Here is a 66,058-nt window from a genome sequence, read left to right on the forward strand (position 1 = left end):
TAGATAAAAGGCAGGAATGGCTGCGGAAGAAGAAATCTCAGCCCTTATTGAAATTTGTCCTTGAAACTTACCCCCAGACCCCAAAGCAGGACGGTTAATAATCTAGGAGCTGCTAAAACCAGCTGCAACCAGCCAGAACCAACAGACACTGATTTCACCTCGCAGAGACCTAAGACTCGTTATTCGTTGTGTTACAATGTGTTAACATGCTAAAAGACATAATCCCACCCCCATCCCCACTGTCGGAAATGAAAAGACCATAGATGCACACAAAATGGCTAATGGAGCCCTTCCGAGAAAACGCTGCCTTCTCCAAGAAAACCCCTAAATAGTCCTCTTATAAATTTGAATTTACAGCCCTTACAAATAGGCTCAAACCCAGGCAGGAGTGGTGCTGCTCTGTCTATAGAGGAGCCCGCTTCTTCCTTTTCCTTTCTTTGAATACATTTCTCCTTGCTTTCCTTTCCTTTTGGCTCACGCTGGAATTCTTTTCTGCCAAGAACCCACTAACAAGTCGGGCGCGCTTCTCTGGGCCTCTCCAGTGGAGGCGTCACGTCGCCTCCTGCACCACGTACGTCTCACTTCACGGAGAAATGGTAGCAAGACTGTCTCCTCTTTCTGCCGCTTCAAAAGTAGTCCCACAACACCATGGTTTTTTTTTTGCTTTCACTTTGCAAACAAGGAGATGTCTGCCTCTTTATCTAAAGCCAGCATTGCCTAATTTGCTAATCCAGGGTTTCCCATTCTTTGCACTACTCACATTTGGGGCTGAGTACTTTGTTATAGGGGACGCCATTCTGTGCCTTGTTAGGTACCCACTAGATATCAGTAGTATCCCCTCCAGTTGTAAAATAAATGTCTCTGGGTATTGCCAAATGTCTCATAGGGGGCAAAATTGCCCCCATTAAGACTCTGGGTGGTGAACACACAATGTGATATATAGATGATGTATTACAGAATTGTACACTTAAAACCTATGTAATTACTAACCATTGTCACCCCATAAACTAAAAAAAAATAAAAAAAAAATCACTGGTCGAATCTCTTCCTATCTTCTCAGAAAACTGCTTTATCAATGATTCCTTGGTTCTTTCCCATCAGCACCAATTTCTACTCCACTGTACTCATCATACCTCTAACATCAAAACAATCAAATATGTTTCTGTTTTGAAACAAATTCTCATCTTGAAACAAATGCATGTCTAGGCCCCACTTAGCTCTCCAGTTACTGCTCAATCTCTTCCTCTTTATCATCAAACTTTATGAAAGAGTAATCTACCCTCACACTCACCCCATTTCCTCACCTCTCTGAATACACAGCAATCTGGTTCGTGTCCCACACTTCACTGACACTACATTGCCAAGGATTTAAGAGAATAAGAATTAGCCCAGTGAATACATTTCTGTCTTTGACTTGGTCCCTCAGAAAAATTCTATCGCTGCGCTCTTCTATAAATTGTTCTCTTTTCCTGGGCTTTTGTCACTACAATCTCCTGGTCATCTTACTTCTCTGGCCACTTTCCCTCAGGGTCCTTGGCAAGCTCTTCTCTCACTGTTGACTGCCCTCCTTCCTTAAGGCTCAATCCTGGCCCCGAGTTCTCACCTTATTCTATGCATTTTATATCTATCCATTCCCTGAACTTAATTTCCACTACTCATAACACCCAAATCTCCAGTTTGAGATCTCAGATTTAAGCTTAGAACCCATATATCCAGCTGTCTTTCAACTATGGCTTTCTAAAATTTTCATAGGCACTTCTGAGGAAACTTATGGAAGACTGAACTTGGCTTCTCTTCCAAAAAAAACACCTTTTATTTCAAACTCCGGCATTCTGAGTGAGGAGTGTTAGTGCCCAGGGTATTCAGACAGGCAGAAGGGATGATAGGTAACACCCTTCGCCCCACCCCATAGCTATAATTAATTGACCCTGAAGCTGAATCCACTTGATAAGCCCTCCTCCCCTCCTGTGGGCTGGGATCAATCAAAACCTAACAGAATCCTCGACTCCTCTCCCTCAGCCTATAGACACAGATATTGAAATTTTAAAATATAGGCACACTCTCTCCCCCATCCCCCAAAAGGCAGCAGCAATCACCTGAAACATAAAACCATTCCCTGATAGGTTCCTCCACCCTAACATACAACAGAAAGCAATTAAAAGTCAAACTAATCCAAGCCACACCCTTCTCTCTCTCCCAACCTTCAAATCCAGTCAACCTTTCAATGGTGCTTTCACCAGAGAAAATCTCCAACTACTGCACAATCCCCCATCCCCTGCCACACACGGATATTTCTTCCTCTATGTCATTTCCTCAGAATCACCTTTACTGTGAGTCCCACCTCCAATATAAAGCCAGTCTCTTCTTATTTACGGCCTAAGAGGTCTATTTTTCCTATGTAGCTCTGGTCATGATTTGAAATTTTGTTTCTCTTCCTCTAGGTTACAATGTCCAAAAGTATAAGAGAGTGGTCTTTTCTTATGAAAACCCTATATCCAGGCACCTGCAGTGCTAGCTCCTATGGTAAGTGTCCAATATTCTGGGTGAAGAAATTAAAGGAGTCACCAAAGTATCAATCCCACTTTCCATCTGCCCTCCAAATCATCCCTGTGTTCTATGTTGCAACCCTCAAGAATCTAGATTACCATCACTCATTCCTAAATCCTTAAATCTTTTCTCCATTTGGTCAAGCTTGTCCTTCTAGCCCTCCGCCTTCACCATGTGGCTGAGTTCTGCTACACACGGATCTAATCATGTCACACCCCTGCTCACAACCACTTACCGCCAGCCTTAGAATTCAGCCCTTAATTTGCTTTCAAGGTTTCAAGTCATCTGGCCAGTACTCTTGCAGTCCAATTCACCATTCTCTCCTGCTTCTTTTTCAGCCAAGTCCTGTCTGGCTCAACTCCCCTTGTATACTCCCACTCCACCCTTTTCACTAGATCAGAGATTTTGCATGTGCAGAGCCCTCCAGCTAAAATGTTCTCCACCCATTCTCCATTCTGGGCCCCACCACAGCCCAGCCCAGGGCCTGGCTGTATCCTGGTCCTTAGTAAGATTGTAGCTTTAATACCTTTTCTTTCCCAGCTGCTTTATGAATCTGTAGGTCAGTCCTCTGATATGTTCTCATTTTAAATAATTCAAAATCAGCTATCATTTACAACTAGGCTTAATGACTGGACTACAAACTGCGGGGTACCTGACCCTTATATACCAGGGGTGCCAAAAAAATGTATACAAGTGGACACCTTGGTCAACATTGGTTGCTCAGGCAGTAGTTTGTGGTAATCAGAAGTGTCTAGACGCTGATGGTAACCACTTTGAGCACCTCTCTGAGCACCTCTCGTAATTGCAGAAGTCAAACATGACTTGTATTCATCTTTTGTTATCGGTATATATTGAGTATTACAATTTTAATAGATTTTTCCTTTCTAAAAATGTGTATACATTTTTTTGGCACCCTCTGTATTTTGTTTGCCATTGCATGTGTGGGACTGAGCAAACAATAACAAGCTCAGGGTGGGCATGTAATAATTACCTGTGGACTACTGACAGGCCACAAAAACTTAGCCCAAGAATTTTTTTAGTATGAACACACTAAATGACAAGAATAACTAAAACATATGTAACGATAAAATATAAAAGCAACGAAGCTTATTCATGAGTTTTTAAAATAAGGTGAATTCTATTTAGGTAAATGAGGCTTCAAGTTCTGTAAGAGAATACTCTTTTGTAACTAAATTTCTTGCATTTAAACCCAAAGTTGATACCTACTTTGCCTCCATTGTGTTTTATCTGGTTTGGGAGGAAGTAAATATTTATTTCATTAACACACACTAGGTCAAAACTCATTTAATGGAGTCAATTCAACTCTAATTTTGGGTAATATCTTAATGAAGTTTACATCACTTTTTAAAGAATCTTGATGTTTAAGCATCAGGGGTTGTAATTTTAACTGACTTTGCTTGAAAAGAACAAAGCTGACTTTGATAGTAAAACTCATGATTAGAAGGTGATAAATTGCCCATCCTGATACACCAGGAGCAAACCTTGCCCAACACAAATAACTGAACATTTTCACTTCACAAAATGCCCCAACCTTAAAGCCCAACCTTGTGCCCACCGTCAAGAGCAAATGTCCTGCCCATGAAAAATTCTCTTACAAATGGGAAACCTCTGCCACATCCATGTTCTAGTCCTTACTCACCAAACTACACAGAAGCCCACAGTGCGGTGAGGTAAGGGCTGGGGCCAGGCTGACGTTGACACACTTCTCAGCTACCGTGTGCTTTCTGTCTGGAGAAACGCACAGGGTCACTGACTTTTATCTGGTGATGCAATGGGAAGGACTAAAGGATTGAAAGACACTCTCTTCTCTGTGATTAGATTTACACAGGGGGATGTTTCTGGGCTCGGTCCCTATTGCATTCAGAAGATTGACCTTGGGATGCCCTCTGCGGACTTCACTTGTGCACAGTGGCCAGGTCATTCCCCTCACCCAGTGTGTGCTGAGTCCCATCAGCAGTTATAGATCATTAAGACTGGCGGCCACCCTCAAAGAGTATGGTTTCATGAGCTTCTCCCTGTTTATGCTGAAATACAGTTAGATAATACCATGAGGTTGGGCTTCAAGTACAGAAGAGAGAGAGAGAGAGAGAGAGAGAGAGAGAGAGAGGGAGAGAGAGAGAGAGGAAAAGGAAGACAGATTGATTTTCTTTTTCTAGAGCAGGAATCCCAGCAGGATGATGGTCACGTGGGGCAGACTGCTGCAGGATGGTTCCCGTGGGCCTGTCTTCAGGGTTTCCACTAATCCTATTTCACATATCTGCATGAGTAGCCCTTTCTCCTCCATTTCCGTTTAACTACTTCTGGCTAATATATATCCCTGATTTAAAAAAGAAAGAAAGCCTGCTAGTTCCCCCAAATATTCCATTTCTTAATGTTTTTCATCTTAAACCAATCAACTACCTTCAGCTGACCCGACTCCATAGCCCCGTTCCCTTTCAGCAGCCCTGTAAGCTGTTCAACATGCTGGCAGATGATGGAAGCCCCAAATCATCACCTTCTCGAGAAAGACAAACAAAAACAGCCGGAAGGAGGGAGAGGGCGGATTGGGAGTGGGGGGGCACAAAAAAACAAAAAAGATTTACACAGAGAACTTTATACAGGATTGTCGATAAACCAAAGAATATGCCCTGTTAACCCACGGTCTACTTATTTGATTATTTCTGAAATATCCAGAAAGATACAGGTGTTCAGAAATTTCAGTAGAGTGGTTCACTGCCTAGGAAAGTCTAAACGTTGCATCTTTTTTCAGGGTAATGATCATTCATTCATTGAATGAATATTTATTGAGTACCTACTGCATACCATGCACTATTCTAAGTACCAGAAATGTAAACAAAACAACACACGTACATATAGAAAAATCAAATAAGGAAGAAAGATTGAGCAGATGGCAAATGCTGGGGAAAAAACGTATATGGTAACGGGATAACAAATGGTTGGTGATAGTTGAACACAGTCATGCTTTCAGGAGCTAATGCTCCTGCTGAGATCTTGAAAAGGCTGATCAGATTTTGTGCTTGACCTGACTTAAGCTGGATCGACTAGGACAGCAAGGCCCTGCCTTTTATGTGAATTCCCAGCACCTTAGCCTGTCGGCTCAGGCCAGATCCCAGCCCTTCCTCCATGTGCCTGAGAACAAACATTTCTTTTTTTTTTTTTTTTTTAGTTAAAGTTTATTGGGGTGACAATTATTAGTAAGTTTACATAGGTTTCAGGTGTACAACTCTATAATACATCATCTGTATATTACACTGTGTGTTCAGCACCCAGAGTCAGTTCTTCCGTCACCATATATTTGATCCCCGTTACCCTTATCTACCAGCCCCCCTCCCCGCTTACCCTCTGGTAACCGCTGAACTATTATTTGTGTCTATGAGTTTTTGTTTCTCATTTGTTTGTCTTGTTCTTTTGTTGTTTTCGGTTTTATATACCACATATCAGTGAAATCATATGGTTCTCAACTTCTTCTGTCTGACCCGTTTTGCTTAGCATAATAATCTCAAGATCCAAACACACAATGGGATTTATAGATGATGTAATACAGAATTGTACACCTGAAATCTATGTAATTTTACTAACAATTGTCACCTCAATAAATTAAAAAAAAAAAAAAAAAAAAGGTAATAAGACAAAAAAAAAAAAAAAGATCCATCCATATTGTCACAAGTGGCAGTATTTCATCTTTTCTTATGGCAGAATGGTATTCCATTGTGTATATATACCACAACTTCTTTATCCATTCTATGGAGGACACTTTTGTTGTTTCCATGTCTTGCCCACTGTAAATAAAGCTACAATGAACATTGGAGCACATATATCTTTACAGATAAATGTTTTCATATATTTTGGGTAGATACCCAGGAGAGGGATTGCTGGGTCATACGGTAATTCTATTCTTAATTTTTGAGAAACCTCCACACTGCCTTCCATAGTGGCTGCACCAGTCTGCGTTCCCACCAACAGTGTACGAGGGTTTTTTTTTTTCTCCACAGCCTCTTCAACACTTGTTATTATTTGTCTTGTTGATGACAAACAAACATTTCTGGCCTCATCTTTCCTGTTAGCACAATATTTAACACAGTTTGTTAAGTTTCAAGACACACACCCACCAACGTAGCAGTTTTTAGAATGACCCTTCCTCTTTCCCCAGCTACTTGCCTCTGAATGTTTAAGTTTTGTTCACTCACCTTTTCTCTGTTCTGGCCTATGCTTTGTGCAACGTCCTGTTGCAATACCCCCCTTAATATAGTCTTTCTTTACTAATGTTTAAAGGGGCTTTCTTTTTTAATTTGACAACCTGAATTACAAGCGCCAACTATGGGAAGGTCTGGGAGCAGCTTCAAGAGAAAAATGCCAAAAATGCTGGTCCAACGGCCTGAAGGCATGAATAAGCTTAGGAGTTTGAAGAATAGAAAATCCCTTAAGGTGATGAGCTGAAGTCTATTCCGCAGAGCCGATCATGCAATCTCTTCCCAACTCTGCCTTCAGTGACTGCCAATTTGTAGCTTGAAATGGAATGTGGTGGGAGAATGTACAATGTAAATCAGTCAGTGCTACAAATCAGACCTTTTACTGACTCCTCAGCAAACCATTGCCTCTAATCATTGGTTTCTTCATCTCCATCATGGGTATAATAATAGCACCTAACTCATAGGTTGGAACAATTTCTTTATTCATACCAGTACCGTGTTTCCCCGAAAATAAGACCTAGCTGGACAATCAGCTCCAATGCATCTTTTGGAGCAAAAATTAACGTAAGACCCAGTATTATATTATATTGTATTATATTATAAAGACCTAGTCTTATATTATAGTAAAATAAGAGTGGGTCTTATATTAATTTTTGCTCCAAATACATGTTAGAGCTGATTGTCCGGCTAGGTCTTATTTTCGGGGAAACACGGTACTATTTAATCAACTCTCATTTGGGTCTGACACTGTTAAGCCATGATGTGCAAAAACTAAGTTCTTGTTCCCTTGGAGTTGTAGTTTGGAGGGTGAAGTGGGCTCTCATGAAATAACTGCCAAAGTCCTGGATCTCAATATAATTGTAGGTGAGTGCCACTTATGAGAGAGCCCCAAACCAAGAATGCTTACCTAGAATGTGTGTCACAGGAGGCTGCCTTAGCAGGTGTCCTGAAGCAAGAATCTAGAAGCTGTAGAGATGTAGTCATTTCCAAAATGGGATGCAGAGAGTTTTTTGAAGACCACATATTTTAATGTGTATTAAAAAGTACAGCTGACCCTTGAACAACACAGGTTTGAACTGTGCGGGTCCACTTACACCAGATTTTTAAAAATAAATACATATAGTCCTGTAAATGTATTTTCCTTATGATTTTCTTAATAACATTTTCTTTTCTCCAGCTTACTTTATTATAAGAATACGGTATGTAACACATGTAACATACAAAGTATGTGTTAATCGCCTGTTTATGTTATCACTAAGGCTTCCGGTCCACAGCAGGCTATGAATACCGCGTTTCCCTGCAAATAAGACCTGGTCTTATATTATGGTTTGTTCCAAAAGACGCATTAGGGCTTATGTTCAGGGGATGTCACCCTAAAAAACATGCTAGGGCTTATTTTCCAGTTAGGTCTTATTTTCGGGGAAACACGGTAGTGAAGTTTTTTGGGGAAAGTTATATGCAGATTTTCGACTGTGCAGGGTGTCAGCGCTCCTAACCCCCTTGTTCAAGGTCAACTGCATTCTCACCAGCACACACACACACACACACACCATTTTGCTCAGGATTGGGCTGAGCTGAAAATGTGAACCAATTGAGAGTCTCTTTCAAGTGGAGGAGAGGATTGGCCACAGCCATGGAGACAGTCAGGAATGACTGATGTTCGGGAAGCTGCCTCCTGGAAAAGTGAGTAGTACTCAGTGAAAGGCACTGTTTGCTGTTGGGCCTTTCGATCAGTCCTGGATTGTGGGCCTTAACCTGGGATCAGAAAGGACAGGAACAAAGAAATGGCACACCGCTATTTAGCAAGCCAGTAGTTTCCTTCTGCTGCAGGACTGGAACGAAGAGAGACAATTTGGCTAAGAAAGAGCTTTGGAGATAAGGCCCCTAGGGCCAGAAAGAACTGTAAAATGACTACCTGTCCCCTATCAACACGATCACACCTGCCAGACCAGAGAAAATGTACCTTGTCTCTCTAGAGAAGGTGAGGGGATTAGAAAGCACAATGGGTAACCACAAGATTGCCACGGGCATACAAACGTCAGTTTGGGGAATATAATCGATAATGTTGCAAAGATTCTGTAGGGTATCCGATGGACACTTATCTTATTAGGGAGACCCCTTCAGGGATGATGTAGATGCCTGATCACTGCACTGTATACCTGAAACTGAAGCTGAACAATAGGGAATGTCACTTATAATTTTAATATATATAGTTACAAACAGTGGAGTACAGCATTAGGAATAGAGACAGTGGAAATGTAACGGCTGCGTGCAATGTCAAAGGGGTAGTAGATTGAGTGAGGGGGGGTTATCACTTTGTGAGGGATATAAATGATAAATGTCTATTACATTGTTTTGTATACCTGTGTGGGGACAGAGTCCCAGAGAGCAGTTCCAGGCTTTCAGCCTCATGTGGAAAGGTGCTGGCTTGGGTAGTAGATGGCCGTCAGCTGTGACTAGTTGGCTGTCAGCTGTAACAAGTTAGCCAATTAGCCACTGATATAACTGCCGCGGCTGTGTTGGTTGGTGAGTTGGTTGGTTGGCAGGCAGAGAAGCGGACAGCAGGTAGCAGGTCATGTGGATCCAGCCTCCAGTGAGACTATAGTGGTATGACTCCCCTACCTGTGGCTCCATGGGTGTTCCTTTTTGGCCTCACCATGTCCTGTGTTCTTATGTGGGAAGTGGGACTAGAGGCCCTGCAGGATGCCTTGCACAACACATGGCACAGCAAGCAGGGTCTCCCACACGACAACCTGAAACTGAAAAAAAAAAAAAAAATTAAATTAAGACAAACTAAAAAAAGAGTCTTGTCGAGAAACACTACACATGGCTGTCTCCCTGAAATTCTCGAGAATTCTCAAGAGCCAGGTGTGCAGTTTCCAGGCTCTCGCCCTCACGTGGAAAGGTGACTGGATTGCCATCAGCTGTAGCTAGTTGGCCGTCAGCTGTAACCATTGAACCATTGGCCACTAATATAACTGCCGTCGCTACGCTAGCAGCAAATGGGGGCTAGCAAGAAGATGGTGGCTGAGCTAGCAAGAGCGGAATGCAGTTAGGGAGTGAGGTTGGTTGGCAGAGAGAAAGTGGACGGCACGTTGCAGATTCTGTGGCTCCTGCTTCCTGTATCTCCAACCCAGCTTCCAGAGAGACTATAATGGTATGACTCCCCTATCTATGGCTCCATGGGTGTTCCTTTTTGGCCTCACCATATCCTGCTTTCTTATGTGGTGAGCGGGAGCTGAGACCCCGCCTGACACCCTGCATGACAGGCCAATTAGTCTTCAACATTTACATCCTAGAGAGAAACTCATCCTCTGTGATCTTCTGTGGGGTCACTTGGAGATACAGAAATCCCTTGTAAGTTCTAGAGGAAAGAGGGCAACTTTATTATTATTGTTACTATCATTATTATTACTATTACTATTACTAATTACTATTATTATTCCCATCTGGAGGTAGTCCTAGGTTAATTAAGTAGGAAATCTAAATCAATGGTGCTCAGAATGTTGCCCCAGACCAGCAGCCAGAGCTGATTCATGGGATTGTAACCCAGACAATTGCACAAAAGGACACTCTTGGTTTAATGCTCTCTTGTCACTGTCTTGAAATTTTTGAACAAGGAGGTCCCACGTTTTCATATCGCACTGGGACCTGAAAATTACGCAGCCAGCCGGTCCTGCCAGCAGTATCAGCATTATCTGGGGAGTTATTTGAAACGCAACTTCTCAGGCCTCACCTGAAACTCTGGGAGGGAGGAACAATCTGTGTTTTAAGAAACCCGTCAGGTGACGCTGATGCCTGGTCAAGATTGAGAATTTCTGTCTAAAGGCACTCCTGATTTTTCATTAACTACCTGGTATATTTCCAAGGCCCTGGCACTGGATTCACTGTTGTTTCTGGCTCCACTTACCCCTTTCTCTGACCCTAAAACTGCAGGGACCAATTCCTTACTCAAAGGAATCAACGTTTTCTAACATTTTCTAAGGATTCTGGCTGCTCCCAGGCACCCCTCCCTTTATTTTCCAGGAAGGGCAGGAGGGGACATATGCTGCTCTGTCCCCACTGAGCTGGTTTTAAATTCAATCCATCAGAGGAGACACTGGGATTCAAGGGAAGGAGGTCAGTCTCCCCTCAACTTGCCTCTCGATGTGACCAAGGGTTCTTGTGGAAGTTTCACAACGTTCCTCTTTCCTCGCAACTCAAAGGTGTGGTTGCATAGACATTCTCTCTCTCCTGCCTCGTCTTCCTCCTCCTTCTCCTCCTTTATCTTCCTGTCCTTTCCCCTTACCCGTCAAACACTCACCCTTCTAGGCGAGGAATCCTGTCAGGATCTTCTCAAGACCTGTTAATAGTAATATAAATAATATAAATAATGTGTACACACTCTGCTGTGTAGTTTCTTTTTTTCTCTCATGTGCATTCCTTGAATGTAGTCACTATACTCTTATTCTCATTACACAGACGAGAAAAAATAAAACCTCAAGATTGTTCAATGATTTTCCTCCTGGGCTCTGTCGATGTAAGAAACACCCAAACCTGTAAAGAATTTTAATGCGTTTATTTGAGCCAAACTGATGACAGTTGCTGGGAAGCAAAATCTCAACAACGGATTAAGAACATGCTCCTTTTTGGGCTCTTCCTGTCCATGTACCTGGTCACCGCGAGCTCAGACTCCCACCTGCACACGCCCATGTACTTCCTCGCCCACCTGTCCTTGGTTGATATGTCTCTCACCTCCACTATAGTCCCCAAGATGCTGGTAAACATCCAGACAGAGAACAAAGCCGTCACCTACACAGGCTGCCTCACTCAGATATATTTTTTCATGGTGTTTATATGTATGGACAGTTTACTGCTGACTGTGACGGCTGATTGATACGGGAGAGCTCCCTCACTACAAAAGTTGCAAGCCTCCCTCAGTGTAGAAACTTTAAGTCTCCTTTTCCCTAGTTTCTTAGCTCCTTAGCCCCCGGCTTTGATTACTCTTCTAATCAGTTTCTGAGACTATCTCTCATTCCTGCTTCAGATAACTACTTAAAAGTCTGTGACTTCCCAACACCCCCCAAGCCATTCCGGACCTAACTCTTAGCCATCCCAGAAACCAAATAGGTTTTAACATTCCCCCAGGCCAGTGTACTTGTTGATTGTAATCATGGAAGCCTAATGTTATTTCCAACCCATTCTGGGCCCAGCTTCTGGACAACTGAGGCCAACTAAATGACTGGTTGAATGGCCACAAGCTCTATCGAGCTAATAGATTTATTAATTAAAACCTATTTTTCCTCATTCAGGGGCCTTGGGGATACAGAGGATACCCCAGCAAGATTGCCAGTCCCAACCAAAGAAGCCAGCATGGTCTTCCAGGTGGATCTCGAGACCCCTGCCTCTCATCTAAGATGAGATAGGGCGAGAGTTCCTTGAATCCCCTAATAGGCAGGGACAGCTCTAAGCCTCTGTCCAGCAGGAAGCAGATACAGAAGAACAGACCTTCTGTCCTCAACTTCCCATAGAGATTTTATGGGGATCACATCTTTCTAGGGCAAAACAAGGCAGGCAGTTAGAGATAGGCATCAGGTCTCTGCATTACTGCCAGAAGACCTCCCCTCTCTGCCCAAAACTTCCCCTTTTTATTGTAAAAAAGAAAAAAGAAAAAAATGGGTACAAGATACCCAACTAGATCAAACTGGCCTCTCAAACCTGTACAGTTTAAAAAAGATGAGGTAGTAGCCTCTTGTCAATCACAGGTGTCAATCAAGTGGTCCCACGTCTGGAAAGGAACAGCCCATTTGAGAGAAAAAGATGAAAACCACCAAGGCCTCATTAGTCCAGGCCCTTGAGCCATTCTCTACTGCTCGGGTCCGCTTCTGTTTCTTTGAAGTGTACTATGTCTTCTAATAAACTCCTCTTTCACCACTTTATTTGTGCGTCTCGTTCAATTCTTTGCTCGAGACGCCAAGAACCCGGACATTGTGCTGAGAAGGACTCGCTCTCCGGTAACATTATGACTGTTCCATGGCTGTCTGTCACTCTGCGTTATGTGGTCATCATGAGCCCCGCCTCGTGGCCTGGTGGCTCTTCTCTCCTTGCTTTTTAACTAATATAAACGCCGTGCTGCACACTCTGATGGCCCTGCGGCTGTCCTTCTGTGGGGACCCGGACATCCCCCACTTCTTCTGTGAACTAGCTCATCTTCTCAAACCCGCCTGTTCTGACACCCTCACCAACACCATCCTGGTGTATTTAGTGACTAGCCTTTTGGGTGTTGGTCCCCTCTTGGGGATAATGTTCTCTTCCACTCAAATTGTCTCCTCCATCCTGAGAACCCCATCAGCTGATGGAAAGTATAAAGCTTTTTCCACCTGTGAGTCTCACCTGTCTGTTGTTTCCTCGTTCTATGCATAGTTCTGCAACCACTCTTTCACCCAGGAGGAGGGCAGTGGTCTCAGTCACGTGCACAGTGGTCACTCCCACGATGAACCCCTTCATCTACAGTCTGAGGAACAGGGGACATGAAGTGAGTCTTAAGGAAACTAATCTCTGGAACATTTTCCTTTTCATGATTCTGTCATTGGCCTTGGGTGTGGGCTTCAAGAATGTGTTGTAGACCTAAGAAACGGCCAAACCTGTAGAGAACTTTAATGAGTTTATTTGAGCCAAACTGAAGACATTTCCAGGAAGCAAAATCTCAGCGGATTAAGAAAATGCTCCAGAGACTAGCAGTTTTGTAGCTTATTTTATATATTAGAATAAAAGGAGGAGACGTAAGGAGGGTTACACGAAGTCCTTTGGTGGTAGATTAAGGTGGCGGGAGAAAGCAAAGTGAGAAAATCTCAGATTGGATGAAGAGTAAACTGAAGAGGCACATACTTCTTTTACATTGGTGGGTACAGAATAGTTAATAATTAACATTTATAGCATTTAGATATGGTATTCAGGGAACAAGAAAACAATGAGGGATTCTGTGGTCTCCTGCTCTGGTGTGGTGGGTTGTGCCCTGAGGGGTCCAGAAAAAGGGATTACTCTGACATTCCAAGGGCATGTTATCTTAGATGCAAAAAGACAATAGACAGGCTCACTTAAGGTGAAGATGGACCTTTGCCAAGGGAGCTACAGGCCTAGGATGTGACTACCAGTCACAACCCACGTTTAGTTAGGAATTTTTATGTTCAGTCCTATGTGCTTGATTTTAGTCTCTGAATTTGTAGGGCCTGCCATGCAGACCTCCCCTGAGCTTGTCAGATTTAGTATGGGGTGCCTTTTTCAGCCAGAGTCAAAGAAAAGGAAATACTGGGTATGCCACAAACCCCGACTCTTCCATAGTTCAATTCTCCTGGGCTTTCAAGTCAAATAGCTTTATCATAAATCCTGTTGTCCTGTGTTATACAACCTGTCATTTATCAACTAATTTAACTCTGTGAGTTCAGTTTGACATCTACAGAATGGGCAGAATAACATTAAACACTTAATAGTGATATTGGGATATATGAGATAATTTAATATATATGTGTATTAAGCACTAGTAAAATTTAATGAATAATGATTGGGTGCTGAAACAGTCAATTATATCTCAATAAAGCTGGGGGGGAAATAAGAATTATCAGGTGTACAATCCATGTGTTAGAAACTTGTAGTGAACACTCATTTGCTTCCACGTTAATATTGATTATATCAATTTTCATTTCACTTTCTCCCCTTTGAGGCATCTTCATCTTTCTCTTTATTTATTTATTCTTCCCCCTTCTTCCGCCTCCCCCGCTCCCCGCTCCGGTTCAAGCCGTTGTTTCTCAGTCTAGTTGTGTAGGACACAGCTTCCTGGCCCATGCTGATGTTATGAGCCTTGCGCTCCCCCGACTGAGGCAGCGGGTCGCCAGTCATCGGTTGGCCACTTACAGCAGCTCATGGCAGCTCCAATCACCTGAGCTACGGGGCCGGCCCCATCTTTCTCTTTATTTTGTTCTCATTTCTGTTAGAATCTACACAGGGAAATATATTTGAAATAGGTCAATTGAGATTTTTTTTTACTTAATCCATGTGTTATACAGAAGTGCACTTCTTAATAACCAAATATATGGAGGGTCTTCCTTTCTAGTATAGTTGTATTGTGACCACAGAACATTCTCTGTATGATTTTAATTCTTTGAAGTCTATTGAAACCTGTCTTATGCATCACTTGTGGTCAAACTTAGTACACAGTCTGTTTGTACTGAAAGAGAAATGTGTATTTTGACAAATGTGTAATTCTGTAAATTGAGTGCATTTCTATTGCTTTGGCTATTCAGGGTCTTTTGTGGTTCCACACAAATCTGATGATTTTTTGTTCTATTTCTTTAAAAAATGCCATTGGGATTTTGATGGGGGTTGCATTAAATCTGTATATTGCTTTGGGTAATATGGCCATTTTAATTATGTTGACTTCTAATCAATGAATATGGAATGTTTTTCCATTTCTTTGTGTCTTCTTCAATTTCTTTTTAAAAATGTCTGATAGTTTTCAGTATACAGGTCTTTCACATCCTCGGTTAAGTTTATTCCTAGGTATTTTATACTTTTTGTTGCAATTGCAAAAGGAATTGTTTTTTGTATTTCTTTTTCTGATATTTCATTGTTAGTATATAGGAATGCAATGGACTTTTGTATGTTGACTTTGAAGCCAGCACCTTTACTGCATTCGTTTATTGTTTCTAATAGCTTTTTGGTGGAGTCTTTAGGGTTTTCTATATATAGCATCCTGTCATCTGTAAAAAGTGACAATTTAACTTCTTTATTCCCAATTTGGATGCCTTTTATTTCTTTCTCTTGCCTGATTGCTCTGGCTAGGACTTCCAATACTATGTTGAAAAGCAGAGGTGGGGCCTGCCGGGTAGCTCAGGTGGTTGGAGCACCGTGCTCCTAATGCCAAGGTCTCTGGCTTGATTCCCACATGGACCAGTGAGCTGCGCCCTCTACAGCTAAGATTGTGAACAACAGCTCTCCCTGGAGCTGGGCTGCCTCGTGCAGCCGGAGGTCTGCGTGAGCTGCTGCAGGCTTCTTCTGGGTGCTGCCCTGGGCTGCTGTGCTGCCATGAGTGGCCGATGGCCAGCGTGAGTGGCCAGCAGCCAGTGTAAGTGGCCAGCAGCTATCATGAGTGTCCGGAAGCCGACGAGATCTGCCGTGAGTTGCTTTGAGTGGCCGACTGATGACCAGCGACCGATTGCCTCAGCTGGGAGGAGCGCAAGGCTCATAATACCAACCTGGGCCAGGGAGATGTGTCCTATACACCTAGACTGAGAAACAATGGCTTGTACTGGAGTGTGGGGGAGAGGCGGGAAAAGGAGGGGGGGGAGAAAAGCAGAGGTGATAGGGGACAGCCCTGTCATGTTCTTGAACATAGAGTGAAGGACTTCAGTTTTTCACCATTAATTATGGTATTAGCTGAGGGTTTGTCATACATGGCCTTTATTATGTTAAGGTATTTTTCTTCTATACCTATTTTATTAAGTGTTTTAATCATAAATGGATGTTGTATTTTGTCAAATGCTTTTTCTGCATCTATTGATACAATCACATGATTTTTGTCCTTTATCTTGTTTATGTGATGTATCACATTGATGGATTTGCGTATGTTGAACCATCCTTGTGCCCCGGGGATGAACCCCACTTGGTCGTGATGAATAATCTTTTTAATGCATTGTTGTATTCAATTTGCTAGAATATTGTTTAGGATTTTTGCATCTGTATTCATCAGAGATATTGGTCTGTAATTTTCTTTTTGTGTGTTATCCTTACCAGGTTTTGGTATCAGGGTAATGTTGGCCTCATAAAATGAGTTAGGGAGTACTGTCTCTTCTTCAATTTTTTGGAATTTTGAGTAGGACAGGTATTAGATACTCTTTGAAAGTTTGGTAGAATTCACTAGTGAAGCCATCTGGTCCTGGACTTTTGCGTTTGGGAAGGTTTCGTGTGACTGATACAATTTTCTTATTGGTGATCGGTCTATTTAGATTTTCCAATTCTTCGTGATTAAGCCTAGAAAGGTTATATGTTTCTAAGAACTTGTCCATTTCTTCTAGGTTATTGAATTTGGTGATCCTTTGTATTTCTGTGGCGTCTGTGATAACTTCCCCTTCTTTCGTTTCTGATTTTATTTGTGTCTTTTCTCTTTTTATCTTAGTGAGTCTAGCCAGGGGTTTGTCAATTTTATTAATTTTTTCAAAGAACCAGCTCTTTGCCATATTAATTTTTTCTATTGTCTTTTTGTTCTCTCTTTCATTTAGTTCTGCTCTGATTTTTATTATTTCCTTCTTTCTGCTGACTTTGGGTTTCATTTGTTCTTCTTTTTCTAGTTCTTTATGGTGTAATGTGAGGTTATTTATCTGGGGTTTTTCTTGTTTCTTGAGATAAGTCTGTAATGATATAAATTTTCCTCTTAAAACTGTTTTCGCTGCATCCCCAAAATTTTGGTAGGATGTATTTTCATTCTCATTTGTTTCTATATATCTTTCGATCTCTCCTCTTATTTCTTCTTAAAAAGTATGTTGTTCAATCTCTACATACTTGTGGTTTTTCCTGCTTTCTTTCTGCAGTTGATATCCAATTTCAAAGCTTTGTGATCAGAGAATATGCTTGATATGATTTCAATCTTCTTATATTAGCTGAGGCTAGTTTTATGTCACAATATGTGGTCTATCCTTGAGAATGTTCCATGTACACTAGAAAAGAATGTATAGTCTGATGTTCTAGGATGAAGTGCTCTATAAATGTCAATTATGTCCATTTCATCTAATGTGTCATTTAGGGCTGATATTTATTTTCTGTTTGGATGATCTATCCATAGCTGTCAATGATGTATTTAGGCCCCATACTATAACTGCGTTTTGGTCAATTTCTTCCTTTAGTTCTGTTAGTAGTTGCTTGGTATATTTCGGTGTTCCCTGATTGGGGGCATAAATATTGATGACTGTTACATTTTCTTGTTGTATAGTCCCCTTTATCATTATGAAATGTCCATCTTTGTCTTTTGTTACCTTTCTTATCCTGAAGTCTGTTTCATCTGATATCAGAATGGCTACACCTGATTTTCTCTGGATATCATTTGCTTGGAGTGTCAATTTCTACCCTTTCACTTTGAGTCTATATTTTTCCTTGTAGTTGAGATGTGTCTCTTGGAGGCAGCATATGGTTGGGTTTAGTTTTTTGATCCAATCTGCAACTCTGTGCCTTTTTATTGGTGAGTTCAGTCCATTTACATTTAGGGTGATTACTGACATATGATGATTTCCTATCATTCTATCTTTGGTTTTCCGGTAGGACTGTGTCTCCATTGTTTCTTTGCCTTTTTGTTGCTGTCTATTATTTCAGTGTGGTGGTATTCTATGATTTTTCCCTCTGTTTCTTTTTTTTAAATTATGTTATATATTTCAGTTCTGGATTTTTTTCAGCATGCTTACTTTCTCCATTCTCTTATGCCAGTTCAGACCTTTACTCTCCCCCCTTTTATGTTTTTGTTGTCACAAATTATCCCTATTTATGCTGGTTGAATAGCCTCCTTCAGTATTTCTTGTAGTGCAGGTTGTGTTTTAGAAAATTCCATCAGCTTCTGTATGTCTGGAAAGGTCTTTATTCCTCCATATCTAAAGGATATCTTTGCTGGATATATTATTCTTGGCTCATAATTTCTCTCTTTCAATACTTTGAATATTTGACTCCATTCCCTCCTGGCTTGTAGAGTTTCTGCTGAAAAATCTGATGATAACCTAATGTGTTTTCCTTTGTAGGTTACCGTCTTCTTTTCCTCAGCTTCCTTGAGGATTCTTTCTTTGTCATTAATTTTTGACAGCTTCAATACAATGTGCCTTGGAGAAGGCAAGTTGGGGTTGAGGTAATTAGGTGTTCTCTTTGCTTCTTGGATTCGAAGATCCAGTTCTTTCCACATGTTTGGGAAGTTCTCATTGACTATTTGTTTGAGTATACTCTCTGTTCCCTTCTCCCTTTCTTTTCCTTCTGGTATGCCCATTATTCTTATATTGCTCTTTCTGATGGAGTCAGAAAGTTCTTGTAGAGTTCTTTCATTTCTTTTAACTCTCAAGTCTCTTTCTTCTTTGATCTGTGTCATTTCCAGATTTCTATCTTTGATGTCACTGGTTCTTTCCTCCATCTGGTCAGCTCTATTACCTAAGCTGACTATGTCATTCTTCATTTCTTTTACTGAGTTCTTAATCTCCAGAAATTCTATTTGGTTCTTTTTTAAAATTTCAATCTCTTTGGTAAAATGTTCAGTTTGTTCTTTGATTGTGTTTCTGAGTTCATTAAACAGCCTGTCTGTGTTTCCTTGCATCTCATTGATTTTTTTCAGAACTGCAATCTTGAAGTCTCTGTCATTTAAGTCACTTATTTCCATGTCTTTAAGTTCATTTTCTGGAGACTTTTCATTTTCCTTCTGAGCTGCCTTATTACCTTGTTTATTCATGGCAATTAGTGAATTATTATTTATCTTCCTAGGCATCTACAGGAGTGGGTTCTACAACAGGTTGGTAGGAAGAGGTCTTTCCTTTGCTTTCCAGTAAGTGTTGGCAGAATGCTTTATTTTCTTTCCAACTGCAGCCTTTAATTCTCTTCATGCTGTAGTGTTATATTTTATCTGCCCTGTTCTGGCTTCTCACACAATGGGGGGATTCCCTGGAAGGTGAGCTTCTCCTCTGTGAGCAGGTTGCCTGGGTCTCAGGGCACTGCCTCCGTTGGGGGATGTGGAAAGCTTCTGAAGTTCTGAAACTCTTCCTGTATCAGATTCAGGGCCATTGTGTTTCAGTGACTCGGTTTACCCTTGCAGGGATCCCACCAGATAGGTGGGGTGGGGGCGGGGTAGGTTGTGAGAGGTGGCTATGAGCAATGGCGGCGACCACCAGCACAGCCCATCCTGCACCCAGGGTTTCCTGCCCTTCGCTGGAACTAGTTGGGCTGCAAATCCTTAGCTGCAGGCTGCGGTTCTCAGAACTGCAAATATTCTGTTCTTTTGATCTGACGCTGCTAACTTTCCACTTCTAGCACTGGGCAGGTAGGTGTAGGGTGAGCTCTGGAAGAGTGGGAGGGGTCGGCCAGGCTCTGTGCCTAAGTCTTCTGTCCTCTGGTTGGCAGTGAGGGCTTAAACCACCGTTTTCACCCTTCTTTCCTCAGTCTTTGCTCTGAGGTCTCTGCCGTGAGTATTGGGTTCAGCCGTACTCTATAGTGATCGCACAGGCGGGACTACGGGCCAGAAGGGGAGCGCTAGCAGTCCAAATCTCTCCCTCTCCTGTGGCTGCGGTAGTTCCGGAATGCAGGGAGCGTGGAGCTCCGAGCTCCAGTCTGAGTCCTGTCTGCGTGGCCTGCATCTCCGCACTTCCCACCTCCCTCCTTCCCCGCTTGTCCAATTTGCCCACCTTTAGAGGATTTTAGTTGCGCATCCCTTAGTCTTGCCTGTCTGCTGAGCAGGGAGTCCTTTGTGGAATTATAGTTGTTCAGTTTGTTGTAAATTCCAGGGGAGATTTCAAGAAGCTCACCTTACACAGCCATTTCTATGACGTCATCTCCGAAAGTCCAAACCTGACCATCTTTGTGCTACTTTTGATGAAGAGTGGAAAGTCGTGGGAAAATTTGATGGCACAAAAGGATACAAGCTAAGGGTAGTTAACTGAGGGAAACTGAGCAATTCCGTTCATTTAGGTTTCTCTCTGTGTCCCTCCATCTTTGTAAATCAGGAGGCTCCTTTTCTCTGGGCAGAGACAGGACACCTATCACGATGTTGGACAATTAAGATCACAAACTCATCCTAGAGAAAATGCTACATATCTCACTGCTGAATGTCATTACAGTCACCTTCGAAATACTCCCCTTGGGAAGCTGTGCACTGACTCCAGCACCTAGTCCACCCTTCGAAGCAATTTTGGAACTCTTTTTCTGGAATGGCCATCAGAGTTGTCGTCGTATTACACTTGATGTCCTGAATGTCATCAAAATGTCTCCCTTTCAATATTTACTTTATCTTTGGGTAAAGAAAGAAGTCATTGGGGGTCAGATCAGGTGAGTAGGGAGGGTGTTCCAATAGTTATTTGTTTGTATTGGCTAAAAACTTCCTTGCTGTGTATTGTCATGATGCAAGAGCCATGAATTGTTAGTGAAAAGTTCACGTTGTCTAACTTTCTCATGCAGCCTTTTCAGCACTTTACCGTTTGTCCCGTTAGTACAAATTCATTATGAATAATCCCTCTGATATAGAAACAGTTAGCAACATCATTGCAACAAAGTTCATGAACTAAATTGTCAGACCTCATACATGAGGGAGGGTCTTATGACCTGCTTCAGGGAAACATCAGACAGCCCTTCCTGAACCTGCCATTTATCAAATTCCTTCAGTTAAAAATATTCTATATGCCAAGGTGCCATATTTTAGAATAGTTGTGTTCTGAACACCGTCAGATGTTATAATAAGTCATAATCGGGTTTCTCTTGGAGGATAAGGGATTGTAGTGACCAGGAGGCCCATGAAAGCGGCTTCTGAATTACAAGGAATTTTCTTTTGTAAAAAGCCTGGATAGTAATTGCATAGGCATATTAACTTAAAAATAAAAGCCAATGTGAGGGGCAACAAGTGTTTATGTGAGATCACAGAATTACAACCCCAGGGAACGGATTCTGGCAGAAACCCAAATGGTGTCCGATTTCAGGGTGAAGTGAAGGCAAGGGGTTTTTATGAGAACAAGGAAGGGGAATAATTACATGAATAGACAGGAATGTCCCTTGGTGCTAGCAAGCTAAATTACCCTTTAGATACACTTGGATGGTTACTGATTCTAAAGTATCTCCATAGTCATAGTCCTTTTGATCAGGATGTCTGCTTTTTGTTAGCTTTACAGACAGTTGTTTGGAAGACAATGTGGCTATGGCCCAGTCCAGAGGTTATTTTGCCCAGTTCAAATATTCCAAAGTTTCAAGGAACCAGACGTATAAGGCAGTGCCTCTAGAATGGCTGCTTTGGATCCATTTTAAAATGGCCCCACTTCCATCGACTTTTCATAAGCCTGTGCCCTTTTTATGATTTGTGCCTAGGGGTGTTCACTTAAAAAATGTATTTGTGGACTTTTTGTATGTTCATTGTAATTACGCAAATAATTAAAAAAAGTAAGTCGACTACCTCTTTCTAGCTTCTCTAGGAAATGTGAATGACTGACTAAAAGCCATTTACAAGGTGGGGTGAGATATTCAACAGTATTAACTCATCGTTATTTTATCTCTCTACACTAATTATTTATATAGAAACAGGGTGTACATGAAGTTTCTCCAACCTTCCAGGGTGTTGCTTACCTTAATAATACTTCCCATTGTTTGGGGAGTGTTGCAAAATTTTCCTCGTCTTAATTTTGAAGGGTCAAATGAGTGATATTTTCCCCCTTCATTCATTTCTTCAATTAATTCTTCTTGTAAGAGTACTTGAATTCAGCATTGATAAGACAAGCTCTGATCCTGACCCTGCATTTTTCACTAATTTTAACTACCCGATTTCTCCAGGTCCTGCCTGAATGCTAATGAATCTTTTTCCTTTCTTCCTCCTCTGTCCTGGCTCCAGGTCTTGGTGATCCTATCCTAACCTTTTCTGGAGTTTCCCTGGCCTCAACCCAAGGCACCTCCTACCCCAGGTCTTTCCATCTTTGCTCACCTCTCTACACTGGGCTTTTTCTATCTCCTTCTTGTCCCTGCTGAGCAGTCATCAGAGTTACTTACATTTCCCATTTGAGTCTTGCAACAACTATAGGAAGTGGCTCATTTTTACAGAAGGAAAAACAGGCAATTTACTGGCGAGGCCCACCTTGGTGAAGTTAGGATTAGGATTTGTACTAGGATTTCTCGTTGCTCTAAGTGCTCCTCACCCAGATAAAAGCCCTAACCTGGAAGCTGTGCCTCCTAACTTTCTGGCTCAGGTACTGTAAAAGAGCACCACAAAACACTAAACCCGATTTTTCTGAGCCCCACTGTCATGCAGGGTGTCATGCGGAGTCTCTGGTCCCGCTCCCCACATAAGAACGCAGGACATGGTGAGGCCAAAAAGGAACCCCCCGCGGAGCCATAGATAGGGAGTCATACCACTATAGTCTCGCTGGCGGCTGGGTTGGACACACAAGAAGCAGGAGCCACATTATCCATAAACTGGCATCCACTTCTTTCTGCCAACCAACCTCACTTGGCTAGCTGCAATCCGCTGTGCTAACTGCAATCCACTTTTGTTAGCTCAGCCACCATCTTCTTGCTAGCCCCCCATTTGCTGCTAGCATAGCCACAGCAGTTATATTAATGGCCAATGGCTCACTGGTTACAGCTGATGGCCATCCAATCACAGTTGATGGCCATTTACTACCCGAGTGAGCACCTTTTCACGTGAGGGCAAAAGCCTGGAAACTGCACTCCTGGCTCTGTCCCCACACCCACCATGACCTCTCTTGACACAGGAGCAAGGAAAACATTTCTGGCAAATTGACCAGGTTCTGGCTTGCCAGTCAAGGTAAACCTAAACATTCCCTGATGGATTCATGGGACAAAAAAAGGGTTGAGGGTGTCGCCAAGGTTTCTAAGTGGAAAGATGGAGTTGCTATTATTTGAGTTTGAAAAGGTGAAGTCAGAAGTTTGATTTGTGGCATTTTAAAGTGTCTATTGTAGATGAAAAAAAGGCTCTATGGAGAGGAACCTCACAGGGTGATCTGATCGTAAGTTCCTAACTGGGCAGGTCATGGTGGGTAGTCACACTTCAGGCATATAACTTTTTTTAGTGAAAGGTTTTAAGCCAGCCCCGTTCATTGTTTTTGTGGATCTAGGTTAACAAACCTTTGAAATGACAGAATACCCTTCAAAGGGGGTATTAAACCTCAAGAGAGCATATAATCTTGTTAACTATCCCATAATCCAATCCACATCTTGCTTTCTCCAATCTTCCTTTTGTCCTGTGGGGACAGAGCTCCAGAGAGCAGTTTCCAGGCTCTCGGCCTCATGTGGAAAGGTGCTGGGTTGGGTAGTAGATGCCCATCCACTGTGGCTAGTTGGCTGTCAGCTGTAACCATTGAGCCATTGGCCACTAATATAACTGCCGTGGCTGCGCTGGGGAGTTGAGTCGAGGAAAGTCAGTCGGTTGGCAGAAAAGCGGACAGCAGGTCGCATGTCTTATGAATCCAGCCTCCAGTGAGACTATAGTGGTATGACTCCCCTACCTATGGCTCCGTGGGTGTTCCTTTTTGGCCTCACCATATCCTGTGTTCTTGTGTGGGGAGTGGGAGCTGAGACCCTGCCGGACGCCCTGTGTGACAAATGGCACAGCGAGCAGGGTATGGTGCTGGCCAAAACTCACCAAAGGATGGTGGAGCAGTTTATGCGTACAAAAGTTCACTTTCGGGAGGCCCATGAGGAGCAACGCCTGTAGCGGGAGGCACGATCTGCCTGGGAGACTCGAGCCTCCAACTGGCATACCTCCCTGTTGGCCATGGAAGGTGTTGTCCTCCTTTTGTTGATCTGCTTCTGCTGTTGGCTCCGAGGATTGTGGACATTATACACCAAGGCCACCACCCACTCAGACACCTGGCACGGTGAGCAAGATTCCGACCAGGTAGGAATGGAGTCTGACTCTGGGCAGGAGGACGTGTGGCCCCCACACAGTGTATGGTGTCCAGTGGCCACTGTTCCCAGGAGTTGGACCCCCAAGGAGGGGTGGGAGGACATGGACGGCTCTCCAGCCAGTGTGGAGAGGGCCCTGCAGGCTCTGGCTGAGTGGTTGCTGGAGGACGAGAAGGCTATAGCCGGCCGCGTGGGCTGGATGTTCCTCACGGCCTTGAGTCTCAACATGGAAAATGGGCTTAATGAAATGGCCCAGGTGCCTGACCAGGTGTCCCGGTTGAAAGCGCTGGAAGCCCGGGTCCACCTGTTAGAACAGGGGCCCCAAGGTGGAGACTCTGAGGCAGAGGCAGAGGAAGCGAGTGGAGACAATGTAGCTCCCAACCCCCAAGCCTGGCCGATTTTGAAGCAAAGGGTAAAACGTGAGCAACCTTTGGGCCCTGGGGGCATTGCTGCCGGCAACCCAGCTGTGACTGAGTTCACGACCTACACCCCTTACACTCCCACTGAGTTGCAGGAGCTAGGGAGGCAGTACAGACAGCGCCCTGGAGAGCTAGTCTTGGCTTGGCTGCTACATTTATGGGATGAGGGGGCAGACAACATTCTCTGCTCCCCAGGCGAGATGGAAAAGCTAGCCTTAGTGACAGTGCATCAGTCCCTGTGACAAAAGTTACAGAACTGCCATAGGTAGACCCACGACCAGGGCAACCACTCTCTAATGGAGTGGCTTACTGCTACGGTACACACAGTATGGGGACAGGCTGGCGAGCTGCCAGACACTGTGAGTCAATGGCAGTCATATACGGAACTTATGCAAATCATCCGTGAAATGGGTATGAGACATGCTATTTTCAACCTTAATATGCAGGGGCCGGATGACGAGCTTTTTATAGCCAGCATGAGAGATCTGGTTTTGGATACTGCACCTGTGAGTGCTTTTGGATCCTTGGTTGCCATTCTTACACCCTATGTGGGTCGACGGGTCCATGAAGTTACAACTGCTATGTCCACCCTAGGGGATGTTGAAAGCCGGAGGCGAAGGAATTTAAGACAGGAGGTCAGCGCAGTTGAGATCTGGAAGCCCAAACCAAAGGTAAAGGGGCGAGGTCGCGGGCCTCAGAGAGTAACATGCGCACAGATGTGGCGTGATTTCGTGGCAGCAGGGGTGGATCAGAAGAAAATAGACCGACAACCCAATGCACTCCTGCTGGAACTTTGGAAACAGTTGCGTCCAGAACAGCAATTCCAGAGAAGCCTAAAGGAGAATTCTGGGAAAGTGCGACCCGTGTCCCTCCAGGACTTCATGCAGCCACTTGAGGCCGACTCCTTCCAGCTTGATTAGGGGTGGGTCCAAGGTACCTGGTCAGAGGGGATGAGCAGGGACCGGAGGGCCCATGTGGAACTGTCCATACATTGGTCCCCTTCTAATGTGCAGAAGGTTTTGGCCCTAGTTGACACTGGCGCAGACTGTAGGCTTGTCTATGGGAACCCAGAACTGTTCCCTGGACCAGCAATCTGCATTGATGGCTACGGGGGAAAGACTGTGAGTGTAAAAGCCGTTTCCTTACCACTGGGTATAGGAAGGCTCCCTCCTCGTACCTACAAGGTTTATGTCTCCCCCGTTCCGGAGTATATTCTAGGGGTGGACGTGCTACATGGCCTCAGCTTACAGATGTCGGTAGGAGAGTTCCGTCTCCGGATCCGGGTGGTGAAAGCGGTGACACGCGGGCATGCTCACCACCCTCCTCAAGTGTTTCCACAGCCCTGGTGCGTGGTTACAGTGCGACAGTACCATCTGCCAGGAGGACAGGAGGAGGTTGGTCATACAATATTGGAATTGGAGAAGGCACATATTGTGAGGCTGATGCACAGTCCCTTTAACTCCCCAGTATGGCCTGTCAAGAAGCCAGATGGGACCTGGCGAATGACTGTGGACTATAGGGAGTTAAATAAGGTGACACCACCCTTGCATGCTGCAGTGCCTTCAGTACATGATTTAATGGATCGTCTGACTGTCCGCCTGGGGACATATCACTATGTAGTGGACTTGGCCAAGGCTTTTTTCTCCATTGACATCACACCCGAGTGTCAAGAGCAGTTTGCTTTTACGTGGGATGGGCGGCAGTGGACTTTTCAAGTCCTTCCACAAGGATACTTGCACAGCCCCACTATCTGCCACGGGCTCATGGCCCAGGATTTGGCACAGTGGGATCGCCCATTCTCTGTGGCCTTGTTTCATTATGTCGATGATATTCTGTTAACATCAGATTTTCTTTCCAATTTAGAGCAAGCAGCTCCCTCTCTTCTCCGCCACCTGAAGTCATGCGGCTGGGCGGTGAATGAGGAAAAGGTCCAAGGCCCTGGCTTATCCATCAAGTTTTGGGGTGTTGTGTGGTTGGGTGAGACAAAGGTCATAACTGAGGTGATTATTGACAAGATACAAGCCTTTCCCCGGCCGACCAAGGTCTCCCAACTGCAGACGTATTTGGGTCTGCTAGGATATTGGCGGGCGTTTGTACCCCATTTAGCGCAAATGGCAAGGCCCTTGTACAATATGATAAAAAAGGGGGCCTCATGGGGATTGGACAGAGGCTATAGAGCAAGACTTCGTTGCCACAAAACGGGCAGTGCAGCAGGCACAGGCTCTACAAGTAGTGGACCCCGGCCACCCATTTGAACTTGATGTTCACGTAACCCAAGAGGGGTACGGACAGGGCCTCTGGCAATGGCAGGAGCGTCTCCGGTTGCCAGTGGGATTTTGGTCGCAATTATGGAAGGGAGCAGAGGTCCGCTACTCTCTAATAGAGAAACAGCTGGCTGCTGTGTATGCAGCCCTAGTGGCCACAGAAGCCATCACAGGAACGGCACGCGTGTTGGTTCGAACAACATATCCCATCCAGGGACCCAAAATGGGGGTGGCACAGACCACCACCCTCGCCAAGTGGGGTGCCTACTTGGAGCTACGTAGCACCCTTAGTTCAAGCCCTTTGAGCACAGAGCTACAACAGGTCCTGGGGCCTGTGGAGCTTGTAGCCCAGGCTGAGCCAAGTGCTCTGCTTAGAAGGGAGGACTTGGAGCCCTTGCCCTACAAAGAAGGACAGCCCCCAGTACCTGAGGATGCCTGGTTTACCGATGATTCTAGCCGAGCGGCTGCAGCTATTTGGACGGCTATTGGTGTGCAGCCCAAAACAGACACCATTTGGTTTGATACTGGGATGGGCCAGAGTAGCCAGTGGGCTGAATTACGGGCTGTGTGGATGGTAATCAGCCACCCGGGCCGCTAGTTATTTGTACTGACAGCTGGGCGGTGTTCTGGGACCTAACGTTGTGGCTCCCTACATGGAAACACCAAAACTGGTTGGTAGGACACCATCCACTGTGGGGTCAAGCCATGTGGCAGGACCTCTGGGACCTAGGGCAGAGAAAGGAGGTGACACTAATGCATGTCACAGGTCACTCCCCCTTAGTGTCCCCAGGTAATGATGAAGCAGACGCCCTAGCATGGGTATGATGGTTAGAACGGGCTCCTGCCATTGATGTGGCCCATTGGCTGCATAGGAAATTGCAGCACGCTGGAAGCCGTGCATGTGACAGGTGAGCAGACTCTGGGTCTGCCTTTGAAATGGCAGGAGATAGCAGATGCCTGCTATGACTGTGCCGTCTGTGCCCAGGACAACCCCCAAAGGCGGAGGCTCCCCTGGGAGACATAGCAGATTACGCCAGGGAGGGTGCCCCTCCCTCGCTGGCAAGTGGACCCCTGCCTAAGGCCCGCAATGCGATATACGCATTTACAGCAGTGGACACTGCTACGGGGTTGATGTTTGCTTGGCCCTGTCCGGCTGCGGATCAGCGGCATACAGTGGTCGCCCTTACATGGCTGTGCGCCCTCTATGGGCGCCCCCAAGTCATTGAAAGTGACAGGGGTACCCATTTTATGGGGCAAGAAGTGCAGCGCTGGGCTGCCAGGATGGACGTGAAATGATTGTTTCATGCTCCGTATAACCCATAAGCAGCTGGCATGATTGAATGCTATAATGGCTTTTTGAAGCAAGGTCTCCGGGTGTCAAAACACCCTCCCACGATGCGTGACTGGGCCTCGCATCTATGGGACATCCTTAGAGTCCTGAATGAGAGATCACGGAAGGGAGGGCCTGCACCAGTAGAAGCTCTGCTACATCCAACGGCCACTCCCATTCAATTACAAGTTACTACCAGTGAGACTCTGTTAAAGCCAGGCTATGGCCGAAATGGAAACATTTTGCTGCCAGCACCCACATGCTTGAAAGCAGGGGAATGACAGCAATGGACTTGGCCCTGGCAGGTCAAAAGCCCCCACTATCATTGGTTGGGCCTGGTAGCCCCATGGGGGGCCGGTTTGACTCATGATTTGCAAGTGACGCCAGGGGTGGTGGCTAAGTGGCCAGGGCAAGTGACTAGTATACGGAGGTCCCAATACCGGGATGATTTTGTGGGGAACCTATGTGCTCTCACTATGACCTATTATGGGGTCCCCTGTTCTGTTACATGTTGAAACTATGCAAGGGACCCCAAGCACTGCCATAAAGGTCTGGTACCACAAACCAGGAAATGTGCCAGTGGCAGCGACCCTCCTTTCCCAGGACAAAAAGCTAGCGTGTATCCTCCCAGATGGAAGGGATTTGCCATTGTTGGTTCCTAAGACTACTGTTTCTTTTCCGTAGGTGCCGATAGGCTAATATGGCACAGGGACCCTCGCAGAAGACGCTTGTCGTGTAGATTGTGAGGTGAGACCCTGTAGTGGTGGAGTGTGGGGACAGAGCCCCAGAGAGCAGTTTCCAGGCTCCCGGCCTCATGTGGAAAGGTGCTGGGTTGGGTAGTAGATGCCCATCCACTGTGGCTAGTTGGCCGTCAGCTGTAACCATTGAGCCATTGGCCACTAATATTACTGCCGTGGCTGCGCTGGGGAGTCGAGTCTAGGAGAGTCGGTTGGTTGGCAGAAAAGTGGACAGCAGGTCGCATGTCGTGTGAATCCAGCCTCCAGTGAGACTACAATGGTATGACTCCCCTACCTATGGCTCCGTGGGTGTTCCTTTTTGGCCTCACCATATCCTGTGTTCTTGTGTGGGGAACGGGAACTGAGACCCTGCCGGACGCCCCGTGTGACATGTCCCCTCCTTAATTTCAAATGCATAAAAGAAACTGCAAAACTGTTATTCTCTGGAGTATTTAAGTCCTTGCTCCCCAGCACATGTCATCAGTTTGGCTCAAATAAACTTTTATACAAATTTTCTACAGGTTTGTACATTTCACATGTCGACATTATAAAATATCCAAGTGGTGAGGGAATGTCTCATTCCACCTGGAATTCAGGGTAGAGTTGTGGGGCTGTGGATGGATATTTGAGTCTTGAGTGTATTGTGGATATAAGAAACATCCAAACCTGTAAAGAACTTTAATGAGTTATTTGAGACTAACTGACAATTGCTAGGAAGCAAAATCTCAACAGATTAAGAAACTACTCCAGAGAATGGCAGTTTTGCAGTTTATTTTATACATTAGAATAAAAAAGGAGACATAAGTAAGTTACATGAAATGCATTGACAGTCCAAGGGTATGTTATCTTCGATGCAAAAAGACAACAGACAGGCTCACTTAAAGTAAAGATTGATCTTTGTCAAGGAATCTATAGGCCTAGGCTGAGAGTACTCACCATGACCCACATTTATGTTTAGACCATCCTATGTGGTTAATTTCCGTCTCTGCGTTTGTAGAGCCTGCCATGCTGGCTTCTCCTGAACTTATCAGGTTTAGTATGTGGCCCCTTTTTCGTCCACAGTAAACAGTACTTAAAGCAGTGAAATTCGCTGCTATGGCAGAGAGAATAATTATAAGAAGAAAAGAAGCCAGAGGGCAGAGAACTGAATACGGAAGCAGTCAAACAATTAAAAGTTAGGGAAATGTGCTCACAGTCAGAATACACCTAGGTACCTTCACCATGCCCATCTAAGCTCAAGAACTACATTTCCCAGAATCCTTTGTGCCCAGCATTTCCGGGTTAGAGCCACCAATGAAATCCCGTGAGATTTAGAAGGCGGAAGTGAGGCGGAAGCCATTACTTTGGGGATGGGATCTCCGATGTACAGATGGGCGGAGGAGACCTCTGCTGTGGTTTCCTCGGAACTGTTTGGGATCTCTCCGCCTCCGGTCGGCAGACTGGACCTTCTGTTTGAACTATTCATCCCTTCGATGACAGCTTCCGTGATCACTGCTTCCTCCAATTTTATGCACAGTCGGGTAAGCCCCGCTTTACTCATTTAACTCTTTATCCCCAGCCTTCCGAGGAGACTCCAGAGGCCCACAGGCGGGGAGGAATTAGGCAGGACCGCGACCTGGGACAAGCGAGGAGTGTGACGTGAGGACTGAAATTTAGGACGACTGTATTTAGTGACGTGGGGCAGACACTGGTGGTCTGGTCAAAAAAACTGACACCTTGGGGCGGAGACGGAAAAGACCGGCGGAAAGAGTTCGGAACATTTTGGAGGCTCGGAATTGGAGGCTGCAGAATAAACTACCTTCCTTTTGCTTTTCTGGTCAGTTTCCTTTTGTGGTCAGTTTTTGTCTAATACTGATACAGGCACATTGGTTTTATTTTTGGTAGCACTTGTTTTGACTGTCTTTTATACTTAAACTTTTTGGTGCACTTGTCTGTTTTTTATTAACTTTTGTTGATTCTCGTGTAAATAGCCTATAACTAGATTTAAGAATTCACTTCAACATTGTTGTTTACTTTGAGAGTTGGTCTCTTGATATTTATTGTGATTACTAACATTTTATAGTTGATATATTTCAAGCACCTTGAACGATGTCTGGCCTGTGATAGTACTGTTTGTTCCAGGAAGGAATGAGTGAATAATATGCTTTTCTTGTCTGATAGGAGTGTGGTGAGTTATACCACTGTTTTGTAATGTTCTATTAAATATGCATTGGTAAATAAGTTACCTGGAAAGGATACTTACTGTTGTATGATTTTTGGCTTCCATTTGCTAATGTTTTATTTGGTGATTTGGATTTATGTTTGAGTGAAATTGGCGTGTAGTTTTCCTTCTGTGTAAGATTTATGCCAGCTTCATAAAATGGGGTGGGGTGTTCCTTCTTTTTTCTAAATTCTGGAGTATTTTACCTAGAAGTAGAATGACTTGCTCCATAAAGGGAGTTGTACCAGGAAAACCCATTTAGATCTGGAGTTTTCTTTGTGGTAATTTTCAAAGCTGTTGTTTCAGTTCCCTTAGGGTCGTAGGGCATCCAAGTTCACTATTTCATTATAGTAAGAAAAATTCTTTCAGGAATTTATTCATTCTATTTAAGGTTTAAATTGTATAGTCAAAGTTGTTAATAATGTGATCTTATTATGATATTTTTAATGCTTGCTACGTCTGTAATGTTATCCATTTTTTCATTCCTATATTTACTCATATATGTTCCTTTTTAAAAAAAATAAATCTTTGCCAGAATTTTGTTTTTATCAAAGAACTTTTGGCTTGATTGAACCACTTTATAATATGTATGTTTTCTATTTCATAACTTCTGTTTTTGTGATTCTCTTCCATTTACTTTTTTTAGGACATTTTTCTAATTTCCCACATTGGGTATCTATCACATCCCAAAGTCCAGTGTGTAGTGTTGTATTACATTTCGGTTCTAAATATTATTGAGTAGTATGACTTTCTTGACATGTGAATTATTTCAAAGTTTCTCTTTTGAAATTTTCACTCCTCTGACATTTTTCTGGTTATATTCTGGTTATTGTTTGCTTTATTGCATTGTGGTGAGAGATTGATGCCATTTTCTGAGGCACATTGTCCTTGTATGGCTGGATTTTACAGTTATGAAATACTGTCTCATCCTATTCAGTCTGCATATATTGAGTTATCTGCCTGAACTATATTTGTGAGAACTCTGGTGGTGGCTTTATCCATTCTCCGTAGTGTTCTGCCCTTTTAAATTTTTTTCATATTTTTGAAGCTATGTTATATACACAGGTATATACAGGTTTTTCTTTTTCTTTTTTTTTTTTTTAAGTTAGATTCTCATCAGACTTTTTTTTATTATTTATTTTTTTATTGGGGAAAGACTTTATTGAGGAACAGTGTGTACTTCCAGGACTTTTTTTCCAAGTCAAGTTGTTGTCCTTTCAATCTTAGTTGTGGAGGGTGCTGGTCAGCTTCAAGTTGTTGTCCTTTCAGTCTTAGTTGTGGAGGGCGCAGCTCAGCTCCAGGTCCAGTTGCCGTTGCTAGTTGCAGGGGGCGCAGCCCACCATCCCTTGTGGGAGTCCAACCTGCAATGCTGTGGTTGAGAGGATGCACTCCAACCAACTGAGCCATTCAGGAGCTCAGCAGCAGCTCAGCTCAAGGTGCCGTGTTCAATTTTAGTTGCAGGGGGTGGAACCCACCATCCCTTGCGGGACTGGAGGAATTGAACTGACAACCTTGTGGTTGAGAGCCCACTGGCTCATGTGGGAATTGAACCGGCAGCCTTCGGAGTTTGGAGCATGGAGCTCCAGCCACCTGAGCCACCGGGCCGGCCCTACATCTTTTTCTTGAATTATGCTTTTCATTTATGAGCTTTTTTGCTTTAATCTATTCTGTCTGGTGTTAATATATTTAAACCAGCTTTTTTCAAAAAACATGCCTTGTATATCTTTTTATTTCCGGTCTTGTTATATTCTATGTGTTAGACATCGCTTGTAAACAGCATATAACTGGATTATTTAAATCCATTTTGAGAATCTCTATTGTAGTTGAAGCATTTAACCCATTACATTTTATGTGTTAATATATTTGGTTGTTGAATGTGTTATCTTTTTCAGTTTCTTTTTTCTCTAGCTTCCTTTGATTTGAGTATTTTTATCCCACCTTTTTCTCTGAACATTTTCAATTTATTTACATATTTATTTGCTGTGAAGAAATTGGCTTTAGAAGGGAGGGCAGACATTGCCTTGCGTGTAATAGGAGAGAAGGCGATAAACTGTGGGAGGAATTTTTGTAGAGACCAGAAAGTAAGAAGATTCCTCTTAAATTTTTAAGGTATAATTTATAAGAAAATGCACAGATCTTGGGTGATCAGTTTGATCAATTTTTTGACAGTTGTGTACAAGGTGTGATCAAAATCTATGGTGAATGTTTAAATTAAAAAAAATTATTATAGTAAAAGACACCTTGCCATTAATCCCCCTCAAAATATGCCCCTTCACTTCGAACACACTTATCCCATCATTCTTGCCACTTTCTGAAGCAGTTCTGAAAGTCCACTTTTGTGTCTCTAGTTGATCTGTTGTGGCTGCCTCAATATCCTGAATCGATTCAAAACATTTACCTTTCATGGTCATTTTGACTTTGGGGAAGACCCAGAAGTCACACGGTGCCAGATCCAGTAAATAGGTGGATGAGGACACAACGTCATGTTTTTATTTGACAGAAATTGCCGTACCAGAAGCAATGTGTGACACGGAGCCTTTCTGTTGTGATCACAAAATATAGTGATTGCTGCTGCCAAGTGCCACCCAACAGAAAGGTACGGATCTTCTATATGGGAAGCAGTGCATCGAACCTTAGGAACAGTGTGTGACAAGTTTCAACTTGTTTGGTGCAGTCAGTTGGGTGTGAGCTATGGTTGAGAGGAGGTGTGTTTTAAAATGTGCTATAAATCATTTTCCATCATGACAACACTCCCTGTCACACATCACTTCTGGTACAGCAATTTCTGTTAAATAAAAACATTACGGTGTGGCCTCATCCAGCTTATTCACCAGATCTGGCACCATGAGACTTTTGGCTCTTCCCCAAAGTCAAAATGATTCAGGGCATCAAGGCAGTCACGACAGTGCAAGTAAAGACACTCACGAAAGAGGACTTCCAGAACTGCTTCAGAAAGTGGCAAAAATGATGGGATAAGTGTGTTTGAAGCAAGGGGAAGGATTGTGAGGGGGATTACTGGCAATGTGTCTTCTGTAATAATTTTTTTTAATTTAAACATTCACCTTATTGTTTGATCACACTTTGCACATTATGTAACCACTAAAAAAATTAAAAATGTAGAAAACTTCAGTTGCCTCAGAAAGTTCCCTCTCACTTCTTTCAGTCTATATCCATCTCATATTCTTCCATCAAGGCAAGCATTTTTTTTTACTTCTATCAGCTAAAACAAGTTTTGCTATCGACCTAAAGTTTTGTCTATTTGTGGGCATCGTGTAATTGGAATCGTAGAGCATTTTTTTGTGTCTAGCTTCTGTTGGTCAACACAGAGATTCAGCCATGTTGTGTGTCTCAGTAGTTTCTTTTTATTGCTGAGCAGTATTCCATTGTACATACCAAAATTTGTTTATATGTTCTTTTGTTGATGGACATTTAGGTTGCCTACACTTTTGGCTATTATGAATCAGTGCTATGAATATTTTTGTGTGAGTCTTTGTGGACATGTTTTTAAAGACTTCTCTTAGGTAAATAAATACCTAGGCATGGAATTGTTTGGTCAAATGGTAGGTGTACTATTATTTAAGAAACTGGTAAATTATTTTCTAAAGTGGTTGAACCATTTCACATTCCCACTGTCAGTATATGAGAGTTGAGGGTATGCCACATCCTTTCTGACATTTAATGTAGATGGTCTTTTTTTATTTTGACTACTTCAGTGGGTTGAAATGCTATATCACTTAATTTGTATTTATCTAATGACTGATGATAGTAAGTACCTTTTGCCATGCTTATTATAGGTTATTAAATTTTGTGAAGGGCTAAGTTTAGCGTTTTTTTTTTGAGTTGGTACTTTTTTATTTTATAGGAGTGCTTTAATCTGAATATGAATACTTTGTTAGGTACATATACTACAGATATTTTTTTCCCGGCCTGTGGCTTGCCTTTTTATTTTATTTATTTATTTATTCATTCATTTATTTTTATTGAGGTATAACTGCTATAGCATTATATCTGTGTCAGGTATGCAACATAATTATTTGATTTATTTATTTTTTCCCCTTCCGCCTCCCCCGGCCCCACTCTGGTTCAAGCCGCTGTTTCTTAGTCTAGTTGTGTAGGACACAGCTTCCTGGCCCATGCTGGTGTTATGAACCTTGCGCTCTCCCTGGCTGAGGCAGTTGGTCACCGGTTGTTGGTGCGGAAGCTCTCGCCAGCTGCCGGCCACTCACGCTGGCCACCGGCTGCTCCTGGCAGCGCATGGTAGCTCACGGCAGCTCATGCTGACCTCCAGCTGCTCACGGTAGCCCAGCTCCAGGGAGAGCTGTTGTTCACAATCTTAGCTGTAGAAAGCGCAGCTCAGTGGCCCATGTGGGAATCGAACTGGCGACCTTGGTGTTAAGAGCACGGTGCTCTAACCACCTGAGCCACCAGGCCAGCCCAATATTTTTATATATTGCAAAATGATCACAATAAGTGTAGTTGACAATCATCATCATACGGAGTTACAAATCTTTTTTTCTTGTGATGAGAATGTTCAAGATCTACTTTCCTAGCTACTTTCAAATATGCAGTACAGTATTATTAACTATAGTCACCATGTTGTACATTACATCCCCAGGCTTGTTCATTATATAACTGGAAGTTTGTACCTTTTGACCTCCTTTACCCATTTCACCCACTCCCACCAGTCTGTTCTCTGTATCCATGACCTTGGTTTTTGTTGTGTTCTGCCTTTTCTAAGCTTCCATATATCAGTGAGAACCTAAGGTACTTTTTTTCTGTTGGCTTATTTAGCATAATGCCTTCAAGTTCCATTGATGTCGCAAATGGCAAGATTTTTTTTTTTTTATGGCTGTATATATACCACATTTTCTTTATCTATTCATTCACTGATAGACATTTAAGTTGCTTCCATGTCTTGGTTATTGTAAATAATGCTGTAATGAACATAGAGGTAGAGATGTTTTCAAAATAGTGTTTCCATTTTTGGATAAATACCCAGAAGTGGAATTGCTGTATCATATGGTAGTTCTATATTTAATTTTTTGAGGACCCTGCATACTGTTTTCCATAATGGCTGTCTGTACCAATTTACATTCCCAACAACAGTGCAGAAGAGTTCCCTTTTTCCCATATCCTGGCCAACCCATATCTCTTATCTTTTTTATAATAGCCATTCTAACAGGTGTTAGGTGATATCTCATTCTTTTGATTAGCATTTCTCTGATGATTAATGATGAACATCTTTTCATGTACCAGTTGGCTATTTATATGTCTTTAAGAAAATGTCAGTTCAGATCCTCTGCCCGTTTTTTAATTGGATTTTTTCCACCCTGTTTCTCTGAAAATAAGACCTAGCCAGACAACCAGCTCTAATGCGTGTTTTGGAGCAAAAATTAATATAAGACCGGGTCTTATATTACATTATATATTACATTATATAAGACTCGGTCTTATAGTAAAATAAGACCGAGTATTATATTAATTTTTGCTCCAAAAGATACATTAGAGCTGATTGTAAGGCTAGGTCTTATTTTCAGGGAAACACGGTATTGAGTTGTACAAGTTCTTCATATGTTTTGGATATTAACCCCTTGTCTGACATATGACTTACAAATGTCTTCTCCCATTTAGTAGGTTGCCTTTCCATTTTGTTGATGGTTTCCTTTGCTGTGCAGAAGCTTTTTAGTTTGATGTAGTCCCACTTGTTTATTTTTGCTATTGTTTTATTTGCTTCTGGTATCAAATCTAAAAAATCATCCCCACGGCTGATGTGAAAGGGCTTACTGCCTGTGTTTTCTTCTAGAACTTTTATGGTTTCAGGTCTTACATTCAAGTCTTTAGTCTCTTTTGAGTTCGTTTTTATGTATAATGTAAGACAGTGCTCCAGTTTCATTCTTGTGCATGTGGCTGCCCAGTTTCCCAACACATTTATTGAAGAGACTGTCCTTTGCTTATTGTATATTCTTGGCTCCTGTGTCATTAATTAGTTTGCCATGCGTGCATGGGTTTTTATTCTGGGCTCTTAATTGTTTCACTGATCTATGTGTCTGTTTTTATGCCAGCTTTCTCATTTTTTTTATTAAAGTTTATTGGGGATGACAATTATTAGTAAAGTTACATAGATTTCAGGTGTACAATTCTGTAATACATCATCTATATCTCACATTGTGTGTTCACCACCCAGAGTCAGTTCTCTTTCCACCACCATATATTTGATCCCTTTTACCCTCATCTACCACCCCCCATCCCCCGCCCCCCTTACCCTCTGGTAGCCACTAAACTATTGTCTGTGACTATGAGTTTCTGTTTCTTCATTTGTTTGTCTTGTTTTGTTGTTTTCAGTTTTATATACCACATATACCACATATCAGTGAAATCATATGGTTCTCAACTTTTTCTGTGTGACTGATTTCACTTAGCATTATAATCTTTTTTAAGATCCATCCATGTTGTCGCAAATGGCAATATTTCGTTTTTTCTTATGGCAGAATAGTATTCCATTGTGTATATATACCACATTTTCTTGATGTTATTTGATGACTAAAATTTTTTAATTTTGGTAAAGTCTAAGAATAGATTTTTTTATGTCTGGTTCTGTTTGTGTCTAGTCTAAAATATTGTTTAACTCAAGGTCATTAGAATAGTCTGGATTTTACGTTTTGGTGTCTGATTCATCTCAAAAACGATTTTTTTAAATTCAAATTTTTGTGTATGCAGTGATAATAGAAGTCAAAATTACTTTTAACCCCCACTGACTATTTCAGCACCATTATTTAAAAAAGACTGCTGTCTTTTTTGTTTTGTTAATAATATCATGATAACTATATATGATGTCAGATGGGTACTATATTTATTAGGGGGACCACTTCATAAGGTATATAAATGTCTAATCACAATGTTGTACCCCTGAAACTAATGTAATGTTGCATGTCAACTACAATTTTAAAGAAAAAAATTTTAAACTGTTGAATTGTTTTGTTTCCTGTTGAAAATTATTTGTGCATTTGCATATCTATTTCTAACTGTTCTGTTCCACTGACATATTTGTCTATACTTACTCCAATAACTCTTCATTACTGTGGTAAAGTTAGTATGAATCATCCAAATTTTTCTTTCTTAACATTGTTCTGGCTCTTCTAGATCTTTTGCATTTTGGTACACATTTTAGATTTGGCTTGTCAATTTCCAGAAAAGAAGCCTGCCAGGATTTTGATAGGAACTGTGCTGTATCTACAGATGATATTCCTCCCCATTTATTTAGGTCTTTAACTTTCAGCAGTATTTTGAAATTTTTATTGTCAAGGTCTTAACACAACTTTTTATTTGTAGACATTTTACATGTTTTACACTATCATATATGGAATTGTTTTTTAAGTTTCATTTTCCAGTTCTTTCTTGTACGTTTAATGATTACTGTGTAATGAATATAAGAATATTTGCTGAAAGTAAGGGTAATGGTAAGACAATTTTTTATTCAGAAAAAAACTGTTGAGATTATTACATGGTTATTGGGAGATTGGACGGTTGGATCGCCTAGTAAACGTTTCTTTAGTGTGGATACTCTTTTAGTGTTAGCGACTTAGAGTTTTGAAAGTTACCTGTTTTGTGCACACAGGTCTTCCCAGAAGTGCCTTCAGGGAGGAAGCAAATGGTTGGAATCATCCAGGGCTGGGTTTTTGCTCATTCTGGGTTATAATAGAGGGTTAAAGGATTTTGGACAAATAAATAGAAGTGATGGTTCTTGATGAATCTCAGCTGGATAGTTGGGGCAGTAAGAAGAAGAATTTGTTGTTAGCAAGATGGTAGAAATATGGGTGACCTGGAATCCTCTCTGAAGTGAAAGAAAGAGTTCATGTGAGAAGAATGTTGTGTAGAAGTTTTGTCCAGAGAGCAGATTTCTAAACCATTGTCAGCAAGGTAAAGTTGCTTGTAGCGGTAACAAGGCCTGTACATTGGCCTGCAGGTGTGTATGTTGGTGTGGAGCGTGGAGACTGAAACATGCATTCCTACATGTACCTTCTTTGTGGCTGCCACAGGCATCCGAAACCATGGCAAGCCTTGAAGTTGAAGAACAGAAGTCTGGGACCCAAGTGTATAATGAGTGAGGGGTTTAACAGAGTTGTGCTTGGTGACAAATTACGTGGGGGAGTGAGTCTGAATCAATGTGGTAGGTCGGGGCTCTCTACCACATTGCCTGGAGGTTTTGCCTAAATAAGGTGAAGGCTTGGGGATCAGACAGAACTTGATGCTCAAAAAAGGAACTATTGGAAATTAAAGGTCAGAAATGTCCTGTGAGCAGGAGCAATAGAAATCCTTCGACTTCTCCTAATAGCGTTTTTCTCATTGACTGCAGGTGCCTGCTCAGAGTGTCCCATGAGAGCAAGGGAGTAGCTTTATGGTGCCAGTGCCCTGTTGTATGGGCAAATTTATCATCATTCTCACAGGATGGCAGCTCTTGGTCTCTCTCCCACATGTGGTAAGTTCTTGGGGTGAAGAATGCTCTCAGAAATCAAGCTTAAGTGACCCCTGCCACTTCACCAAGGTCAAGGGTGTCCAAGGCCAGAGGGCGGGCTGTCAGGGGAGGATGAATGAACTGAGAAGCAGTGGGAGCAAAGTCCAGGGAGGTCCTCCAAGTGGCTGTCTAATTCAGGGTCTTTGTGAGTTGGGGTGAGAGGGAGTGTGGACAGCTGGTGTGAAAGGAAGGGCCCACGTGTGGGTAACCCCATACTATCCCATTTATCATTTTGATAAATCTGAGCAAAGTAAGTAAAGCTCTACCTCATAGAGCTTTCATTTCTTCACTTGTAAATTAAGAGTATCACTTTGTTTATGGATATATTGGCCAATCTCCCTTTTTCCTGTCCTTGAGTTGGAGCAGGGCTGCTTTGGCTTGTTACAAAACGTGTGTGTGTGTGTGTGTGTGTGTGTGTGTGTGTGTGTGTGTGTGTTTGGGGATGTGCACTGCACCCTTAGTTTAGGTAGTTTCTTGGTTTGTGAGTGTCTGGCAGGCTTTAATTCTCACGGATCCTATCTTCTCTAGCTATATCCACCCAGGACCCTGCCCATATCCAGGACTCAGAAATTCCTCTTTCTTCAGAAGACCATTCTTGTCACCAGGATGTGGACCTGTTTACTTGTAATGACCTGGAGCCTCATATGCCAACTAATGCTGGTTCCCAGGTACACCAAGATCTTAGGGCCCCTGAGGGTGGGAGAGGCACTTCCTAGAACAGCCCAATATCGCATGTTAAAATTCTTTTAGATCTTTATCCAGGTTTATCAATGAAAGAGCCAAAGAATGTTGTGAGTCTGTCCTGGTATGAGGGTTGTTAGGGGAAATGATGATTGTATCCAATGTTTTTCTTATAATGTGGCTCAAAGCACTCAGGCCAGGCTGGAAGTAGACAGAGATTTTAGTCCCACGTCAGAGTCACTTTTGAAGCAATGAGACAGGATGAGATCACTTCACAGGGAAGAGAAGACAACTGCTGACTGACTTCTGGAATAAACGTTGAGCCACCAGAACCCCACACTGAAAATCCTGTGTTTTGAGCCCCTCATACCCAGTCTGCAGCCTCTGCCATCTTTGAACACAGGCTGGGTTCTCACTGACCCCAGATGTGTGTGTTGTTGCAGGAATCAGTGACTTTCCAGGATGTTGCAGTGGACTTTACTGAGAAGGAGTGGCCCCTGCTGGATTCTTCTCAAAGGAAACTGTACAAGGATGTGATGCTGGAGAACTATAGCAACCTCGCCTCAGTGGGTAATATGGGCATCATTTCTTCATTCATGAACCTAATGTTTTTGTTTTAAGTACTTGCTATAACCCAAGAACTGTGTGGGGATTTGGAACACAATTGTCAACAAGCGGACCTGGTACCTACCCCCCTTGTGTCTCCCCATGGATATTGAGACCTGTCTACCGTGTTTCCCTGAAAATAAGACCAGGTCTTATATTAATTTTTGCTCCAAAAGACACATTAAGGCTTATGTTCAAGGAATGTCATCCTGAAAAATCATGCTAGGGCTTATTTTCCAGTTAGGTCTTATTTTCGGGGAAACACAGTATTGCATTGACCTTGGAAGTTGTCAAGTATGCCTGAGCTTGGTTATAGGTTTCTGAGTTCAGAAATCCTTAATTTCTGAGTTAAGAAGTCTTTTGAAGGGCAAAACGTGGGTATTTGTGGGTTTACTTTTTATGAAAGCCTTTCATTGTGTCCCTTAGAAATTTGTCACCATCATTTTGCTGCTCCTAAGTCAGTCTTGTCCATCTTCAGAACTCTGACTTCAGAACACGTGTCTTCTGCACAATCCTCCCTCAACATGTGTCTTTCCCCGTGAGTAGGGTATCAAGTGGGCAAACCCAGCCTCATCTCTCACTTGGAGGAAGAAGAGGAGCTGCGGACAGAGGAGACGGGACTTCACGAAGGCACTTGTTCCGGTGAGCACCAGGCAGACACAGGTGCCGCTGAGTGTCAGTTCTCCTGAGGGACTGAGCTGGAGGGAGAGCCATTAGGAAATGTCACCAAGGGAAATTCGGAAATGCTCATTTTCTTCCACTGCTCCTCCATTCTCTCTTTGGTGTTGCTATTCCTTCACCTTTAAATTTGACATGTCCATATGGACTTTCTCCTATCCTTTCATATTCAACATTCCTGACTATACTTTTTCTGTTATTATCAATGTCAGTCTTTGAAGAATTACTTCTTAGTGAGTTGACATAAATGTCTACCCCTGTCTTTGCCACATATCTCACACAGCCAAAATTTTCAGTCATTTTTATTCACGTGTGCATTCTTCTCTTTCCTATTACCTTTCCTTCTTTAGAATTTATATTTGCAAAGAAATTCACCTATCTTTGTCACCATCATCCCATCATTTTCTTTTTCCAACAAGTAAATCTTTTTTCAATTTGTTTCAGATTGGGAAACTCCATCTAAAACCAAATGGTCCATTCTCATGGAAGATATTCTTGGGAAGGAAACATCCAGGGATGTGACAATGGTAAGATTTCCTTGGGATAATTCCAGGTCTTCAATATTAGGAGAAGACTGGGGCAGCTTAAGTTATAAAAGCACCCCAAGAACCAAGCAAGTGGCATTCCCCAAGAGGAAACAGTGTCGGGGACAGTGAATATTACCAAGTTAGGGGAAAACCCTAAATCTAATTCCAAATTTTTCCACTTAGAGTTTTGATGAGTAAATATTTCTATAATTGTGTCTCGATATTGAGTGTTGAGGCTCAGTTCAGATTTAAACTGTTAAAGTGTGTGTAAAAGCTTTATAAAGTTATACACATGGAGCCTTAGGGCATAGCATTTACCTGTTCTGTTTGATAGAGCCCAAATGGGGCAGAAGCAGTACTTTTGCACTTTAAATTATAACATTCATCATAATGATGTATTTCCATTTTTGTCAGTTTACGTGGGGATGATTCTTAGGAATGTAATGAATATGGGAAATGTCTTAGTCAGCACTCATCTCTCCATCAACAGGAAAGAACTCATCTTGGAGAGAAATCCACTGAATATGCTCACCTGTTTGAAGTCTTCAGCATGGGTGCTCATATCACTCAACAGATGGGAAGGCACACTGGCAAGCGGCCCTGTCACCGCAGGGACTGTGGGGTAGTTTTCAAGAACAAGTCACATCTAACCCAACATGTGAGCATTTACAATGGGAGAAAAATGCACGAATGTCACCAGTGCCAAAAAGCCTTCACCACAAGTGCTTCCCTTACCCGGCACAGAAGAATACACACCGGGGAGAAACCCTATGAATGCAGTGCCTGTGGGAAAGCTTTCAATGATCCCTCTGCCCTCAGGAGTCATGCGAGAACTCACCTCACAGAGAAGCCCTTTGACTGCAGTCAGTGTGGAAATGCATTCCGAACCCTCTCGGCCCTGAAGATCCACATGAGAGTTCACACTGGGGAGAGACCTTACAAATGTGATGAATGTGGGAAGGCCTATGGCAGGAGCTGCCACCTCATTGCACACAGAAGAACACACACTGGAGAGAGACCCTATGAATGTCATGACTGTGGGAAAGCTTTCCAACATCCTTCACATCTCAAAGAGCATGTCAGGAATCACACTGGAGAGAAACCCTATGAATGCACACAGTGTGGAAAAGCCTTTCGATGGAAGTCTAACTTTAATTTGCACAAGAAGAACCACATGGTACAGAAAACATACGAATGTAAAGAATGTGGGAAGTCCTTTGGTGATCTCTTGTCACGGAGAAAACACATGCGCATTCATATTGTAAAGAAGCCTGTCGAATGTAGGCAGTGTGGGAAAACATTCAGAAACCAGTCCATCCTTAAGACACACATGAATTCTCACACTGGAGAGAAACCATACGGGTGCGATCTGTGTGGGAAAGCCTTCAGTGCAAGCTCAAACCTAACGGCACACAGGAAAATACACACTCAAGAGAGACGCTATGAATGTGCTGCCTGTGGGAAAATCTTCGGTGATTATTTATCCCGGAGGCGGCACATGAGTATTCATCTTGTAAAGAAACACGTTGAATGTAGACAGTGTGGGAAAGCCTTCAGAAACCAGTCAACCCTTAAGACACATATGAGGAGTCACACAGGAGAGAAGCCATATGAGTGTGATCACTGTGGGAAAGCCTTCAGCATAGGCTCCAACCTTAACGTCCACAGGAGAATACACACTGGTGAGAAGCCCTATGAATGCCCGGCCTGTGGGAAAGCCTTCAGTGATCATTCATCTCTTCGGAGTCATGTGAAAACTCACCGGGGAGAAAAACTCTTTGTGTCATCAGTGTGGAAAAGGCTCCAATGACATCTCTTTAAGAATCATGAATGCTCAGAGTAGAAGGAAACCTCATAAGTGTAGGGAAGGCAGGAAAGCCTTTATGAATTCATCTTATGGACACAAAAGAATACATGTAACTTGGGAGAAATACAATTTGTGTAATGATTGTGAAAAGACGTGAGTTTTTTCCATCACTTTGGAGATTTGTGAGAACTCGCACGGGGAGAAAACATATAACTGGTGTGGAGAAGCCATCAGTGTACATTCAGCTTTTAACATGAGAATTTAGGGAGAGAAATCCTAGCCTGGTATTTAATGTTGAAATGACTAGCACCAGCTTGCACCTTCTGGGCACACAAATAAGCACTCTAGGGAGAATCTGTAAATTCAACAACTAGGCCAACATTTCCTAGTCTCACTGTATTTCTCATGAGAGAAATAACATAGAAGTAAGGAACATGGAAAAGTCAATAATGGGACAGCAAACTGCAGCCAGCTGTTTGTTTTTTGTACAGACCATAATCTAAGAATAGTTCACATTTTTAAGGAAGAAAAAAGTGTGACAGAGACCATGTGTAGCCCACAAAGTCTAAAATACTCTCTGTCTGGCCGTTTACAGAAACAAATTTGCCAACCCCTGTTTGCACAGCAGCTGTTCTCAACAGGGAGTGATTTTGCTCCCCAGGGGACATTTGACAGCACCTGGAGACGTTTTTGGTTGTTAAACCTAGAGGAGGTGCTACTGGCATGCAGTTGGAAGACATCAAGGATGCTGTTAAATATCCTACAATGCATAGGAGCCCCCCTCAACCCCCCCAAAACAAAGAATTATGTACCCCGAAATAATGAGAGGTTGAGAAACATTGGCTTACAGCAGCCTTTCAATTTGTGAAACGTGAGTACTCACACTAGGAGAAATTTCTATTTAAAACTTTGAAACTATAATCAATGTAGTAATTTCAGGAAATGTGAGAACCCACACTTCAGACAATCCCTGTGTGGAGATGCTGTTAGCTATGGCCCCCTCACTTGTGCTTATGAGAATTCATACCCCAATGGAATTTTCTAGTGAATATGAAATTGCATTTGTCAGTTTTTCATAATGAAAACAGACCCTAGCTCATTAATTTTTTAGCCTTTGTTTTTAAGGTTATGCCCTAAATTACCTTTAGGCCACATCCCAAAAGGTTTGTATGTAGTATTTTTATTTCGTTCTTGATAGTATGTTAATTTCACTTTGGGTGACTTTCTTGATCAATGAACTCTGTAAAATCTCATGTACTGTGTAATGTGGGTATTTTTAGTACCTGTTTGTTACGAGTATCTAATTTAAATGAATTGTGATCAGATGATGTCTTCATTAGATGGATCCTTTAGGATGTTCTTAGCTTCTTGTCCAGCCAGGAGTGGCATATACTTCTAGTTGCTTCCCCAGTATCTCATCCTCCATATCAAGAAAACCCAGATTTTGTCAGACTAGTATGGTGTGCTGTTTTAAAAATCAGGTTTTGTTGCAACTAGTACAGTCCATGTCGTACACTGACAAATACGCAGATATTACTGTGTGGGCACTGAGAAGGGTCTAGAAAAAGGTCATTCTTACCTGGATTCTTCCCCATATGTGTGTTTTTTTTTTTTTTTCCCCTTCCCCTACTTCTCACCTTGCAAGGAGATCCAGTACCTAGTGTGAAAAGATCCATCTTGTGACCAAGAGGATGCAACCCATGGGCTAAGGAGGAGCCTACAGAAAATCACAAACGATTCTGGCCTACCCTGTGGCTGCTTTGAGTGTCCACACTAGCCGTGGATTTGTTATTTCCGGACTTCCTAGTACATGAGAAAAATAAAACTGATTATGGGTTTAAGCTGCTTTGGATAGTTCATTTATTTCTATTTAATTGTTTTTCTTGTTGATGGGGGAGGGTTCTGCTACCCCCTGGGTGCTGTCTGTAATCCGCTCACCTGATCATTAGTGAGCTTTTATAACTGCTACACGTGTGCGTATAATCTGCTATGCTTTTAATTGTTCGGTATGGGGTTTTAAATTTTTTAAACCAAGTTTTTAAGTTGTATTTCAAATCTTTGATGTATTTAAACATTTATTTTGCTGACTTCTTGTATTGAAGAACGGTGTTAATTTTCACAAACACCCTAAGACGCAGGTGCCGTCAGTGTCTTCCTTTTGCATATGGAGAAATCTAAGAGAAGTATAGGTGACTTGTCTGCAGTCAGCCTGTTAGCAGGTAGGTGCCAGTGCTTGGATTTGAGCCCTGGTGTCTGGCTCCAGAGTCTGTATTTCTTATAGGTCAGACCTTGTTCTGTGCCCCAAGCCTACAGAGTGAATCAGAATACTTGCCTTTGTGGTGCTTACATTCTACATGGGGTTGAGGCACTTGATAAATGAGTAAATATATTGTATCTCAGATGGTGGTCAGTGCAATGAAGGGAAAATGAAGCAGGGTGATGATGAGAAGGAATGTGGGATTTAGTGGGGCTGTGGGGCACGTAGGAAAAGCCTTTCATTGAAGGGGATGTTTGAGCAGAGATGTAAAGGAACTGCAAGCGTAGGCCGTGTTGTAATGTGGGGAAGGGCAGCACCCTTGGCAATTCAGAGGCCATGAAGAACAACTGTGCGTGGGGATAGCCACGCGCTAGGGACAAAGGGACCAATGTGATGGAGTGGATCGGGCTTGCGAGTTGCAGAAGATGATGAGGTCAGAGCTAGATCAGGATTCTGATTGTTGGGACATCTTGTGGGTTAACTTGAAGGGCTCTGCCTTTCATGATCAATGTGATGGGAAGTCAGTGGAGGGTTTTGAAAAGGGTGACAACTATCCAGTTTCTGTTTTTAAAGGATCACAGTGGCTTCTGGGTTGATATGCAAAATAGAGGAACAAGGTACAAACAAACTTGTTAGAAGGCCATTGCAGAATTCAAGTTAGATAAAATGGTGGGCAGATTATTAATAAGAGTCACACTGATGACGATAGCCGTAGTTTCTTTTTAACTTCCAGATAGTGATTCTTGGTTTTGTTATCCCACAACTTACTGACTTTTTCTACTACTGATGTACCGTTAGTTACTGGACTGTTTCCATTTTTCCCAGTTATGAACAGTGCTGCTTTAAGAAATTGTATACATACCCTCTGGAGGATTGGTGAGGTTTCCAGGAGTGTGAAATTCCTGGGTTGTAAGGTCTGTGCATGTTGTATTTATCAGTATAATGCCAAAGTCATTTCTACAATGTTTGTATAATGACATTTTGTGTATGTGTGGTAACATTAAAACAGGTTTTACTAAAACGCAGAAGTGCTTAATTCATACATGTATAGCTAAACGATCACATGAACACATCCATGTGATGAGGCAAAAAAAGTGTTACCAGCATTCCTGATACCTCTTCTTGTCTCATCCAAATGACAAACCCTTCTCTGCTCTCCACAGGTGACCAATATTCTAACTGACATAGCTTGGGTTTTTTGTTTCTTAATCCTATACAAATGGAACCACACAGTATATGTTCTTTTGTGTGTCTTAATTTTCCCGAATATTTTTATGAAACTGATCCGTACTGTTTTGAGTATCACTAGCTAATACATTTTACTGTGTTCCATTATTTGAATATTCCACAAGTTGTTTAAGCAGGTTGTGTTGATAGACATTTGACTTTTCAGCTTGGGGCTATTTGTGAATAATGCTGCTATGAGCTATTTTACCATTTCTGATAGTGCATGAGTATATGTATTTCTCTTGGGTGTGTACCCTGGACTGAAATTGCTGGGTCATATGGGATCCATATGTTTATTTTTCATAGATGATGCCAGTTTTCCAAAGTGATTGTGCAAATTTGTTTTCCCAGAAGCTATTTTATTGAGTTGAATAAGATGGCACTAAAGTTGCCTGTCTTTTTCTTACTGATTTATGTATTCCAGATGTGAGCCCTGTGGGTAGATAGGTTTTGTAAATATTTTGTCCCACTCTGTGGCTTGTCTCTTCCATGTTTTTTTTCTTTTGTCCTATTCTTCCGCCCCCACCCCTGCCACTCTGGTTCAAGCTGTTGTTTCTCAGTCTAGTTGTATAGGACACAGCTCCCTGGCCCATGCTGGTATTATGAGCCTTGTGCTCCCCCTGACTGAGGCAGTCAGCCGCTCACAGCAGCTCATGGCAGCTCTCGCCGGCTGCTGGCCACTCATGATGGCTGCCGGTCACTCACGCTGGCCACGGGCTGCTCATGGCAGCACACGGTAGCCCATGGCAGCACACAGCAGCCCATGGCCGCTCACACTGGCTGCCGGCCACTCACTCTGGGCACCGGCCACTCCTGGCAGCACACAACAGCCCACGGCAGCTTACACCAACCAACGGCTACTCACGGCAGCCCAGCTCCAGGGAGAGCTGTTGTTCACAGTCTTAGCTGTAGAGGGTGCAGCTTACTGGCCCATGTGGGAATCAAACTGGCAACCTCAGAGTTAGGAGCACAGAGCTGCAACCGCCTGAGCCACTGGGCCGGCCCTCTTCCATGTTTTAATTGGTATTTTTTTATGAAATGAGTTCTTAATTTTAATGTCATCTAATCTTTATGGACAATACTCTTCTGTTCCTGTGTAAGAAATATTTGACTACCCTGAAGGCAAGAACATGTTCTACATTTTCTTCGAGTTTTATTGTTTAAGTATACACGTTTAGATCTACAATCCACCTGGAACTGATTTTTTGTGCATTTTATAAGGTAGGATTAAGTTTTCTTTTTTCCACATTAACCCAGATCATTTATTTAAAAATACGTCTTTGTACCGGAGATTTCAGATATCACCATTGTCACATACTGAAATTCTATATGTATTTGGCTTAACTCTGAATTTTATTCTATTCCATTGATCTACGTGTTCATACACCATGCCACAGTGTTTAATTTTTTTAAATTAAAGTTTATTGGGGTGACAACTGTTAGTAAAGTTACATAGATTTCAGATGTACAATTCTGTGATACATCATCTATACATCACGTTGTGTGTTCACCACCCAGAGTCAGTTCTCTTTCCATCACCATATATTTGATCCCTTTTTCTCTCATCTACAACCCTCTTCCCCCCTTACCCCTTGGTAACCCCTAAACTATTGTCTATATCAGTTTTTGTTTGTTTGTCTTGTTCCTTTGTTGATTTCAGTTTTATGTCCTACGTATCAGTGAAATCATGGTTCTCGACTTTTTCTGTGTGACCTATTTCGCTTAGCATAATGATCTCAAGATCCATCAATGTTGTCACAAATGGCAGTATTTCGTCTTTTGTTATGGCAGAATAGTATTCCATTGTGTATATATACCACATCTTCTTTATCCAGTCGCCTGTTAAAGGACACTTTGGTTGTTTCCATGTCTTGGCCACTATAAATGAACTGCAATGAACATTGGTGCACATATATCTTTGTAGATAAATGTTTTCAGAATTTTTTGATAGATACCCAGGAGAGGGATTGCTGGGTCATATGGTAATTCTATTCTTAATTTTTTGAGGAACCTCCACACAGCCTTCTATAGCGGCTGCACCAATCTGCATTCCCACCAACAGTGTATGAGGGTTCCTTTTTCTCCACAGCCTCTCCAACACTTGTTACTATTTGTCTTGTTGATAGCAAAGAAACGTAAATCAAAACCACAATGAGCTATCACCTCACACCAGTTAGAATGGCTATCATTAACAATGCAGTGTTTACATTTTCAGAGGCTTTATAATAAGTTTTATTGTCTGAATGGACTAGTTCCCCCTCATGGTTTTTCAGTGTTTCCCTAGGTATTATGCTTGCTTGTTTGGTTTTTTTTTTTATATGCACTTTCCTATTATCTTGTCTAGTTCCATGATATTAGCTTGTTGGTATTTTTATTGGCATTGCCTGAAATTTATGAGTTTATTTGGGGAGAGTTAGTATCTCTATACTGTTGTCTTATCCAAGAACGGGGGTGTCTTTCCATTTGTTTAAGTCTACTATAGTGTTTGTCAGGAATGTTTAAAATTTTTCCTTATAACAAGTTTTTGTTGTTTTCCCTAATTATTTAATCCTTTATTGTAAATGAGATTTTCTGTGCCGTTATGTCTTCACTGTTTATGTATATGAAAGCTACTAATTTTGTGTCTTAATTTTATAACTTGCTGTTTCACTGAATTCTTTTATTTTTTGATATTTATTATTGCTTTTTTGTGGTTTTCCAGGCACTGTCTGCAACTTGAGATAGCTTTGCTTGTTTACGCATTCTTACACCTCTAATTGTTTTCGCTTGTCTGCATTTGGCTGATACGTCTGCTGCAGTGATAAATAGCAGCAGAGATAATGGGCACCCTTGTCTTGTCCTGGGGTAATGTCCCTATTATTTTTCCATTAATTAACATAATCTCTTTTAGAACTAAGGTATATATTTATTTTATCATATTGAGAAGGTATTCTATATTCTTGGATGTTTTACCATGAATAGGTGTGGAATTTTGTCAAAGTTTTCTGAACATCTGTGAAGAGGATCATGATTCTTTTCCTCTGGTTTATTAATATAGTATGTGATATTAATAAATTTCTCAATATTCAACAAATCTTGCATTCCTGGAATGAATTTCACTTGGTCATCATGTATTATTTTCCTAATGTGGTTTTAGATTCTGTTTGCTAGTATTTTGTTTAGTGTTTTGCATTGATATTCATGAATGATAGTTGGTCTGTAGTTTTCTTTGTACTGTCTTTATCTAGTTTAGGTATTATTAGGTTGGTGCAAAAGTAATTGCGGTTTTTGCAATTATTTTTCACCTTTTAAACCGCAATTACTTTTATACCAACCTAGTAGTATTATGCTTTCCCATAAGAAGAATTAGGAATTTTTCCTTCCGTTTCAATGGTCGGATAATTTATGCAGCATTAGTACTGGGGTTTTGGAAAACTTGGTAGAAGTCCCTGTAAAACCATCTGGGTCAAGTGCTTTTTTAGTGGAATATTTTTTTAGAAAGTTTATTTCTTTTATGGATATTGCTCTTTTTTAAACTTTCTAACTTGAATGGTGTCAATGTTGTTAATCTGTATTTTCCTAGGAAATTGTCCAGTTCATTTAGCACAGAAGTCAGCAAAGTTGTCTCATGATTTTTAAAATGTTTTCTGGTTTGGTGGTCATCACCTATTTTTTTGTGTATATTTGCTTTTTCTTTTCCTGAATCAAATGAGCTAGTGGTTTACTTGTTTCTAAATAAACAAATAAATAAATAAATAAAGTGGAATTTTGACTAATTAGATCTGTTGTTTTTCTGTTTTCCTCATTCATGATTTTATCTCCATTCCTTTTTTGTGCTTTCTTTTGGTTTATTTTTCTTTGTCTTTTTTTTCAACTGGTAATTAATTTATACTTAATCTTTTATTGACAAGTGTTTTGTGCAGTGAATTTCCTCTTGACCACTGCTTTAGAATACAGTCCATATGTTCTAATAGGTAAGTTTTAAAAATCATTATTTTTAAAAAATTCTGTAATTTCAGTTTGTATTTCTCGTTTTACTCAGGAGTTAATGAGAGGTTTTTAAATTTCCAGGTAAATGAGACTTTTTGTTGTTGTTGTTAATATTAGGTTTATTGTATGTTGATTTTTCTGCAATTTTTTTTCCTAAAGATTTGGGTAATTCCCTTCTAGTCTTAGTTTGCTAAGAATATATATATATATATATATATATATATATATATATATATATATATATATATTTTTTTTTTTTTTTTTTTTTAATTGGGAAATATTGGGGAATAGTGTGTTTTTCCAGGATGTGAAGTCGTTGTTTTTGAATATAGTTGTGGAGGGTGCATCTCAGCTCCAAGTCAAGTCATTTTCAATCTAGTTGTGGAGAGTGCAGCTCACTGGCCAATGTGGGACTCTAACTGACAGCCTTGGTGTTATGAACACCTCGCTCTAACCATTGAGCAAACTGTCTGCCCAGCTCCAAACTCAAGCCGTTATCTCTCACTGGCCTATGTGGGAATCGAACCAGCGACCTTGGTGTTAGGACCACCGTGCTCTAACTACTGAGCCAACCGGCCGCCTACCAGTGGCTTAGCTCCAAAGTCAAGCTGTTGCTTCTCACTGGACCATGCGGGAATCGAACCAGCGAACCAGTGTTAGGAGCACTGTGCTTTAACCAACTGAGCCCTTTTTCTGATTGCCCTTTTTCTGCAATTTGAATATAATACGTCTCAATGTAGATTTTTTTGCTATTGATCCTTCTTGGTGATTTCTTAGCTTCCTGAATATGTGGGTTGGTGTCATTAATTTGGGGAAATTCTCATCCATATTACTTCAAATATTCTGGTCCTTTCTCTTATTCTTCTTGATAAACAGAATATCTTAGAACTGGGGGATTCCCACTAAACGTTACACTTTTTGTAATTATCCCACAGTTCTCAGATGTTCTGTTTGTCTTTTTAATTCTTTCTAGCATTTCTGTTTGATTCTTTCTTAGAGTTTCTCTTTCTCTGCTTATATTAGCCATGTTTTTACATGTTCACTTCTTCCATTAGAACTGTTAGCATGTTAACCATAGCTATTTTAAATTCCCCATAATAGAGTTTGATTCTGCCATAATAGAGTTTGATTCTGATATTTGCTTTCTCATTTTAGATGTCTATTTATTCATTTATTGCCTTTTAACATGTCTTGCAATTTTTTGCTGAAAGCTTGACTTGATGTATTGGTTAAAAGGAACAACAGTAGATAGGCATTGAGTGTGATTTGTTTTTCTAGCTAGAAGTTAGCCTGCGCTTACCAGTTGCTGTAGCTATTGTGTCAGAGGCTAAAGCTTCCTCTAGTGTCCTTATTTTTGTCTGTTTTATTGGGGTTCTTCTAGAGACTCCTCAAATAGGGCCTAAGACTAACAATTCTTTTAACTGTATTCCCATCATACAGGAGCCCTAGGAAATCCTTCTCACCCTTCAGTTTATGGAACACAAGTTCCTAAAGATGAGTTCCAGCCTTGGACCCTTAACAGTTGTTTTGATCTAATATTTGTCGTAAATAAAAAAAAGTTTCTGTCTTACACGAGAAGATGGCAGATTTGAATATGTAGATTAACTACAGTCTTGTGCATACCATGGTAAGGCGGTCAGGATTTACCCACAGAAGACAGGTGAGAAGAGTCAACTTATCAGCTAAAACTGGGACCCTCTGTCAGAGTGCTTACTCTGTTCAGACCTCACTTCACCTCTTGTTGACTCCCGTGCCTTTCAGGCCTGCGTCAACTGATGGATCAGTTGGGCTGATGGTGTGTGACGGGAGGGGCCCACAGTCACAGGGCTTCCGCCCTCCGTTTGGCTTCGGGACATCTCTGCACTCTTCCTTTCTACTTGCAGTGCTTCTGGGCACATCCTTGAGTGGAGGTGCTGAATAGTCCTCAGCCCTTCGTCAAAAGTTTTCCTAGACTCATTAGTGAAGAAGTAGCAGTCATTGACTAGCTCTCGCCTAGGTTTCGGAAAAATGTGTACCCTAGAGGCCAGGCCTGCGGGGAGGAGGAGGAGAGCACTTTCAGCAGTGAGTGAAATGGGGTTATTTCTTTAATTAGGAGCTTTGGGAGTCCAGGGCAATTACCCCCTCTGTGCCCAGTCCCTCCATCACCTCAATTAGCAGCAGCACAGAAGGAAACTGAATTCCCATCTCCACATACTCACAAGTTTCCCAGAGCTCTTGACTCTCATTGCACTTCCCTGCCAGTTCTTGGGACAGACATGACACCTTACACAATCTCTCTGGAGGGGATTTCTAATTATATTCTTACCTAGTCTCCTTGTCTCACTATGGCTTTCAGTTCTTGAGGCCTCTCAGCAGGAACCAGCTCTGTCTAGTGTAATGTTTAGGTAACTCTCCAATTCATGATTTATTTCCTCTCTAGGGAACCAGGGAATATCAGTTATGTGCCATGCACTGAATTAGGCTGTGGGAAGAAAGACAGTAAGACATGGTACAGTCTTTAAAGGAGTAAAGGTCAAGGAGGAGAGACAGGTATAAACAATAAACAAGATAGCTAACATCGCCAGTTAATCCATTCTGGAAGTCCCAAGGATAGGATGTTGAACTTGGAGCCTTCGAGGAAAGCCATATGGAAGAGGGGATGCAAGCTAAGTGTAGAAGGTTTATTTATGATGTTCAGGATCAGATTTGAATAAACATGCCAATTCTGAGAGCAAAGTCATGGAAAAAATCTGACGTGTAAAAGGATAATCCTTGAAGTAGGAGAAAAAGCTGGAGGAGTAACATGGGACAGATTAAATAACACGCACACATAGACACATAGACATCAACAATTTACAAAGCAGTCTCAATTTAAATGTCAATTGAAGTTGATGAAAATCCCTTGACATTTGATGAGATTTGCAGTTTAGAAAGATAATGTGTGCCCCCTTAGAATGGAATGAAGAGGGCCTGTTTATATTTGTTGCATAATAAACTACCCAAAACACAGTTTAAAACGACCACAATTTAGTTTACAATTCTGTTTGACAATTTGTGCTGTGCCTTGCTGGGCTTACTTGTGTCTGCAGTTGGCTCCCAGTTTGGCTTGGGGGTTACTTGCTCTTCACTCAGGTCACATCCTCCAGTGATCTAGATGGGGCACGTATACATGTATCTGGAAGGTTCCAGAAGAGTACAAGCTCCACTGTGCAAGTACTTCTCAAGTCCCGGCTTGTATCATGTTTGTGTGCAACCCGCTGCCCAGTGCAATCACATGGGTGAGCCCAGAGTGGAAGGGTACTCAAGAGTTACACAGAAGAGGCCTTGGTCCGGGAAACAGGAAAGGGAAGAAATGGTAGCCACTTTTGCAGTCACCGCAGGGCCAGTGTTTGTATTGCAAGTGTCCAAATGAGAGGGAGCAGCTTTATACAGATAAAATTGCATATACTACATTCTTAAAATATGCAACGTGACAAATTTTGACCTATGTGTACACTTGTGAAGCCATCACCACAATCAAGGTGGTGAACCCCAAAACGTTTTTCTCATTTGCCTTTATAATCCTGACCATTTCCAGGCAACCAATGAACAAGCAAGGTTCTTGTCCTGGGGAATTCTGAGGTCATTAAAATTTGTTCTTCTGTTTGTTCAACAAATGGCATTGGTGTTTCTTCTATTCCACACCCAAGGCCTCCTCCATGTAAGAACTCTTGACAAGAGGCCAGTATGTTAGGTCTATTCAGTTCTGGGCCTTAGGAAAACCAGGGTCTTCCCCTCACTTCATTTTCCCTAAATTTTCCTTTTCTTTATTCTTCTGGGTCATGGTATATCAGTGGTTCCCATCTAAGAGTGATTTATCCCTTAGGGTCATTTGGCAATGTCTGCAGACATTTTCTTTTTTTTCTTTAAGATTTTTTTCTTTTTTCTTTTTTTTTTTTTATTGGGGAAGGGGAACAGGACTTTATTGGGGAACAGTGGGCACTTCCAGGACTTTTCTCCAAGTCAAGTTGTTGTCCTTTCAGTCTTAGTTGTGGAGGGTTCTGTTCAGCTTCAAGTTGTTGTTCTTTCAGTCTTAGTTGTGGAGGGCACAGCTCAGCTCCAGGTCCAGTTGCCGTTGCTAGTTGCAGGGGGCACAGCCCACCATCCCTTGTGGGAGTCGAACCGGCAACCTTGTGGTTGAGAGGACACACTCCAACCAACTGAGCCATCCGGGAGCTCAGCGGCAGCTCAGCTCAAGGTGCCGTGTTCAATTTTAGTTGCAGGGGGCGCTGCCCACCATCCCTTGCGGGAGTCGAGGAATTGAACTGGCAACCTTGTGGTTGAGAGCCCGCACTCCAACCAACAACTGAGCCATCCGGGAGGCAGCTCAGTTCAAGGTGCCGTGTTCCATCTTAGTTGCAGGGGGCAGAGCCCACCATCCCTTGAGGGACTCAAGGAATTGAACTGGCAACCTTGTGGTTGAGAGCCCACTGGCCCATGTGGGAATCGAACTGGCAGCCTTTGGAGTTAGGAGCACGGAGCTCTAACCGCCTGAGCCACCGGGCTGGCCCTGCAGACATTTTTTTAGTGTTAATGATTGGGGCATGAAAGTCGAGGAAACTCCTGGTATCTAGTGTCTAAGGTCACAGATGCTGCTGAATGACCTGCAATGCATAGGACAACCCCGCCACAAAGAATTACCTGGCTGTAAATGGCAACAGTACCCAGGTTGAACAACCGTGTGGTAGATTAATAGTTTTCTATACCAGGAATTAATTGCAGGATGGAGGACAATCAGTGCTCCAGGCTCACGAGGCTGGTCCTATTCTCTTGGCTTCATCTAATCTGCCCAGGTCACCAGAGCCAAGGGTTCCATAGAACGGTTGGTCGTAAGACTATTGCACTGAATAAAGTGACTTTTCCAGGAGCAGTTATTTGGTATCTCACCCTCAGACATCTGCTGGAGAAGAATGCAGCCGGGGCACACCTTTCCAGGGTATAGCATCCTGCCAATAGATCTATCTCTTTTGGGCACAAGAAGGGAAACAAATACATATGCAGTGTTCATAAACATGCCTACTACTTTTGAGAATCTCTATATTAGACACAACACTTCTATAATCACCCAACAACTATTTACAAATCAAGAATTTGAGACTGCTTAGAAACAGTCAGTAGCCTCATAAATAATTAAGTGGGGTCAAACATTGGAATCTGCCTCGTCTGAATGCAGTGATCACCAAGAGGGTTCAACAGTCCTCAAGACAACCCAAGACACGTTTTTAAAGCTCTAAATTTTTGTTCTCAGTTCAAGAGACTCCTCATGGAGCTGAACCAGTGTAAAGGATGCTTTGTCCTCCATCACCTGGCTGTAGGGAGCCCTTGTCTGGGGCCACGTACTGGTCCGATTCTGTCTCTGGTATCACCTGACCGCTACAGATCTGGCCAGCATTTGGTGCTCCTAGGGCTGTTCGGGGGGCGTGCACAAGGGCCCCATTTCCTACATGGCTTTCTTGGTGCTGAGTCACAGTTCTGGGGCTGTACTCAGCCCCGTCTAAACCCTAGCCTGATCAACCCTCTATCCAGTTTTTCCAATTCTGTTCTGGTCATGGATCCTTCCCCTGCACTGCCCTGCAGCCCCCCTCACCCCCATAACAGTGCAAGCTATTGTAGTTAATAGGGTTAAAGGGATGGAAGAGTCCTCGGCTTGCTGTTCAGGCTCTTTGTACCTTTGTGTGATCAGCGCGGACCCCGATGGCCCTCGTGAATCGTGTGATGGCTAACGGTTACTGAGTGCTCACGTCAGACACTGTTCTGAGCTCTCCTATGTGTGACATTTCACCTCCACCAGAACGCTTCAGGAAATGTATTCTCATCCTTGTTATTATGGATGAGGGTATGGAAGCACAGAGAAGTAACTTGGGCGAGATTGTACAATAGTGAACGATAAAGATATCTGAATCCAGAGCCATCTTAGCCACTATGCTCCGATACCCCTCGAAATAGAACCATAGGACTTCACTCATGTTTGGCATATAAAACTGAAAGCAACAAACAAGACAAAAACTCACAGACACAGGCAATTTAGTGATTAACAGAGGGTGGGGGGGGTAGAAGAGGGAAGAGGGGGTCAAGTATATAATGATGGAAGGAGAACTGACTCTGGGTGTTGAGCGCACAATGCAATACATAGATGATGTTTTATAAAATTGTACACTTGAAACCTATGTAATTTTACTAACCAATGTCCCCCCAATAAATTTAATAAAGATTTTAAAAAGGTGCCACAGACTAACATTTGAGGAAAAGGGCAGAGGATTAACAGACAAGGGAATATGAACAATTGCTGAAAATACCCAAATTCTCTCTCTCTCTCTCTCTCTCTCTCTCTCTCTCTCTCTCTCTCTCTCTCTCTCTCTCTCTCCATATATATGTGTGTGTGTGTGTGTGTGTGTGTGTGTGTGTGTGTATAATGTTACACATTTTAAGAAAGGAAAACTATTAAAATTGTAATAATATATACTGATAACAAAAGATGAATACAAGTCACATTTGACTTCTGCAATTACAAGAGGTGCTCAAAGTGGTTACCATCAACGTAATTTTAATACAGTTTTTTCCTTTCTTAAAATGTGTATACATTTTTTTGGCACCTTCGATAGATAGATAGATTAGATAGATAGATAGATAGATAGATAGATAGATAGATAGATAGATAGACAGACAGACAGACAGACAGACAGACAGACAGACAGACAGACAGACCTATATATCTAGTTTATAGGTAGATAGATACAGATATGGAAACTGGAATGAGTAGGAGTGTGGCGGTCAGGATAGGCCTCCTTGAGGAACTGCCGGTTTAGATTTGAAGCCCAACTTGTGAGAAGGAGAGGAGCCAGGCATGTGAAGATTTGGTGAAGCGTGAAGCAGGCAAGGAAGATGGTAAGTAGATTGCTTTGGACTTTTATTTCAGATCTGGCTCATATGGATCAACAAAGATCAGAAGTTTCTAATTAGTCCTCAGTATAGGGCAGTGGCCACCACCAAAGCAAGATGCAGTAAGTGAAATGTTATGGGGCCAAGGAGGTCAGTGTGAGAGACAGTCCAGATAATGGTTCCCAGGGAGACTGGAGAAAACACGGTCCAGCAGGCATCGTGCTGTGTTCTCGCTGGAACATCACAGAGGTAAAGATGAGTCGGTGTGTAAACATTTGTTGTCATTCTTGGCCTCTCTAGTCCCCTGCTGCAATTCCTGACTTGCTTTCTCCTCCCTTGATGCTTGCAGGAGTCTGTATCTTTGAAATAATTTATTTTCACGAGAAGTTTAGTTATTGGTTGGCCGTGTTTTCCCTTTTAGTAGATGGTGAGCCTTTGGGTGTGCTGCTTCAAGTTTGTGTTTGGGTCAGGAATGTCTTCTAGTATATCATGAATAGCACTTCTCTATGTCTCTCAATTACATATCCAGGACCACTAATTATCAGCATTTTGGATCTCTGTTGTTCTTAACTTCCGTGATCTCACCGAGAGTAAGCTCCTCTGCTGAAAAGTCTCAGAGCCTCCTTCATGTCCCCGTTCCTCAGACTGTAGATGAAGGGATTCAGCATGGGGGCTACCACCGTGTATGTCACTGAGGCTACTGAACTCTTTCTGGAGGGATGGGCTGTTCCAGAAGTGAGGTACACCAGAGAACAAGGAGGTGACTGAGAGGTGAGACCCACAGGTGGAAAAGACTTTATGCTGACCACAGCCGATGAAATGCCCATTATGGAGTAGATAATTCTAGAATAAGAAAAGAGAATCCCAGTCAGGGGAATAACACCCAGCAGGCCAATTACAACATACAGCAGGATGTCGTTGGCAAGAGTGTTGGAGCAGGCCGGCTTGAGAATCTGAGCAAGTTCACAGAAGAAGTGGGGGATTTCTGTCTCTTTGCAGAAGGACACCCTCAAAACCATCAGACTTTGCAATAAAGAATATGTCAGGCAGATGAACCAAGAAAGCAGAAGCAGTAGACCACAGAGGTGTGGTTTCATGATGACCGTGTAGTGCAGGGGTGACAGATGTATTTATGGCCACAAAGCGGTCATCGGCCATCACGGTCAGTAGCAAATTAGCCCAGCAAAAACCATGAAGAAATACATCTGGGTGAGGCAGCCGTCATACGTGATGACTTTGCTCTGAGTCTGGATGTTCACCAGCATCTTGGGGATGGTGGTGGAGGTGAAACATATCAGTGAAGGACAGGTTGGAGAGGAAGAAGTACATGGGCGTGTGCAGGTGGGAGTCTGAGCTGACGGCCAGGACGATGAGCAGGTTCCCTGTAACACAGACCAGGAACATGGACAGGAAGAGCCCGAAGAGGAGGGGCTGCAGGTCCATGTCTTCCAAAAGTCCCAGAAGGATGAATTTTGAAATAGCTCTTTGGTTCCCTGATTCCATAAATTATGGAAATTGCCTGTCAAGAGGCAAGAATAATATAAAAATAGTGGCAAAACAGAAATGTGCCATACATTTCAAACTCATTCACTCATGACGTCTTACGTTTTATCTGAGTTTTGTTTGCTTTAGTTGATGAAAATCTCTTCAGCAATTCTTTTCCTGCCCTGATTCTTCTACTGTTACCTGGAACACCTCTTTAAAATGAATGTCTCCCCAAAGGAGACCAGTCAGGGGTCTTCTTTGCACTCTCTGACTCCTGGCCAGTCCACCTCGGCTGTATAATTCCTGTGAAAGGATAGTCATCTTGTGAACATCTCCTTTCTGCCTCGTAGCTGTGGTCTCTCTGAGTCCCATGGAAATAGGGAGAAGAAAGAGATCACTGGGAGCTGCAGAATTTAATGACGTTTTTTGTTTGTCCTCATGCCATTTTGCCAGTATCTTGAAATAGACCATTCTCTGTTTCAATTTTAACTCAGAAGTTTATTGGGAAAGGATTTTATAGATAATTTATTATTATAGTAACTTCTCTATTACTGTCCAATTTATCTCTTTACCATCGTCATAATGATCAGTGTACCATAATACACCTCAATCAGAAAGACCAAATCAGACCCCACCCCGTACAATCTAGTTGTGCCCTGCATGTTTGTGTTGTTCTTTAAATGACTTTAAGTTGCAAGAACTATGTCTTTTCTATTTCTTTTTCATTTTATATCCCAAGCACTTAGCACAGTACCTGGTACATAATAGGTGCTTTATAAATAGCGTGTTTCATGAAGGAAGGATTAGAAGACATTTTCAGGGAATAATAGAAGCAATTCCCATCATAAAACCCTTTAACCAGGAACAAAGACACCATTGATCATGAAGGCTTTTCAATTGAATATATAAAGAATGAGAGCCTTCTACATTTTATTTCACTTCGTTAAAAAAAGCCTTAGTTTCTGTTTGAATAGTAGGTCTCTGCATCATGAGGGAATTTATAAACTCAGAGACTGTGGTCTTCAATTTTATGCACATATAAGAGAAAGTTCCTTCCTTTGAGTTGAAACGTGTCTCTTTATAACTTACACAGTCTTAGTTCCTCTCTCTGAGGACCATTTCTCTTTGCCATGGTAATCTTTAAGTTTCTGTAGACATCTAGAAGACTCTCTGTCTCCTCGTCTTTCATTTACTCCACAGCTATTTGAGTGCCTACTGTATGCCAGGGAGTGGGTTAAGACTAAGTACAGGAAGGTGAGAGGCATGGGCTCTGCCTTCCTGCAGCTTTGATTGCCATGGAAATATTGCTGCCTTTGACTTTTGTGCAGTAATTATCCTGATTAAGACCCTTATAATCACCTCCAGGAAAGTGATTAAAAATATTACTTGATCAAAGTTAAAGAATATCAACTTAGTTGGAAATGAAGAAAGTTTGTAAAAGAAGATTAATGATGAGGACAGACAACTTTTGAAATGGTGAAAGATGTAAATATAGAGATCAATGGAACAAAATGGACAGTCGGGAAACAGACACGACCCAGTATGAGAATTTAGTTCACAGTATCAATCCATAAAAGGTAAATGATGTAATAAGTGAGAAAACTAGATAACTTTTTGAATACCTCAGAATGAATAGCTAATAGAAAAGAGAGTGACTGGCAAAATTAAAAACAGAAAACTATTAGAAATGAATATCAATAATACATTTATGTGACTCCTTGAAGTATGAAAACTTCATAAGCAGAAGAACATTGAAATAAGTCACAAAGGACTAGATCAGTAGTCTAAAGCACATACAATAAATCCTTTGTTTATCAATAATAACAAATGACATTAAAAGGTATATTAAAATCTGAGGGAAGGAGGATTTGTAATTTATAAGAAAATATAAAAGTGCAGTAACTTAATAAATTAGCTCTTAAGAAAAAACAAATCAAAAAATAAAAATAAGAGGCTAAATACAAGTGGATAAAAACATGAAAAAGTGCTCAAATTCCATCCTAATCAATGAAAAGTTAACCAGAGTAAGATTTAGATGCCATTTTATAGCTTTTTAGAACAGCTTTAAGTTTACAGAGAAATTGAACAGTACAGAGTTCCCACACAATCCTCTCACCCTTCTGCCCATTCCCTCATGTTTGCCTGTTATTAATGTCTTGCATTTGTTATGGTTGATGAACTGATGAACGTTCGTATTAACTAAAATCTGTGATTTACATTAGGGTTATCTCTTTGTGTTGTATAGTTTTATGGGTTTTACCAAATGCATGGTATTATTTATGCATCACCTCAGTATTATACAGACCGCTGCAAAAACCTCTTGTCCTCCACCTATTCACCCCTCCCCTCTCCAACCACTGATCTTCTTACTGTCACTATAATTTAAGCTTCCTCCATGTTTTTTTGTGGCTTGATAGCTCATTTCTTTTAATTGCTAAATAAGATTCCATAGTCTAGATGTACCACAGTTTGTTTATCCATTCACCTCTTGAAGAACATGTTGGTTGTTTCTAATTTGGGGTATTGACGAAGAAAACTACATAAAATTTGGTGTACATAAGTTTGCAACTCAACACTAGGAGTGCAGCTGCTGGACATATGGTAAATCTATGTTTTCCTTTAAAGAAATAGCAAAAAACAAAAGTCAAATTTAATGAGAATATCAAATTTTTGAATTCCTTTTTCTTTTTTCTGTTCTGTTTGGTGTTTTCTTCTACCTTATCTTCTAAATTGCTGACTTGATCCTCTGCTTCATCTAATTTGCTGTTTATTTCTTCTAATGTATCCTTCATTTCAGTTATTGTATTCTCTATTTTTAACTGGTTGTTTTTTATATGTCTATCTCCATTTTTATGTTTCCTATCTCTTTGTTGAAGTTCTCCCTGAGCTTGCTGAGCATTCTTATAACCCGTGTTTTAGTCTGTCTGGTAGATTACTTGTCTCCATTTTATTTAGTTCTTTTTCTGGAGTTTTGTTCTTTTTTTATTATTATTATTATTTGTGACACATTTCTTTGTCTCCCCATTTTGGCTGCCTCCTTGGTTTTGTTCCTATGTATTAGGTAGTGCTTCTGTGTCTCCCATTCTAAGTAGAATGGCCTTACATAGTAGTTGTTTTGTGGGGCCCAGTGGTACAGTCTCACTGGTCACTAGAGACAGGTACTCCAGGTGTGTCCCTGGTGTGGGTTGTGTGTGCCCTCCTGCTGTAGTTGAGTCTTGGTTGCTGTTTCACATAAATGGAAGGGGTTAACCCTTGGGCTGATTGGTTGTGAGGACTGGCCCTGACTACAGTGGAGGAGTTGTAGTGCAGGGGTGACCCTGCAGAGCAGGATTTGCTTCAGCAGGGCTCTGGTGCCTACCCAGTCTGCCTCTTCAGTGTGCCATCCTTGGAGGTGGCCAGGTGATGCTCCAGCTCAGTCTGAAGCTGGCCACCAAACATGCCAGCCCCAGGGCCTCCTGGGAAGGAACCCACTGCATGCCAAGTTCAGCCTCCACCTGTGCCCTGTCCTGGGCCACACAGCATGAGCCATAAAGAAATCCACAGGTGGTCAACCACCAACACTGGGCTTGGAGGTGCCTTGAGAGTTCCATTGTGAACCGAGGCTGGCTGTCACTAGTGCTGGGCTTAGGGCTGTTCAGCAAGAGGTATGGGACATGTCAAAGCCAGATATTGCTTGTTTGTGTTCTGTGAACCTTTGAGAGATTGTGGCAAAGTCCACAGCATGAGCCAAGATAGGCCATTTGTATGGAAAAGCCACTGTATGGAAGTGGCTTGGGCCCACATGTTGGGTGGGGTCTCAGGGAATCACCAGCATGGGGTGAACAAAAAGTGTTTTCCAGGTTGATGGAGACTCACATATGGCAACATCTTGCATCTGCATGCCAGGAGAGGAGTGCTCCATAAAAAAATAATGGCATCTGCTAGCTCCTCCATCTAAGAGAATGCTGCCCCTCTAGACCTCACCCTGAAGCCAGACATCTTAGTTCCTCCTCGTCTGTCCCTGGTGCCTTTCAAGCTGCTGCCCCAGCACTGGAGTTCAGAGCAAGTGAGTCCATCAATGAGTAAATCCATGCATGAGCCCTTTAAGAGGAGCACGTGGGACCCTTGTCTCACCTAGCCACAATCTCCCTGGTTTTCACAGCCAGATGTTATGGGGATTTCTTTTCCCATTACTGGAATCCTGGGCTGGGGAGCCTGGTGTGGGGCTGGGACCCTTTGCTCCTTTGCTCCTTTGACCCTTGCAAACAAGATATCACATGCAGGTGTGGGACGAGCCCATTCTGCATCTCTGCCCCTCCTACCAGTCTCAAGGTGGCTTCTTCTGTATGTCCTTAGTTGTAGGGCTTTGGGTCAGCTAGACTTTAGGCATTTCTTAATAATGGTTGTTTTGTTGTAATTTTGATGTGGTCATGAGAGGGGTAAGCACAGCATTTACCTACACTGCCATCCTGGCTGGAAATCTCTAAAAATTAAAATATTTTTAAACATGAAAGAGTCAGTTAAGCCACTGAACAATTTCCCATAGAATAAAGACCTTTCTTGGGATATCAGAGAACAATTGATTTAAAATTTCAAAACATGCAAGTACTTTTTTTTTTACTGAGTGTTGAAGTATAAGAGATCCTCTCCAATTAATGTTTTGATAAACTTTATCTCATAGAATTTCCAAATTTATTAAAAAGTGTGTTCAATTCATAGCCGTAAAATGAATTCATGGCATAGATATTTTTTAATCTTGCCATAATAGAGTTGTTGCTCTCTAAATCTAGTTACTGAAAGGGATGAGGAAATTGCCTATATAATATTTGAAGTCTTGTATTTATAGTTCCAATGGTTGTTAGATTATACCATTGAGGTTCTGTGTTTATCAAATGATATATATATAGTAGAAAGCTGTTCATTTAGTGATGTTATACTTGGTAACAGGAAATTGCTTTAACTTATAAAACTTGTATTAATACGTCTGACTTTGATTTTACCTTAATTCTAATTTACTCAGCTAATGAAAGAATGGTACATTTCAACAGAATTAAGAACAAATAATTTATAAAAATAAATAATTTATAAAATACATCATTCATTTAAAAATGTATTGCAGGAATCCAACTTTTGTGGCAAATCAGAGTATCAATTAATTTCCTACAATCAACTGGAGCATTTCCTTTGCCATTTAAATATTTTCTCATGTCCAAAATGAAAAAAATATATATTGGCAAATCAGAGTATCAATTAATTTCCTACAATCTGCTGGAGCATTTCCTTTGCCATTTAAATATTTTCTCATGTCCAAAATGAAAAAATATATATATATATATCTTATAGGACTAGCCTCTCTCTTTTGCTCTTCACATCAAAAGTTCTTGATAATGTCCTACACTTATGAAATCAATTTCCTCACTGCCAAGTCACTCCCAAACCCACTATAAATAGACTCTTCCCCATCACTCTAGCAATTTCTTCTACTGTTTTCTAAATAATTTCTTCTATTGTTTTCCGTGTCACTAAATCCATCACTTATTGTTCAGCCTGTATTTTACTTGACCTCGTACCGTCATTTTACATGGTTGATTATCTCTCTCTCTCTCTTGAAATATGACTTTATCTCCACAGTATGTTTACCACCAGGTAGCCTGTCCAGTCCTGATACAGTCACAAGGCTTCACTGAGACAGATGCGTCTCTATTTTCTTCTGTGTTACTTTGAGAACCTAAGTACTGTGGCTACAGGAGGATGGGTCTCTGCAGCACACATTCCTGAGGGGGAACCTCTTTTCCCAAAGTGAAATCAATCAATCATGGTGAAAGATTTTCCAACAAGGAGAGGCCCATGGGGGTCAGTGAGATCCATTTGGCTCCAGAGAGGCCTTCCTGGTAGGAAAAATAGCATAGATGTTCAGTTCTGCCATTTGGTCTTTTCCCAAACGGAGCTGAATGACTTCAAGATTAGAAAATCAGAGGAACAATTTATTTAATGAGGAACAATGAGAAATCATTCCCCCAAGGCTTGAGAAACCATCAATACTTCCTTAGCATCCCCACCCATAGTTCAGTGATGCCTGACCAGGAGGAGACCACACTTGTGCCTTCCGTAAACATGACTT

General features: G+C 42.1%; 2 protein-coding genes and 1 pseudogene across 3 annotated transcripts; 2 read left to right on the forward strand and 1 right to left on the reverse strand.

The window, feature by feature from the left end:
* The first annotated feature begins 11,376 nt into the window (after positions 1–11,376).
* LOC109436687 (olfactory receptor 7G3-like) lies at positions 11,377–13,160 on the forward strand. The gene is made up of 2 exons (XM_088792665.1): positions 11,377–11,627; positions 12,758–13,160. The coding sequence occupies exons 1-2, from the start codon at positions 11,377–11,379 to the stop codon at positions 13,158–13,160; spliced, it is 654 nt and encodes a 217-aa protein (XP_088648791.1).
* Positions 13,161–30,446: 17,286 nt separating this feature from the next.
* On the forward strand, positions 30,447–45,964 carry ZNF317 (zinc finger protein 317). 2 transcript variants are annotated; one of them, XR_016019000.1, is made up of 8 exons: positions 30,447–30,632; positions 39,666–39,788; positions 40,353–40,492; positions 40,949–41,075; positions 41,658–41,753; positions 42,234–42,316; positions 42,807–44,994; positions 45,769–45,964. XR_016019000.1 is itself a non-coding variant. In XM_019715448.3 (7 exons), the coding sequence occupies exons 2-7, from the start codon at positions 39,758–39,760 to the stop codon at positions 44,124–44,126; spliced, it is 1,797 nt and encodes a 598-aa protein (XP_019571007.2). In that variant the 5' UTR covers positions 30,447–30,632; positions 39,666–39,757; the 3' UTR covers positions 44,127–45,964. The 2 variants fall into 2 exon arrangements, 1 of the variants encoding a protein (XP_019571007.2); XM_019715448.3 differs by having other exon boundaries at positions 42,807–45,964.
* Positions 45,965–59,054: 13,090 nt separating this feature from the next.
* LOC109436686 (olfactory receptor 7D4-like) lies at positions 59,055–59,976 on the reverse strand (annotated as a pseudogene).
* Between the last annotated feature and the right edge of the window lie 6,082 nt (positions 59,977–66,058).

This window comes from Rhinolophus sinicus, chromosome 15 (assembly GCF_057876585.1).
Source record: "Rhinolophus sinicus isolate RSI-liver-muscle chromosome 15, RSI-T2T, whole genome shotgun sequence".
In the NCBI taxonomy this organism is placed as follows: Eukaryota; Metazoa; Chordata; class Mammalia; order Chiroptera; family Rhinolophidae; genus Rhinolophus; species Rhinolophus sinicus.

Excerpts from the sequence above, each read along its gene's own strand:
- LOC109436687 (XM_088792665.1), top strand. The coding sequence starts at position 11,377 with ATGCTCCTTTTTGGGCTCTTCCTGTCCATGTACCTGGTCACCGCGAGC. Across the intron at positions 11,628-12,757 it reads TTACTGCTGACTGTGACGGC|TTATGACTGTTCCATGGCTG; the intron begins TGATTGATACGG and ends TCTCCGGTAACA.
- ZNF317 (XM_019715448.3), top strand. The coding sequence starts at position 39,758 with ATGGCAGCTCTTGGTCTCTCTCCCACATGTG. Across the intron at positions 39,789-40,352 it reads TGGTCTCTCTCCCACATGTG|CTATATCCACCCAGGACCCT; the intron begins GTAAGTTCTTGG and ends TATCTTCTCTAG. Across the intron at positions 40,493-40,948 it reads CAACTAATGCTGGTTCCCAG|GAATCAGTGACTTTCCAGGA; the intron begins GTACACCAAGAT and ends GTGTTGTTGCAG.